The following is a 72,089-nucleotide window of genomic DNA, read 5'->3' on the forward strand; positions in this document are numbered from 1 at the left end:
TACCAGAAGAACCTTCTTTTGGAGAAGCTATCGAAGAAGTTCTTTTGGTAACTTCTCCGGAAGAAGATTCTTCCGGATGAACAAATTGTTCTACCGGAAGAACCTTCTTCCGGAAAGCTTTCCGGAAGAAGGTTCTTCTAGTAACACAAATTGTTCTTCCGGAAGAAGGTTCTTTCGGTAACACAAATTGTTCTTCTGGTAGATTCTCCGGAAGAAGGTTCTTCCGGATAAACAAATTGTTTTACCGGAAGAACCTTCTTCTGGAAAGCTTTCCGGAAGAAGGTTCTTCCGGTAACACAAATTGTTCTTCCGGAAGAAGGTTCTTTTGGTAGAACACAAATTGTTCTTCCGGAAGAACTTTCTTCCGGAAGAAGGAATTATTTTTTTTAACGCAAGGGCAATTTTGTCCATTCACTTAATTGCTGGGTGCACCAGCAATGTTGCTGGGTGCAGCTAGCATGTCCCTTATTTTAAAACCACATTTCATCCACAGATGTCAGCCCAAATAATCCATCGTAATGGTGTTTTTGGTTGGGGTGTTGTTAGGTGCACCCAACATTATTGCTGGTGTATCCAACACTTAAGGTGAAATGACGAAAATATCCTTGATCTGTAAGTCATTTAAGTTGATCCGTAAGTGTTTTATGGATCAAGTTGATCCGTAAGGCTTCTATGGATCAACTTGATCCGTAAGCCTTTTACGGAACAATACAGAACAATACGGATCAACTTGATCCGTATCAACCTTACGAATTAACTTGATCTGTACGATTTATAGACCACCCTCACACACACTCATCACAAATGCGAAAAAAGTACAGGGGCAGTTTTGGTATTTTTTAAAAATGCTAGGTGCACCATTAATAATTCTGGTGCACCTAGCAACACCCTTTTGGTTGTGTACCCTTTAGTTATTATTGGGTCAAGCCCAATGATCCAGATCCTTCTACCTTTTACCCTCTATGCGCAGCAACGTTTCGTAAAAGTAAAACTAAAGTGTAAATAACAATAAAGTGTATAAGCTATATAAATTAGGAACTGAAAAGTTGTATTCTTTTAAATTAATTAATTTACTTAAAATTTTTGGATAAAATTAATTGATAAATTTCAAATGACTAAAACAATATTTAATATTTTTAATATTTGAATTTATTTCTAATAATTTATCATCTTAATAAGTATGATGATAATTTTTTACTATAAAGCAATAGTAAGCATTTGGCTATTTTACTCATATTACTTAAAATTGAATTTTAATAAACTGATAGTGTTTTAATCAAAATATCCTTTTTTTATTATAAAAAATTAGAATTAAATTAAATAAACTTATATAGTTTAAAGTCAATTTTTATTAATAATTATTTTAAAAGAAAAAAATTGTGTTTTCTTTATAATTTTGATTTTTATCAATTTTTTTTGGTGACTAAATATTTTTAATAAAAAAATAAGCAATGTATTAATTAATTAAAATATATAGTTTAACATTAAAAAATAATAAAAAAGAAGAATTCCAAATTTCATAATAACTAAAATAAATAAATAAATATGTCATCTAGTGTCTATAAGAATGTTAAAACAGGTAAAATAATTTTTAAATTGAATAAAAGAATAAAAAGAATTTAAAATTAATGAGAATAAAATTGAGTGGGAAAAAGCTAATAACTTATATAAGTTAGCTCATTTTTTCACTACTAAAATATGTTTGTGTACTACATAAACTTATTTTAATTAAAGTAGCTTATAAGCTCCTTAAATTTTAAAAGCCTTACACATTTAACGGCTTAATTTATATTTTTTATTTTTCAAGAGTGAATTTATGATCGCATCATTCGGGAATGAATTAATGGACTATTTACCTTTAAAAAAATATCGTTGTTGTTGTTGAGGGCGGGAAATGATAAACTAGACGAAGGGGAGGGGCAGCTTCCTCACAATGTATAAAACTCATCATCATTGTTCTACTTTTGCTCTCTTCCTTGATACAGTAATCATCTGCCTCACATGAATGCACAGCTCATCAGGAAGTTAGTAGTTCTTCTACATCACACACACAAAATTAACAAAATAATTAAATTTAATAATGATTTAAATCAATAAAACGCTTAAAATAGTTTTAAAATAGAAAAAACACGTCAAGTTTGTAGAATTCAACTTCTCTACATGATTTTTTTTCCTAAAAGGAAAACCCATTGAGAAGTCAGATTATCTCTCAATGGGCCAGAAAAACAAGTGTCACTTTGGAAAATATTGGAGATAGACAGATAATGGTATACATTGGAATTTTTTTTTATATTCAAATAAAAAAGTCGAGTGAATTTTATAAATAGTAACTTGGTCAAATGATGGAATCAGGCTAACTTTGTGTCTTAATCATCCGGAAGTTTAATTAATGTAAGTGTGGGTTGGGGGCAGGCCAACTTAAGGCTCAAGCAGTCCAAAAAAAAACTCCAAACTTTTTTTAGTACTAATATACTTTTAAAAAAATTATTATAAAATTATATTTAAAAATAAATTTTAATTAAAATATTATAAGTAATAATTAATGAACAATAATTCTCTATTAATATTATACTTTTGTTTAAAAAAAAGAAATTTAATAGTTAATAACTAAAAAAATATATATTTTTTTTATTTCTATTCTTTTATTCTCTTCTTATTTAATTCTAATCCTATTTTATTTTTTCTGTGTCTCTCATACTTCTAAATTTACTTTATGTCTCTCTAATTAATTTGTTTTTTGTTTTGACTCCGTCGATCTCATCTGATCTCATTCACATGTACAATGTCTTCTACAATCATTAGTAAATAATTTGTTATCTTTATGATAGGAGAAAGAATTTGATATATCATTATTCCCAAGAATTCAGAAATAATTCATCAATTGAAGATTAGAGAGGCAAGCTGGTTTATATCAGGTAAAAGATAGTAATTTAGATAAAGGACTTTAAATTAATAAACAAGTTGAAATAGATAAGGATAATTTATTTCCAATTAGAAATCAGATAAACTCTCCATGAAATAGGATATGAGAGGCAAATTGTTTAAATAAGAAAATTAAAGAGTCGAAGAAATCAAGGATTAAGAAATTTGAACAAGATATACAGAGCAACGATACATATATTTTATGATAGAATTTTAAGGTTTAATCTTTATTTTAACATTCTTTATATTTTATGCGAAAACCAAATAAATTGCAGGTCTATATATTCCTGACCAATTAATTCACCAATAGTCTTAAGATAACACCATGCTTAATTATTAAAGATTGAAATAAACGCTCCGATCCATTAATTTTGGTCTTAGTTTTTAATAATCATTTTCCCCTTGCCAATGACTTTATGTTCTTCCCTTCAACAGAAGTATTTTTAATCCTTAATGTGTAACTTGGACTTAGACATAAGAATCATAATAATCTGTTTATATTGTGTTATACTAAAAGGGTTTTCTCTCTCTAATGGATGAATACTAACATACATCTCATTTAAATCTATATATCCATTAGTACTTTGATAAATTTATTTAATTTGACAATATAAATTAAAGCTCATTATTATAATATTAACACGTTAATTAGTTTAAATACAAGTTAACACAATTTTTGAAAAAAATTAAATGAGACAACTTCTTTAAATTAATTTATTTTAACTTGTGGGAGAAACTTATTTCATGTTATTTTTTAGTTTTTTATTTTTTTCTTATAAAAATATGAGTTAACGTTATTTTTTATCCATTAAATTTTAATATTATTTTATTTTAATACATTAAATTTTCCTCGACTTAGATTGCAACCCCCAACCAAATCACGTTGTCTTCCTCCAGCAAAACAAGTTATGTGACCTTGTTATGAACCAAGGGGGAAGAAGCCTAGCTTTCGAGACCTAGGTGTCTCCAGAAAGTAAAAGACAAGAGAAAATTGAGTATTATTTCCTTGAATCCTTAGATACATCCTGTTCTGTTTATATAGCATTTTGCTCATACAAGTTCTAATGATTCATTCTTGCTGGCGTGTAGCCTTGGAGGAAAAAGACAAAGTAAATGGATCCTAATCCTAACGAAATTATGACACCTCAGTCGACAAGGTGAATTTGAGGGTGCGTGGTTCCTCTGCTAGGTGCCTCATTTCGTTCATTCATTCCACGAAATCCTGCAGGTAAGGAGGTTTGGTAATGGTCCTTTTTGGTCTTGGTTCTTCCATCTTTGCCCCTGAGTTTGGTGATTCTGCTTCCTTTGGTTCTGCTTCTGCTAATTCAGCTTTTTGTTTCTTAATTACATTCTCAGCTGTATCATTCCCCTGCGCATGCAAAACAACCTTGTCCTCAAGGTTGTAAGTGGTCTGCAAAAGTGTCCATGGTTCCCAAGTGGTGTCTTCCGGTAAGAGGCCTGCCCACTGGACCAAAACAAGGAGCTGTTTGTCATCGTCGGAGCCGTTCCATTTAGTGTCTAGTATCGCAAGAGGGGAGATAATGGGCTGATTGTCCTCAGCGTCCTTGGGTAAGGGAGTGGGCCTGGTCTGGGTGACTTGTGAAGGATGATAGGGTCTGAGTAGGGAACAATGGTAAACAGGATGGATTCGTGATTCTGGAGGTAGTTCGAGTTTATAAGCCACGGGTCCAATACGTTGAAGTACACGAAAGGGGCCATAAATTTTCTTTGCTAACTTTGAATATTGGCCTTCTGAAGCCGTTGACTGACGACGTGGACGAAGCTTGACAAGTACTAAGTCTCCTTCATCGAATTGCACATCCCTTCTTTGCTTATCGGCGATCTCCTTCATTCGGAGCTGAGCTTTAGTCAATTTTTTGGTCAAGAATTCAATCATGGCGTCGCGAGTGGATATCCACGTGTCCACTGCCTCCACGTTTGAGACACCTGCTAAGTATTGGGGAAAGTGAGGTGGCTTCTTCCCAAAGGTGATCTCGTAAGGGGACATTCCGGTGGCTGAGTGTGAGGAGGTGTTGTAGGACCATTCGGCCCACATCAAAAAGCGCCGCCAGGTTGTCGGTTTCCGGTGAACGAACGCCCGTAGGTACTGCTCAATGACGCGGTTCATAACTTCTGTCTGGCCGTCCGTTTGAGGATGATACGCCGTGCTCATCTTGAGTGTCGTGCCGCTGAGCTTGAACAATTCTCGCCAGAAGCGGCTAAGGAACAGTGGGTCTCTGTCGGAGACATGGCTGCGAGGTGGGCCGTGAATCTTGCCGCAGATTTCCATGAACAATTGGGCAACTTCGAAGGCTGTGTGCTGTGCAGGGAGAGACCCGAGGTGGACCCCTTTTGAAAAACGGTCGACGATGACTAACACTGTGGAATGGCCGCGACTTGGAGGTAGTCCCGCTATGAAGTCTAGTGATAGATCTTCCCAGGGTCGTGCCGGAATTGGGAAAGGGCAGAGTAAGCCCGCGCGTTTCTGATGAACATTCTTGGTTTGCTGACATATTAGACAGGTGGAAATGTAGAGGTGTACATCCTTTTTCATGGAAGTTCAGGTGAAATTCTCACCAATGCGTGCCATGGTTTTCGAGATGCCGAGCTGGCCACCGGTTGGAGTGTCGTGAAACTCAGTGATGATGGTAGGGATGAAGCGCGAGTCTTTGGGGAGCCATATCCGCCCCTTCTGCAAAATGAATTCGTGGCTAATGGAGCAATCAGGGTGGTCACGGGGGTTGTCCTGAATACGCTGTCGATAATCACGGAAAGTGGGGTTATGGAGGAGCTCCTTCTTGAGTTCCTGCAAAAAAAGACAATTGGGAATGGTTAGTAGGAAAAATTGGCCGACGGGGAGAGGGTCCATCTGGCGTGAAAGGGCGTCCGCCGCCGTGTTGGCCTTGCCAGCGCGGTATTGTATGGAATAATCGTATCCCAGGAGTCGCGCCAGATAACGGTGTTGCTCCGGTGTCTGAATTGGTTGCGCCATGAGTTCTTTTAGGCTGCGGTGGTCGGTGAGGATGGTGAAAGGGTGCCCCAAAAGGTATTGGCGCCATTTTTTAATGGCGGTGGTGACGGCGGCCAGCTCGGGAACGTAGGTAGAGGCGCGCAAGAGCTTGGGGGAGAAGGTCTTGCTGAAAAAGGCTATTGGGTGGTTTTGCTGGGAGAGAACGGCTCCCATCCCGACGCCGGAGGCATCAGTCTCAACCACAAATGGTAGTGAGAAGTTCGGTAGGCGGAGCACGGGGGCGTGACACAAAGCATCCTTCAGTTGTCGGAAGGCTTTGTCAGCCGCGTCATTCCAGCAGAAGGCATCCTTCGCAAGGAGAAGGGTAAGGGGTGCTGCTATGGTGGAGTAGCCTTTAATGAATCTCCGGTAAAACCCGGAGAGGCCCAAAAAAGCTCGTAAGGCTTTGGCGGATTGAGGGGTGGGCCATTGCTGGACCGCTTCAATTTTTGTCGGTACAGGGTGTACTCCCCCGGGGAGACAATATGGCCCAAGTACTCCACTTCCGAGGTCGCGAAGGTGCATTTAGAGATTTTGAGAAAAAAATGATTGTCCTGAAGGAGTTGGAAGGTGGTCTGAAGATGAGTTAAGTGCTCCGGGAAGGTTCGACTATAAATAAGGATATCATAAAAAAAGATGATGATGAACTTTCTCAGGTAGGGGCCAAAGGTCGAGTTCATTGTAGCCTTGAATGTAGACGGGGCGTTGCAAAGCCCAAAAGGCATTACGAGGAACTCGTAATGGCCATGGTGCGTGCGGAAGGCCGTTTTGCTGATGTCGGAATCCGCCATTAAAATCTGGTAATAACCTTGCATGAGGTCCAATTTAGAGAACCAATTGGCGCCACCAAGTTCATCTAAAAGTTCGTCTATTGTGGGGATCGGAAAACGGTCCTTCACGGTCAAGGCGTTCAGTGCCCGATAGTCAACGCAGAAGCGCCACGAGCCATCTTTCTTCTTCACGAGCAATACAGGTGATGAGAAGGGGTTTGTACTGGGGCGTATAATCCCGGATTGAAGCATGGCGGCGACTTGGGTTTCTATTTCCTGTTTCTGGGAGTATGGGTAGCGGTATGGTCGGACGTTGACCGGGGAAGACGCAGGGAGTAGGTGTATCTGATGGTTTGTGGGACGAGAAGGGGGTAGAGTGGTGGGGGTCTGAAATAGGGAAGCGAATTGATGGATAAGAGGGAGGATTGCCGGGGGAATGGTGGGGGAAGATGGTGGTGGGGGGCAGACTCGAAGATGAAAAATTCATGGACGGCGTCGGTCTGAACCATACGACGTAGCTGGGTGGGGGTTATAGCTTCAATGTCTGGGGTGGGATTGCCGCGAAGCTCGATGATGGTACCATGGTGGACGAACTTCATAGTTAAAGTGGAGTAGTCCGTTAAGATAGGGCCTACGGACTTTAACCAGTGGACTCCGAGGACCACATCGGCGCCGCAAATAGGAAGGACATGGAGGTCAAGGGTAAAGGTATGGCCTTGTATCTGAAGGGTGGTGGAGGGACATAGTTGGTAGGATTCAATAAGGTTGCCATTGCCGATGCGAACTCGCAGGGGAGGGGTGGGCTGGGTGGCGAGGTCAAGGTGGCGGACGAGGCGGGCCTGCACGAAGTTGTGCGTGCTGCCGCCGTCCACCAGAATGATCACGGGGCGGTTAGCAAGGTGGCCCAATAAACGTAGGGTCTCTGGGGCGGAATGACCCGACAAGGCATAGAAGCTAATTTGGGCCTTGGGTTGGGGCGGGTCTGGTTGGGGCGGGTTGTGTTCTTCCGGGTTCGGGTTAGGGTTGGGTATTAAAGGCTCATCTTGTAGATGCAATTGGCTTTGATGTTTTGATGATGATCATGATGATGTGTTGCAATTGATGCAAATGGGCTTTTCAAGATTAAAATTCAAGACAATACTTCAAGATTACAAGTCACAACATCAAGATGATCACTAGAATATTAGGAAGGGAATTCCTAATTGAATTAGCAAAGGTTTGGCCAAGTGATTTAAAATAAAAAGTGTTTTTCAAAGGTTTTACTCTCTGGTAATCGATTGCCAGAGGATGTAATCGATTACCAGTGGCCAAATACGTTTTATAACAGCTATAAAAATTTGAATTCGAAATTTTAGACTGTGTAATCGATTACACAATTTTGGTAATCGATTACCAGCAGTTAGTAAACGTTTTAATTCAAATTTTAAAAAGCTGTAATCGATTACACAATTACTGTAATCGATTACCAGACAGGAATTTCAGAAAAATAATTTCAAGAGTCACAACTTTTCAAAGGCTTTACTCATGACCACCAATGGTCTATATATATGTGACTTAAACACGAAATTGCTCAGAGATTTTCAGTACAACAAAGTGTTTATCCTCTCAAAGAGCAAATTCATTTTATCCTCTTAAGAATTCCTTGGCCAATTCAATTGCAATTCATTAAGGAATTAATTGAGTGCTCAATCTGTAAAATCCATCTCTTTCTAGAGAGATTTGTTCCTCTTCTTCTTCTCATTCTCTAAGGGATTAAGAGACTGTGAGTCTCTTGTTGTAAAGGATCTCTAAACACAAAGGAAGGATTGTCCTTGTGTGTTTAGAACTTGTAAAAGGAATTTACAAGATAGTGGAACTCTCAAGCGGGTTGCTTGGGGACTGGACGTAGGCACAAGGGTGTGGCCGAACCAGTATAAAACTGAGTTTGCATTTTCTCTTCCCTTAATCTCCTTTATTTATTATTGCTTTATATTCATATTCAAGTTGCTTTGTTTGAATTAATATTTAAGAAGATTGTCATTAAGGGAATTCATAACTTGAGTAAAAAGTGAAATAGATTTTTAATTAGGGGAAACAGTTTGGAATATCTTAATTCAACCCCCCCTTCTTAAGATATCTGAGGCCACTTGTCTAACAAGTGGTATCAGAGCTTCATTCTTGTACAAAGTTTAGAAGCTTCAAGAAAAAGATGGCCTCAGCAAATTCCTTATTTCCAGAAGGGAATTCTATCAATAGACCTCCAATCTTTAATGGAGAGGGTTACCACTACTGGAAAACCCGAATGCAAATTTTTATCGAGGCAATAGATCTAAATATCTGGGAAGCCATTGAAATAGGGCCTTATATACCCACCACAGTAGAAAGAGTTTCAATAGATGGTAGTTCATCAAGTGAAAGCATAACCATAGAAAAACCTAGAGATAGATGGTCTGAAGAGGATAGAAAACGAGTACAATACAACCTAAAAGCCAAAAACATAATAACATCTGCCCTAGGAATGGATGAATATTTCAGAGTTTCAAATTGCAAGAGTGCTAAGGAAATGTGGGACACTCTTCGATTAACACATGAAGGAACTACAGATGTTAAAAGATCTAGGATAAATGCACTAACTCATGAGTATGAATTATTTAGAATGAATACAAATGAAAATATTCAGAGTATGCAAAAGAGATTTACACATATAGTAAATCATCTAGCAGCCTTAGGCAAAGAATTTCAAAATGAAGATCTTATAAACAAGGTGCTAAGATGTTTAAGTAGAGAATGGCAACCCAAAGTAACGGCTATTTCTGAATCAAGAGATTTGTCTAACATGTCTCTTGCCACTTTATTTGGTAAGTTGCAGGAACACGAGATGGAACTGTTGAGATTGCACCAAAATGAAGAAAATGACAAGAAAAAGAAAGGAATTGCTCTTAAAGCATCATCCTCAATTCAAGAAGAAAGTGATCAGGATAATGATGCAGATGATGATGATGATCTAAGTTTCTTTGTAAAAAGATTCAACAAATTTCTTAAAGTAAGAGGAAATCAGAGGCGACAAAATTTTAAATCAAAGAGAAGGACAGAAAATTCATCCTCTACTCTAAAATGCTTTGAATGCAATCAACCTGGACATCTGAGGGTTGATTGTCCCATCTTCAAGAAAAAGATGGAAAAATCTGAAAAGAAAAATCATAGTGAGAAGAAACTAAAGAAAGCATACATCACATGGGATGAAAATGATTTGGAATCCTCTGATGATTCTGAAAATGAAGAGATAAATCTTTGCCTTATGGCAAAAAGTTACGAAAGTGATGAAGAGGTAACATCTTCAAACAACTTATCTATTTCTTTTGATGAATTGCAAGATGCATTTGCTGATTTGCATAAAGAATCAATTAAACTTGCAAAATTAGTTTCATCATCAAAGAAAACAATTTCAAATTTAGAAAATGAAATTTCAAAATTAAACAAAGAATTAGATCTTCTTAGAAATGAAGTTTCAATCTCTAAAACAAATGAAAAAGTTAATATCTCCACTATTAATGACAAGAAAATAATAGATTCGTGTAGTTGTTGTGATAAATATGTAAAAGAAATTAAAGAGTTAAAAAATTCACTTGCAAAATTTTCATATAGTAGAAATAATTTAGATGTTATATTAAGTAAACAAAGATATGTGTCAAATAAAAATGGACTAGGGTATAAATCTGAAAAACTACAAAAGGTTCATAAAAACTTTTCCACTTCCACACAAAAATGTAATTCTAATTCTATCACTTGTTTTTACTGTGGAAAAAGAGGACATGGCATATCAACTTGCTACTTCAAGAAAAATTACAGTAATATTAAAATGATATGGGTCCCAAAAGGATCCTCAGTTTATACTAACATGCAAGGACCCAATAAAATTTGGGTACCTAAGTAAAAAACTTGATTATGCAGGTATCTTTGAGAAAGAAGTGGTACATAGATAGCGGATGCTCAAAACATATGACTGGAGATGCATCAAATTTTACACACATATCTCTAAAGAAAAGCGGGCATGTAACATATGGTGACAACAACAAAGGTAGAATTCTTGGAGTGGGTAAAATAGGTATAAATTCTTCAAACTCCATTGAAAATGTTCTACTTGTTAAAGGCCTTAAGCATAGCCTGCTTAGCGTTAGTCAACTATGTGACAAAGGCTATCTAGTATCATTTGATTCTCAGAAATGTCTTATAGAACATAAGCATGACATTAATATAAAGCATGTAGGACATATAGTCAATAATGTTTACATGATAGACTTAAGCATAAAACAAGAAAACAATCATTGCTTTCTTAGTAAAGATGATGATCCATGGTTATGGCATAAAAGAATTGCTCACATAAACATGGATCACTTAAATAAATTAATTTCAAAAGATTTAGTAGTTGGTTTGCCTAAATTGAAATTTGAAAAAGATAAATTATGCGATGCATGTCAAAAGGGCAAACAAACAAGAGTCTCATTCAAATCTAAAAATGTTGTTTCAACCACTCGACCATTACAGTTATTGCATATGGATCTATTTGGTCCATCTAGAACCATGAGTTTTGGAGGAAATTACTATGCTTTAGTTATAGTTGATGATTTCTCTAGATATACTTGGACATTATTTATTACACATAAAAGTGATTCATTCCATGCATTTAGGAAACTTGCTAAAGTCATACAAAACAAGAAAAATCTCAAGATTGCATCCATTAGAAGTGATCATGGGGGTGAATTTGAAAATAAAGATTTTGAATTATTTTGTGATGAACATGGTATTGAACATAATTTTTCTGCACCAAGAACTCCTCAACAAAATGGAGTTGTTGAGAGGAAAAATAGGTCATTGGAAGAAATTGCAAGAACTTTATTAAATGATACTTCTCTTCCAAAGTATTTTTGGGCTGAAGCTGTCAATACTGCATGTTACATCATGAATAGAGCCTTGATAAGACCTATTTTAAAGAAAACCCCATATGAGTTATTTAACGGTAGAAAACCTAATATTTCACATCTACATGTTTTTGGTTGCAAGTGCTTTGTACTTAATAATGGTAAAGATAATCTAGGAAAATTCGATGCAAAATCTGATGAAGGCATTTTTCTTGGATATTCTTTACAAAGAAAAGCATATAGAATATATAATAAGAGAACTATGAATATAGAGGAATCCATTCATGTTACCTTTGATGAATCTAATGCTATATTGTCAACAAAGAATATGCTAGATGACATTGCAGATTCTTTAGAACATATGAACATTCATGAACAAGATTCCAAAGGAAATGACAAAGGAAACAATGAAGATCCTCCAGAAGAAGGCAAAACCAATGATGTACTCCCAAGAGAATGGAAAACTTCAAGAGATCATCCCCTCGATAACATTATTGGTGATATCTCAAAAGGGGTAACAACTAGACATTCTCTTAAAGATTTATGCAATAATATGGTTTTTGTATCTATGATTGAACCTAAAAATATAAAAGAAGCCATAGTAGATGATAATTGGATCATTGCCATGCAAGAAGAACTAAACCAATTTGAAAGAAACAATGTATGGAAATTAGTAGAAAAACCTGAAAATTATCTTGTCATTGGAACAAAATGGGTTTTTAGAAATAAATTAGATGAACATGGTATAATTATTAGAAATAAAGCCAGGTTAGTAGCAAAAGGGTATAATCAAGAAGAAGGGATAGACTATGAAGAAACATATGCTCCTGTTGCAAGATTAGAAGCCATTAGAATGCTTTTGGCATATGCATCCATAATGAACTTTAAACTTTATCAAATGGATGTTAAGAGTGCCTTTCTAAATGGCTTAATTCAAGAAGAGGTATATGTTGAACAACCCCCTGGTTTTGAAATTTCTGATAAACCAAACCATGTTTATAAATTACAAAAAGCTCTTTATGGTTTGAAACAAGCCCCTAGGGCATGGTATGAACGATTAAGTAATTTTCTTCTTGAAAAAGAATTCTCCAGAGGTAAAGTGGATACCACATTATTCATAAAAAGAAAGCATAATGATATTTTGTTGGTTCAAATATATGTTGATGATATAATTTTTGGATCCACTAATGATTCATTGTGCAAGGAGTTTTCCCTTGATATGCAAAGTGAATTTGAAATGTCAATGATGGGAGAACTAAAGTACTTTCTGGGATTACAAATCAAGCAAACTCAAGAAGGTATATTCATCAATCAATCCAAATACTGCAAGGAATTGATCAAAAGATTTGGGATGGATAGTGCAAAACACATGTCTACACCGATGAGCACTAATTGTTACTTAGATAAAGATGAATCTGGTCAGTCTATAGACATAAAACAATATCGAGGTATGATCGGATCTCTTCTTTATTTATCTGCTAGTAGACCTGATATTATGTTTAGTGTATGCATGTGTGCTAGGTTTCAATCCAACCCCAAACAATCACATCTAAGTGCAGTAAAGAGAATCATGAGATATCTATTAGGAACAATCAATTTAGGATTATGGTATCCTAAGAATTCAACATGTAACTTAATAGGATATTCTGATTCTGATTTTGCCGGATCTAAAACTGATAGAAAAAGTACAAGTGGAACTTGTCAATTTATTGGATCGGCTCTTGTCTCATGGCATAGTAAGAAACAAAACAGTGTTGCTTTATCTACTGCTGAAGCGGAGTATATCTCTGCCGGTAGTTGTTGTGCACAAATTTTATGGATGAAGCAACAATTATCTGACTATGGCATCATTCTTGATCGCATACCTATTAAGTGTGATAATACTAGTGCCATAAATCTATCCAAAAACCCAGTTCAACATTCAAGAACTAAACATATAGAGATTAGACACCACTTTCTTAGAGATCATGTCTTAAAGGGAGATTGTGTATTAGAATTTGTTGATACTAAGAATCAACTTGCTGATATTTTCACTAAACCTCTCCCCAAGGAAGTGTTTTTCTCTATTAGAAGAGAATTAGGTCTCTTAGATGTAAGAGATTTAGAAAAATAGGAATTGATTGGTTGATTGATTGGTTGATTTATTTTTTACCTTTTGATTGTAGATTATTTTGTTTGATCTTGTTTGAATTCTTGTTTTTATGATAGAATTTATGATTTCTTGTGTATATAGTAATTGAATGATTGAATTTAGTGTATTAGTAGTAAAAATTAGTCATATAGGATGTATTTGAGCATAAATATAGATACTCTCTTAGAAACTAGCCTAGGATAGGCTCTGGTAATCGATTACCATCCAGTGTAATCGATTACACATGAACAGGCAGCCTGTAATCGATTACAACATCCTGTAATCGATTACCAGAAGGCTTATTGGGCCTGTAATCGATTACCAATACCTGTAATCGATTACAATGCGTCATCTTCTATAAATACTCACGAAATCAGAGCTGCTGCGCAGCCAAAGCTTCCTCCACGTTTTTCCTCCATACCTAGAACTTCAAACCTTCGATTCTCACTCAATTCTTCACCAAATCACGTCCCGTAAAGCCCAATCTTCCTCTTTTTCACTCCTCTTTCACTTCCACCGATCAAAATCCAGAAAAACTTCATCAAATGGCAGAGCCATCAAAGAAGAGAAAGGGATCATCTTCCATCGCTACCGCTGCTGCCCATCGCCGTCACGGCCCATCCGGAGCACCCACAACACCTATTCCTCCTTCTTTGTCATCTCCAAGATCATCAACACTGTTTTCATCCGATGATCAACGTCTACGGTACCTTTCTCAGTTTTCTTCTAGAATAATCTTAGACCCTAAGTACCTAGACGTAGAGTTCTTTAATGATGAAACGTTTGATTGCTATCAAGTGTTTCAAAATTCTGGTCTTGTTGATTTCATGTCATTTAAATTGCCATATTATCCTGAACTTGTAAAGGTCTTCTACTGCAATTTAAAAATTCAGGATGATATTATTATGTCTGAGGTGCATGGTTCTTCTATGGTCATTGATCAGTCACTTTTCTTTTCTTTGACTCATTTACCCAGTCAAGGTGCACCTTTTGAGGGCACCATTGTTGATGACTGGAAATTCGATTATTCGAGTCATGATGCTCGTCGCATGGTCTGCAATGATCAAGCTGACATGACCGGTAGATTGTTGGCCGGGTCATTAACTTTTGATAATCGCATCATGCATTATATCATTGTTAGAATTTTGCTTCCTCGGTCTTCAAATTTAGCACAAGCCTCTGAGGAGGATTTGATTCTTATGTGGGCTTTTCTAACCGGTCGTCAGATCGACTGGGCCCATTTGGTTCGGTACCGAATGCATAAGGCATTACGGGCCAATGCACCTCTTCCTTATCCACATTTGATTACTCTGTTTTTGCGTCATTTTCAAATTCCGCTTGATGATGAACCCTTTGTTCAAGTCAAGCGTTCCTTTGCAATTGGTGCTGGTGCAGTGACCTCCTTTGGGTATCGTAAAGATCGGAATGGACAATGGCTGAAGAAGGATGCACTCCCTCCTTAAGATGAACGTACTCCTTCACCTCCTCCTCAACGTGAAGATTCCGCACTCATGAATGAAGTCCTCTCCGAATTACGGGGTCTTCGTTCGTATGTTGGTGACCGCTTTGACTCGTTAGATTCACGCTTTGCCGGTATGGACATTCGTCTTACACAGCTTGAAGAGGATGTCGGATACATTCGTCAGAGTTTCGATCTTCCACCACCTCCTCCGTCTTCTTAACTTTTAGATTCTGATTATTTATCTTTTATAAGCCGTGTATTTTGGCTTTTAGTTTCTTAGAATTTACATTATTATGCTAAGTACTTTGCTTATTTATCTTGTGGTTTTTTTTAAAAATTTCAGTCTTGGATGTTTTGTGATTGTTGACATTTTCAGTTATTTGGATTCTGGTTTGATTATTTCTTCTTTGTGAGTTTGGCTTATTGTATTTAATACTCTGATACTTATATCTTGCTACTCCATTGTTATAACTGTGATGATTTCCGAGTTCTTTGGCTTTTTGATGTTGCCAAAGGGGGAGAAAAAGGTTGTAGCAAAAGCTTAAGAAAAAGCTTAACAAACTTAGAAATCAAGTGATTATGTATTCCGAAATATAGGGGGAGAAAACGGATGCACATTTTATCTATATACAATTGTTTGTTGCTTGCTTGAATCTTGATTTCAGGTATTGTATTGTCATCATCAAAAAGGGGGAGATTGTAGATGCAATTGGCTTTGATGTTTTGATGATGATCATGATGATGTGTTGCAATTGATGCAAATGGGCTTTTCAAGATTAAAATTCAAGACAATACTTCAAGATTACAAGTCACAACATCAAGATGATCACTAGAATATTAGGAAGGGAATTCCTAATTGAATTAGCAAAGGTTTGGCCAAGTGATTTAAAATAAAAAGTGTTTTTCAAAGGTTTTACTCTCTGGTAATCGATTACCAGAGGATGTAATCGATTACCAGTGGCCAAATACGTTTTATAACAGCTATAAAAATTTGAATTCGAAATTTTAGACTGTGTAATCGATTACACAATTTTGGTAATCGATTACCAGCAGTTAGTAAACGTTTTAATTCAAATTTTAAAAAGCTGTAATCGATTACACAATTACTGTAATCGATTACCAGACAGGAATTTCAGAAAAATAATTTCAAGAGTCACAACTTTTCAAAGGCTTTACTCATGACCACCAATGGTCTATATATATGTGACTTAAACACGAAATTGCTCAGAGATTTTCAGTACAACAAAGTGTTTATCCTCTCAAAGAGCAAATTCATTTTATCCTCTTAAGAATTCCTTGGCCAATTCAATTGCAATTCATTAAGGAATTAATTGAGTGCTCAATCTGTAAAATCCATCTCTTTCTAGAGAGATTTGTTCCTCTTCTTCTTCTCATTCTCTAAGGGATTAAGAGACTGTGAGTCTCTTGTTGTAAAGGATCTCTAAACACAAAGGAAGGATTGTCCTTGTGTGTTTAGAACTTGTAAAAGGAATTTACAAGATAGTGGAACTCTCAAGCGGGTTGCTTGGGGACTGGACGTAGGCACAAGGGTGTGGCCGAACCAGTATAAAACTGAGTTTGCATTTTCTCTTCCCTTAATCTCCTTTATTTATTATTGCTTTATATTCATATTCAAGTTGCTTTGTTTGAATTAATATTTAAGAAGATTGTCATTAAGGGAATTCATAACTTGAGTAAAAAGTGAAATAGATTTTTAATTAGGGGAAACAGTTTGGAATATCTTAATTCAACCCCCCCTTCTTAAGATATCTGAGGCCACTTGTCTAACACATCTTGGGCATTTGGGTCGTCCTCATCAGCCACCAAGAGGAAGAACCGAGAGGCGCATCGATGCCCTCTCGTGAACTTCTCGTCGCAGTGGAAGCATAGGCCGCGTTCCCTGCGACTGGCTAGTTCGGCCGGGGTGAGGCGGCGAAAGGGCAGTGGGGGTGGTTTCGGGGGAGTGGGAAGGAGAGGGGTAGAAGGAGAGGGTAAGGGAAAAACATTAGGGTTGAGTGGTGGTAAAGGAAGTGGATTTGGGGGTGGAGGAGGGCGTTGGGAGGGAAGTTGGGAGTAAGGGCGCCGTTGGGCGGCGAGTTTATCTTCCTGGAGTCGTGCCAAGCCGGCGGCGTGAGCCAGGGTGAGGGATTGCAATGCCTGCACCTCGCGGCGGATGGCGGGGTCCAAGCCGGAGATGAAGCAGCTAAGGAGCATGGAGGGTTGCAGTCCGACGATGCGATTAGCTAGGGATTCGAATTGGTGAAGGTAAGTCGTTACAGACCCTTGTTGTGTGAGTTTGAAGAGGATCCCGGTGGGGTCCTCGTAAGGTGAAGGTGAGAACCGTGCCTCGAGTGCTTCCAAAAAACCAGCCCAAGTGGTCAGCTGGTGGTTCCGGCTCATCCACTGGAACCACGCTAACGCTGGACCCTCCATGTAAAAGGAGGCAATTGTAAGGCGCTCGCGTTCGGGGGTAGAGTGGTAGGAGAAGAATTGAGTTATTTTGAAGACCCACCCCGAAGGGTCTGAGCCGTCAAATCTAGGTACGTCTAGTTTCATTTTCGGGTGAGTAATGGTTATGGTGTTTGATGCAGGTGCGGGTGAAGAGGAAGAGGGAGATGTGTTTGAGTTTGCTGTCTGTTCGAGGTTGGCCACGCGAAGGAGTAAATCCTCGAGTTTTTCGGTGACCTGGAGTTGGCTCGAAGCAAGTTTGGAAATTGCATCTTCAATGCGTTCAAGTGCGGAAGGGTTATGGTCAGACATGGGAGGACGAAATGAAAGCACCAATTTTGTTATGAACCAAGGGGGGGAAGAAGCCTAGCTTTCGAGACCTAGGTGTCTCCAGAAAGTAAAAGACAAGAGAAAATTGAGTATTATTTCCTTGAATCCTTAGATACATCCTGTTCTATTTATATAGCATTTTGCTCATACAAGTTCTAATGATTCATTCTTGCTGGCGTGTAGCCTTGGAGGAAAAAGACAAAGTAAATGGATCCTAATCCTAACGAAATTATGACACCTCAGTCGACAAGGTGAATTTGAGGGTGCGTGGTTCCTCTGCTAGGTGCCTCATTCCGTTCATTCATTCCACGAAATCCTGCAGGTAAGGAGGTTTGGTAATGGTCCTTTTTGGTCTTGGTTCTTCCATCTTTGCCCCTGAGTTTGGTGATTCTGCTTCCTTTGGTTCTGCTTCTGCTAATTCAGCTTTTTGTTTCTTAATTACATTCTCAGCTGTATCAGACCTCCTCCAGCAACACCACCACGTTGTCACGCTCGCCACCATCTCCCCATGCCATCATCACACATAATAAAAAGTCCAAGTCCCCACCATATCTTTGCCATTATTTTACATTAATTAATTTTAAAATTCAAAACACTAATGGAGTTAAATATTTTAAATGGAAAATAAAAAATATTAAAATAAAACTTCTGAAAATTTAAAATATCATAATAGAACGTTTAAAATTTAATATACCAAAATGAAATAATAATAAAATGTAAAGAATGAAAACAAAATGCTTAAAAATAAAAATGAGTATTTATCAAGTAATAGATAAATATATAAATGATATATATATATATATATATATATATATATATATATATATATATATATGGGTTTTAAAAATCCAATCCAATAAAAAAATTCATTTTTTTTTCAAATTTTTAATCTGTTAGTTTTTGATTTATTCGATATTCAATTATTTTGATAATTTTTTTTTATTCTCATTAAATTTAATTAATTTATGAAAACCCCAAATAATTACGATTCCAACACCAAAATTACATCTCACACATCATCATCTCAACAAGAACATAATCTTCTAAACAACAATATCATATAATCTTCTAAACAACAATATAATATAAATTAATTTATGAACACCCCTAATAAATACGATCTCTACACCAAACATACATCTCACACAAATATATTGAATTAAAGATATATTTTTATTGACTATTTATAGTTAAGATGCATAAAATAACTATAAAACTGTGTGAATTTATTTTTGACATAGTATATATTTAAAAAACTAAACTAGTTATATAATGACATATAAATAAAATATTTGATATTTTAAATTATTTTTTATTATATTTATCATCTAGTTGAAAAACCAAAACAAAACCTAGCTAACAGAAAAACCACACTTTTTTCCTCGGAGAATATTCCTTGGCTTAAAATTTTTAGATTATTTTGCTGGCTTTTATAAAATGACTTCAACTTTACCAAAAAATTCCTCCTCCAAGCATGCATATCAGATCAGAAAATTGTCTAAACACAAATTTTCAACACAAAGGAGAAATGCATGGTCATCATCATGAAAACATGCACAAATTAATTAACCATCAGCTCATATTTTCAATTACTTTCAGTACTGTCGTTTTGGTCAAGTCGATTGAGGATAAGACACGTATCATACATTTTCCTTGACCATCATATACACTTTTAATAATCTAACGGATGTGTTTCATGATCAGTGATGAATTCAGGAATTTTGAGTTGAGGGGATAATATTGATGTATATAAATTAGTATTTTAGTTTAGGGAGCATAGATGATAAATGTTTATTTTTATGTAATAAAAATTTAAATAATAAATAAATAATTTTTAATATATAAATTAAATTATAATTATAATTCATAATAAATAAATATAATTAAGTAATAAATTAGTTTGAATGATATTAGATTCGGTCTTTTTATTCTTGTGGATAAAAAAAATATGATTGGAGTGAAGAATTCAATTTACAATGAATAACTTAAATTATGATTTTAGATTATTTTTAACTATTGATAATTTATTTAAAAAAATATTGAAATTTAATTAAAGATGAAGATGAAAGAATGTAGATAAAAATAATAGAAAATTAAAATATTTAAAAATGATGTGTGTAAAGATAAAAAAAAGTAGTTTAAAATGAATGAGAGAAATGTTTTTATTGATTGCAAATATATATACATCTAAAAATAAAAAGAAATAATAATATAAAAATACTTAATTGAGAGAATAAAAAAGTGTGACTATAAATAAATTGGAAAATATTTTTATTATGAATAAACTTATTTTATTGTACTTTAAATTACAAAGATAATTAATAATTATATATACCTATTACATAAATAAAAACTAAAAAGTTATTGGAAACTTGCCCCCATAATATTAAATGTAGATCTGTCCCTGATGATGATAATATCATTATGAGGGGTTGATACATGATTTTTTCCCCCTTCATTTTAATGTTATTTGTGCCTTGGTCACAATTAAGGGTTTGCGAATGATAAGTAAAGAGGAGGTTTTAGTATTGGGGTAATGGTCAAGCACATAGGAGAAAACTTGGTTTACTGTTGGTGTGGAGAGCTTCTGCATAATTAACAAATTGGAAGGATATTGATGCATAAGTAAATTGGAATGTGTTTTAACTAGAATGATAATACTGCATAAATAATTAATAATTTGGAGTGTATTTCATTAGAAGAATGATGCTGGAGTGTGTTGGAGATGTGCTGCATAATCAACACTGACAGACAGACGTGGGAGCATGGAAGAATTAGTAGGAGTGTGTTTTATTGTTGGATGGGTTAGAAATAAATTATATTGCTCTTTTGTAGGAGGTGTTTTTATGTACCAACTGAACACATAAACATGTATTTTGGGGTTCTCTTTTTTCTCCTTGAGTCTTTTTCCCATAGGGTTTTGGCTTTTGGAGGTTTTAATGAGGCCCCCCGTTTTCTCCCGAGTACAACTTGTACTTCGGATGAATAAATCTTCGTTTATCTAAAAAAAAAAAAAGGGTTTGCGAATGATAAATTAGGGTGAATTAGTGAATGTTGTTTCAGTTTTTAGTTATTCACGCAATGATGATACACGTAAGCATAAGTGCATGCAAGTTGAATTCTCTTCGTTGGTCTGACTATGCATCTCAGATATTAGCCATTAGATTAACATCTAATGGTGATAAAAGTTCAAATTTAAAGATATTGTTTTTGAAGTGGCCGAAGCTTCTATGCGGACATATTTATACGTGCGAAACTGGTTTACCGTTTAGGAAATCTGAGATTTGATTGGCTGGAAAAGTCTATAAATTGAGAACCCAAGCATACATTGGATATATCGCCCTCCATTTGCCAACCTTTTCAAACTTTTTTTTTTCCTTCATTCATTTTTCATTTATAAACTATGGCTATGCCTCGAAGTTTATTCATTACTCTAGCTATTTTCTTGGGATTCCTTTCAGGTATTCTTGATACTCAGATACATGTTATGCGTATTAATTTTCGTTCTAAAAATGGAGAAGGTTTAAGAGGTCGTGTGTGTCGTGCCGTCTTTGTTATTGTACAGGTTCATATGCAGCGAAATTCAGAATCAGCAACGAATGCATCAGCACAGTTTGGCCAGCAATTGTCGCAAACTCCACTTCCACCACCGGCTTTTCCCTCCAACCAGGGAAGTCCTACATGGTTACTATGCCCACCGGTGAAGTAAAGGTATGGGCCAGAACCTTTTGTTCTTACAGTATTGCTGGAAATTTCTCTTGTTTCACTGGGGATTGCAGCTCCTCAAACATAGATTGTCGCGGTGGCAACGCAAACCCCAAACCCCCTGTTACTCTGGCCGAGTTCACTCTGAACGGTTCCTATGGGCTCGACTACTACAAAGTGAGTTTGAGGGAAGGTTTCAACCTCCCCATGAGTATCGAACCTGGGGGGAGCTGCAGATCGACTGGTTGTGGGAGGGACTTGAACCAAAAGTGTCCCACAAAGCTGAAGGTGATAATAGACGGTGGGGACGTGGTGGGCTGCCAAAGTTTGTGCCAAGCTCATGAGACGTGTAAGTCCACCTTGTTTTCCGAGTTTTCAAAGACCAAATGCCCCGAGGCTTACCAACATGGCTCCTTTACCTGTGCGTCTGCTCAATATTATACAGTCACTTTCTGTCCTACCTCCTCAAGAAGGTAACTTTCTTGATAAATATAATGATGGATGAGTATTTGCCCATTGAATTATAATAGGCAAAATTAATAACCTAAGCCTTTTAGGCAAGAAGTATTCTTCCCTAAGGAAAAAAGTTGGGGGTTTCATTAATGTTAGGTTAGGTTTCTTGGAGTTGATGACCGAGTCGTTTTTCTGTTTTAAGACATTCACTCTTGTAGCCACCAACAACATTACTAATCTCCAAGGATCTTGCCCACCTTCTCTAATTGCATACTGATTAGGTGATGGATTCTCCTACGTCTCACTCTTCTATCGAAGTGATAGGGCAGACCCATTCTTTTGTCAACTGATTCTGTAAAACCTAATTCTGTATAGGTTTCTTGTGACATCTCATACTTTCACATAGTTCATCGCCTTTCAACACTGCACGCTAGTTGATTTGAACGTACGCCTTCACATTATTAGACCCTCTCTGTGTCAAAACATATTCGTTATTATTCGACGTTAGCTAAATATCTACAAATAAAGTGAACTGACAGGGAAATGAAGCAAAAGAGCTAGGGCGCAAGTCCACTTTAAAATTATTTCTGCACTTAATATAAAGAGCTTTAATTAGAATCAGTTTTGATTTTTTTTAGTTTAAAGCCATCATAATTAGGATTTTAGGTTTTTCATTGATATCTCAAGATATCATCACAAGCTTTGGTCCTTTGAATCAATTAAGAGACAAATCATAGATTCAAGGTTTAGTCACATTTAAAGTTTATCTCCCCCCTCCAAGAGCGTATTCTACCGGGATAAGTGATCCTTCATCACAAATTGGTTCGATAAATTAAATAGAAACTGATTTTGGATATATAGAAAATTGATTCAATAAAGTAGCCAATAAGGTTTAGTTTTTAGAAAAACAAAACCAAAACATGTTCAGCCATACTGGATATACTATCAACACATGTATGCATACAGCTTCTGGATTTCCAATATTCGGCACTAAATTAATTATTTGCTGTTGATTTTTTTTAATTTTTTATTTGGATTTAAGAGTTTGAATCTTCATGCAGTTCGAAGAATGCAGAAAAAGAAAAGAAATCTCCAGTAGAAAATTCGGGAGGTCAAGTGCAAGGCTCACTCTACGTCCTCCTCCGGCTATTAAAAAAGTATGTGGTGCCTATTGTTGCTGTCACCGTGTCAGTTTCTTTGTTCATTACCTTCGCCTGTATTTGTTTTCGATGTAGAACATGGTACAGCTCACCAAACAGACAATGGGGAATGGAAATGGTCATGGGACAAACTAGTACTACAGCTGAAGCCCTCGCCCGCAACCAACAACATGTCTATGCTGAGATGGTTAATTAATAAGATTCTGTTTGCTTCAATGATTTGAAAGTCTACTTATAGTTTAGGTTTTCTTTTTAATTAATTGTTGTCTATAGATTATGAAACTCTGCAAGATTTGAAAGTACAGGTTTATTAATTGGTGATGTATATTAGTCAATGTTGTTTATTGTAGACGGGCTACTCCCTTTTATATTAAGGTACCTTCGCAAATAAATATAAACAAAATGTTGTTAAATGTGTGGTATCATATATATCATACACAGTTCACATGCAGTACGACTCACAGTAGCATTTGCTTCAACGAAACTGAGCTAGTGTAAGTGCATATATTCAGTAAATACTTTAATTAAATATTTATTTAGTAAACTTTTTTTAATTACATGCCATCCAAGCCTTTGAAGTAAAAGGAAATTAATCTCCATGGGAATTTCAATGTTCTTATATTATCATTTAATTGATTTCATTTTAAATTCAAATAAATTTGGATCTAACTAATTAAAAATATTTTAGATTAAATAGAATGTATACATGTTAGTTTTTAAGAAGTACTATATAGTTCCATAAATACTTAATGTATAAAATAAAAATTAATTCTATATATTAATTTTTCTTCCTATTAGCCGTTATTGTATGCATAAAACTAATATCTTATGCGATGAAATCCGCCCGAATCCTCTGCACTTTCAACATCACTGGAAATTTCTCTTGTCACCGACATAGACTGTGGTGGCGACAATGCCAATCCTAAACCCTAACCCCCGGTTACTATTGCAGAGTTCACTCTGAACGGCTTTAACAGGCTTGGTTACATCAGAGAGAGTCTCACGCACGGCTTCAAACTGGCCATGAGGGTCGAACCCCTTGTGGAACCGGAGACCGGAGGTGCGGAGCTTGTGAAAGGGGCTCCTTTACTTGTGCGTCCGTTTAAAATTACACAATCATCCATTGATTTTTCTTACAGCTTTGTCGAATTTTGTTACTATATATAATGATAATTTTTTTGCTGATCTTCTTTTATTGTCACTGGATATAAATCCGCAAAAAAATCTCAGCATTTTTTTTAATACAATAAATATTGTTCTTGGTAAGGACATATGTTGAGTTTAACTAATGTTAGATTTCTTTTTGTTGGATCAAGAAGTAAGACCCTAGGTAGGTTGTTTTGTCTGTTATAAGATATTCGCCCGTGCCCTAAACCTCAAAATCTTCTTATTCATTCTTTATCCCAGCCTATTTAGCCACCATTCCACCAACCTAATTAATCTCCAAGGATCTCTAATTAATTAAATATGTACTATATATGAATATCATTATTAATATCTGTACTTAAAATAGTATTGGAATACCAGTTTAGAATTGGTTTGGAGTTAGTTCCCTAAAAAATCAAACTGGTTCAGTAACTTAAATAAAAAACTGATAGATTTTCTTAGAAATCTGATCCAAAAAAGTAGTAGTCATATACAGTCCTTCAACACGGGCATTTGCATATTAGTCATATACAACCCTTCAACACGGGCATAAGGATAGTTTCTCTCATTCTCAGTTATTTCCGTCCTTGCCCATGCAAAACAAGACACCGCACACCAAACACAGAATTGGAAATAAGCATGTTGAAATGGGAGTTTTGTCGATTGGAGGTTGATGTTAGTTTTCAGCGTAATGTTAGATTTTAGGATAAAATCGATTAACATTAAATAAAATTGTTATATATAAACTGTATTTTGAGAATTAAGACAGACCATATTTATAATATATATACTCTACCAACTCATACTGTTGTTCCTTGGACATCTTTATCATGCAATACGATCTACAGTAGCATTTATTTTAAAGAAATTTTTATTAAATACTATTTATTGAATTAATTCTTATGAAATGAGAGTTTATTTATAATAATACACTTGACGATAAACTATAGTACAATAAGATATAAAATAGTTTTAAATAATGTTTTCATGATTTTTTTTTAAAACAAATCAAAATGTTTATAAAAAAGTCATGAGTTAATTCCATTAATTCAAATGAACTTTTTTACATGCCATCCAATCCTTTGCAGCAAATTAAAGGACTTTCTCCGTGAGAATGCATGTCAATGTGCTTAATTATAGTTTGGTATTTGTAAATTGAATTCGATTGGTTTTAAGGAAAAATTAGTCAAATTAATTTTCTTCTGTTATCATCCAATTGATTTCGTTTTAAATTGAAATAAAATTTTATCTAAACTAATTAAAAGTAATTTAGCTTGAAGTTATAAGATTGATATGGTAGTTGAAGAAAAAAAAAAGAAAAAAAAGATATCATTGATTTAAATCCTTTTCAATATAAAAAAATTAACAAATTAAAAATTAACATTGATCTTAAAAAGAATTGATTTAGATTACATCAAATTTAAATATTACAGCTTTTAAGAAGTAATATATAAATATTAGTATAACATATAATAATAAAAATGAATTTAGAATATAATAAAAAATTCCCCTTAAGGCATTAACTAACTATTTTGTTCTCCATATACTCACATTTTCCTTAAGTCTATCTAACACGACCCCTCCTAAAATACCTCTATGCATGGTTTGCTTTCATTTGTCTCCCCATATTTTTCACCTTACACCATAAATTATATCTTGCTCCTTGAAGATCCTCCACCTTCACTATCCTAAGAGTTCGTTTTGTTTCACGGCTTAAAAGCTTATTTCATGGCCTAAAATACCACTACTACAAAAGCAGAATTCAACGTCAGTTAAAAGCGGTATACGACGTCGGTTGAAGATCGTCGTCGTCTGCGACGACGTAATAAATTCAATGGATTTCAACGACGGGTAAGGAAAATCGTCGTAGAACTTGTAGAATTCTAAGACGGGCTGCCAGACAGCCCTGTCTTAGAACTTACGACAGACTACGACGGTCATGGGGACAGCACCGTCGTAGACCTAATCGTGTTCTACGATGGTTGTCTGCTTCGGACCGTCGTAGAATGGTCAACAATTCAAAGACGGCTACCCGACAGCCCCGTCGTAGAACTAAGGAAGGACTACGACGACCTTGGGGACAGCACCGTCGTAGACATAATCGGGTTCTACGACGATTGTCTCTAAAGGACCGTCGTAAACTGGTCCCAATACTACTACGGTCTTCTCTTACCGACGACCGTCGTTGACATTATAGTGCTCTACGACGGTTGTCCAGCAAAGACCGTCGTAGAATGATCCTAATACTACTACGATCTTATGTTGTCGACGACCGTCGTAAGAGAGGGTCTTATACTACTACGGTCTGGTCATGATGACCGTCGTAGAAATCTGCAAGTTCTACGACGGTCCTGTCCGTAGAACCGTCGTGGAATGTTATTTTTTTAAAAAAAAGCAAATTGCTGTAAAAATGACTATATATTTTTTATCCAAGCCACTAGCTGTTGAGGTTATCGTACGTGCACAATTGTCCTATAATTTGAACCTGATCCTAATAATGGAGACAAATATACATTTAATTAAACTTATTAGGCTTTAACCTATGATGATTTGATTATTTGTCTATACTTTCACAATTACTTACTCTACAAGTACGGTGCAATATAATATATTAATGTCTATAATTGTACCAAAAACGAATTGTGTTCTGGGTCAATTGCAAGAAACTATCCATATTAAAAGTATGATACAAACACGACTATGTTGATTCACAAAACCAAATATATATAAGACAAAAAAAGTTAGTCTTTGGGACCTACCATGTCAGGCTTAAACATTGCCTCACAAGCACCATACAGAGACTCAGATGCAGTCCCAGAAACAACAAAATCTTTTGCAAGCTCCCTGCATACAAGAAAAAGGTAAGATAAAGAATTACATACATCCAGCTCATATGACAATATACAACTTACAGGTTATTTACTATAAGGGAAGAATAATCTTGCATAAAAGGCACCATCAAAGCAACATACAATCTAGAACATTTTCAGATTAGAGGATACAGAAGATGTAGGCATATGAGAAAGACACTAATGGAGGATAAGGAATCTTGCTGAGAAAATTACTAAAACAGATAACAAAGAAAATAAAAAAATGGAGCAAAACAGATAACAAAGAAAATAAAAAAAATGGAGCAAAACTGCTACTTTAACAGCTGCTAGTGAAACCTAATACAGAAGGCAATGTTCTTTTCACAAAGCATGAGTCAACACTTAATTTCTGTTCAAACAAAAATGCAGCAACATATATTACACATTAATGAGTATACAAACTTTTAGCCTCTAGTTTTACAAATTCGGTACATCTTCATCACTTCTTTTTTAAACATACCGACCTCCCTCTACAAGAAAATATGGACTGTAAAATAATTCAACTTACTTTGCCCCAAGACAATCCATTGTGTAGATGAATGGTTTGTCTTCATCCCCTAATCCAGCAATTACAGGCTGACAAAAGTATGGACCAAACCTGAAAAGCAAAAGAATGTAAACTTTGTTTTCACTGTTCCATATTAGAGTTTATTAACAAATTAGTATAACAAGAAAATTTGTCAAATTTAATCATAAGAGCACATAATTAAGGAATAAAAACATGATATAAGGACTTTGGAAATGCTAAGCAGATGAAAATGCTTCTTAGAAGGATACAAGGATGATAATGTCTCTTTATTTTAAAGTCATTAAATTAAGACACACAACTTAATTAAGGATCCCTAGTGACTCAGCCATTTATCCATTGAACTGATTACCTTGCAATAAGATCTGTTGAAGGTCACAGCTTGGTTCATGTGTCCCCCTGTAGCAACAACAACAAACAAACCCATCAGACTTAACATGGTAGCAGCAGGAACAACAAAGATGACCACCACCCTAATGATTTCAGCTCACCTGCAGGTTCAAACAAAGGAGGCGGGGGTACCTCCTTGTAGTCCTTGTCACCACCACCCTAATTTGAAGTTACCTAGCTGGGTTTAAAGTCAGCAATTCTAACTTTTAATGTTAATGACACGACAACATTATCATAGACAATTAAGTGCAAGCAAAAAAGTTAGTTATCAAATATTAAGTGAAACAAAAAGCAAAGACAAAATTAATTTGAATATACAACTCAGCTGTGGACTGAAACAATGTGCTGTTCAAGGCACACGCCCACAATGAAGGGCTGGATAGGAAATTGTTCATGCAGACAGAAAATTAATTTCAATATACAACTAAAGTATTAACTGAAACAATTCAACTGTTCAAAGCAGAGAAAAAAAATCTGGCTTCAACGAAAATTGTTCCTAAGTTATCTAATTTGTTCTTGGTTCTCATTTCTTCATTTGGATAAAATATGCCGCCCATTTATGCCAAAGTGTGGTGATGGTCTCTTCTGTTACCGCTGATCGATCAGAAAACCACTGCACATGTATATATGAATTTAGTAAATCACATAGCATGAGGTCAAAACTACTGACGTCTAATTACATTAACAAGTAAATCAAAAATCAGAAACATACGTGAATCCAGTCATCCTTCAATCCACCAGTTACGATGCACCATATCCAATGCATAACATAGTATCCACACTCGTAATTTCCTGTTTGAACATGACTCTACACGACATACGCACACACATAACATTGTGAATTCAGTCAACGCAAACAGAAATGACATCCATATGGCATTTGGAATTTAAATAAACATGTACCTTAGCTTCAATCCACTGAGGCCCATGCTGAGGTGGCTTTCCCTCTGCAGTTTTGGTGACTGATTTCATTGCACTATTTTTAAAATAGAAACAAAGCATTACGATCATTGGTGGTTTGCTGTAGGAGTGCAAAATGTCATTGAGGCACGGTAGAGGCAACACTAACCTGTTTACTGCACCCTTGATGGCAGCATCCGGCCTCTTTCGCAAAGAACAAAACCAAACCACTACATTGTCACCTGGGCACAATACAAGGAGCTGCCAATGGGCCCTGAACAGATAAAGAAACTTTATTAAGTCAATATGTTCAACATTACCGTACTTGACCAACATTATTTGCTCAACTTACTGATTTAAATAAGGTGCTATGTAAATTTGTTTTCCTGCTTCCTTCAACCACCTTCCAATGTAATTTTCACACTCTTGACGTCTATTGTTTGCATTGTGGATACACTGAGGTTCAAGGAACCCATACAATGCTCCATAACCAATGCTCGCACTCCAATCATGAATAAACCTATGTAAAACATTTTTTCATAAAAGTTCTTAATAGGTTATTTAAACTAGCTAAGTGAATTGTACAGTGTACAAATGTTTGAGCTAATATGGGTATACACTTACATAAGCCATAGCTGTAGAATGAAGATGTTTAAGCACTTGTCTCCTAATATTATCTCGCTCGCATCAGCGTGTGTGATGAAGAAGCCATCTTTGACATTATTGATCCCAAATTTAGCACCATCCCATAACACCTCAACAGGCCTTTGGTAAATGTCGAACAAGTTCTTCACCAACTCTCCCAATGGATCAATAACCTCAGGTGGCTTTTCCTCCTCAACAGTCTTCAATGGTGAGATGACATCCTTCTCTGCTTCCTACAGGGAGTACAAAACATTTAAAAAAGACATACGTAAGTAACCATTTTAAATTATAGGAATTAATGTTACTATCCATTAAACATGTTATTACCTAAGGTAACATGGGTTTGACCAAATGTCTTGGCCATGGAACAAAACTCCCTAAAGCTTCTTTGACAAACTTTATTTCCGATGTAGGGATTGGAACCTCCGCATCACCGAAAATAACTTCCACCACACTCACGCGAACAACATCATCAGCATAGGGCACGTTGTGGATGGTGCCAAAACTGTCGCACTGTTTGCCCACTGCCACTAATTTGTTGGAGTTCTCGACAGTTACATGCAACCCGACGCTGTCACCATTCAACTCAGAGGGTTTTTTAGCTAATGCATTTGTCTCTGCTGCTGCACAGCTTCCCTTCATGCTTACCCTTGCTGCTAATACTTCTATATCATTTGGCTGAAGTGGGGCTGAATGTTGTGATACAATTTGGGACAACTCCAACTTGATAGCTTGTTGTATTTGTCCTTTAAATGTGTCCATAGTGCACTGTTTTTCCTCTTCTACCCTCCTCATCCACGCCTCGTCTCTTTTAATGTTTTCTTCTTCAGCATGTCTTCGCCATTCTTCTTTTAGGTTACCAATTATATCAGCCAACTGTTCTACAGTGATGTTTGATGAAGTCGTAGACCGACGCGATGCTGGACCAAAATACTGCGTAATTGTAACCCCTGTCCCAGCCCCACGTACTCGACCAGGATGCTCCGGTCTTCCAATAGCCATGTTCAAAATATTGTCACGTCCCGAAGGCACAATGCTGCCCTGCCTGCTTTGCTCTTCCAAAGAGTCCTGTTCATATAACACAAAACAAGATCAAGGCATAAAGGAAGTTGTCATTGAAGTATTTGATTTGTTTGTGAGTAACAATTATTATTTTAGTTGCTTACAATTTTGTCAGCTATTTCTTTGGCGGCTTGAGATGTCATCTGGCCATATTGTTTTGTGCGTGCACTCTTCCATTTCTCGTGTCTAGAAATTGGTGATGGTGGGAGGTACAATGAAGGGTCCTCAATAAATGCTGCTTGTTCTTCTCGTATCTTCCTTTTTTCAGCCATTAATTTTTTTTCTAGCAGCTCATAGCCTCCCCTAGACAACAAGTTCGGAGAGTCATTGTACTTTTGAATCTCTTGTGCCTTTTTCCGTATCCCCTTGAAATTAAAAAACAAGCATTTGTCAACGATGATGCAAAACATGTATTCGAAGGAAATTCATGAACAGTTTGTAAGATACTCAAAACATTAAAACTGGAAAAAACCTGCCAGGTAGGGGTTTGCCTCATTTTTGCAAACTCGGCCCAATCTTTTGCATCAATGCCGTATTTAACCAAAGGATCATCTTTTGGTTGCCCGTCAGTGTTACCACACACATATTTTGTTGTCAACGCCGACTTAAATTGCCTCCAACGCGTTGCCACCGTTGACATCACCTTCTTTTTGGCATTATCACCCTCGGGGATGTCGAATTTTGCCTACAAAACATGTGTGTCAAAATAAAAAAGCATAAACATGAATGTGTGTAACAAATATTAAATGACCAGCATGAGGGACTTACCAATATGTCATCCCATATCATGTTCTTCAGTGTTTCAGGTACATCATTCCATCTAGGGTGAACAATTGGAATCTTGTCTCGTGCCACAACTCCAAGGTAACTATGAAACTGATCCTTGTGAGGTCCGGATCCTCTACCAGTCGCTGGATTCACACTGACTGTTGCCCTTGCTTGATCCAATGTTCTTGCTGTCAACCTTCTTAGCCGAGTGGCTTGTCTAGTTTTCCTAGACGTCCCCTCAGAAGGAATCTCAGGCTGTGTGGGAGATGGCGGGGGTGTCGTCATTCGAATGACCCTGCTGAAACAAAATACAGTCTTAACAAGTCAGCAAGTAACCATTACTGCACACAAATTATTAAAGGCACTCAATTTTTGCTTCAACAAGTCTTATGCATATGACAATCAATTTCTGCTTGAATCAATATGGAGGTTCTAATATCAACTTTTATTAATTAAGAACAAGATTAGGTCAACAATCTCTCATTCAAATTCTCAGTATATATATGCAAATCATCATTGAATAGTGTAGGTACATGGAACTCTCCTCCCTTTTCTTTAGTTGTGAACATCATAGTTTGCCATGTTCATTTATATGCATGTACATGACAAAGTTGTCACAGAAAATGAATTGTTTGAGAAGATGAAAGTGGAAGCTGAGAAGTGCTTAACCCAGACTGAAAGAATTGCCAATGAGAGGCTAGAATTTGAATCTGAAATCTATGCAAAGGTAACTTGTTAAGCTTTAGTTTGTGGTTGTTGGGTTCTGGCATAGCATGGCTCAGCCCTGTGTCAAGAAGGCACAATGGTCCTGGCAGACTTCTGAGGCTATTAATTGATTAAACTAATTAACATCTTGTCTCTATTTTAGTCATTCTTAACTGTATGTTCAAATTGACTGGTTTATATGGGTCTGCATGGGAGCATTTTCTGTTTTCTCGTAAAACTAATTGTTATAAATATTTCAAATAACTTGTTCTCTTTACTACTTTTAATAATTATAAATTCTTAAAAGGTAACATAATTGGATTAGCAATTGACTGTAGGGTGTTCCCTTTAATTTATTCTGGCCCAAGTTTAATTTCTTAAGATAACAAAAAGAGACCACCCCAAGTCCAAAATTCCAAACTTAATAAACAAATATAAACTGCCAACTGGCCATGTGCACATAGGGGTTGTATATTTAGTTGTCTAGTTGATCTGCTCCCCTCCCTTAACCCTCTAAACTCAGCACAAGTTCCTTGCCATCACATTAATATTCTTCTTGTCAGCCTCATTGCAAGTTCATTTTAACTTTAACCATCTTTCATTGTTCATGCTCAGAATTTTTCAGTTTTCTAAGTTTTTTTAGTGTGTGTGCTTTTAATAAAAGTATTCCCCAACCAATTCAGTTTTCATTTTAGGTCTAGGTCTCTTTAGGAAAAAAAATCTATGAATGACAACACAACTAGATTAATTAATAATAAAATGTATTACGAGGGAATTATAATACTAGTAATCATATGTAATATCAAAATTTTGGCTTGTGAAATTATAGAGGAGGGCACTCAAGTAAATCTACATTTTAGGTGGCTTCTTTCTGATCTCATTATCAACCCTCCATTGGCCAGAGTCAGACTCGAGCCAATAAGAAGTTCTCCTAAGCGAGACCACTATATCTAAAGAAAAGAGTGAAGATTAATGTGAGTGCAATTTTGAGTGGAAACCAAGATGGCCAATTTTTCAAGTCACTACGGAATGTTGGTGTCTCTCTTGCTTACGTGGATCCAAATCCAAGCCAAGGTGTTTTGCTACCAATACAAAGTTGGAGATCTAGATGCTTGGGGGATACCCTCCTCAGAAAATCCATAAGTCTACACAAAATGATCCAAATATCACAATCTCACAATTGGAGACTCCCTTTGTAAGTTTACACTACTTTCTATACATCATAGTGTTTTCAATTTCGTTTATGCAACTCTACACCAATAACCCTTCTAGAGTAACAAATTAAAAATGGTACAAATCTGATCTCATATGTTGATCATTGTATATGTTTACTACACAGTGTTTCTGTGGGGTGTTCCCTTTAATTTCTTCTCCCACTGTCTCTCTTCCCTCTTTTCTTATTTTTTTGTGGCAATGCCTAACTCACAGGCTGAGGGCCCTTTCTTTTTCTAAGATACTAAAAACGTTTAGTGCTAAAGCCTGCACTAAGCCCTTTCTTTTTCTATGTTCAATCCTCAACGGCAATGAGATTTCATAGTCATTTGTAGCATTTAGAACTGTAATTAAGATTCGCAGCTAATTTACACCTTACACGAAAGCTTGGCAGAATTTTGAGAAGCAAAGGGAATTTTAAATATTGGTTTGACAAAACACACTAGGCAACTACTTTTGGATATTTGATAAATCATAACAGAGAATAACTTAACATTTTATCATGATTAATTGATTATACACACATATGAAAGCATGACGAATTGAATGTTTTAATTAGGTTTTAACTTTATCAAAATCAATTCTAAAATAAGTTATAAGTAAAAGTAACAAATAGTTGTTTCTGAGTTTTTCAAATTTTTCCCATGATTTTAATTGAGGTCAAAATTGATTCTAAGAGATTTCCAAACACAATAGAAGACCCTAGAAGATGATAGTGCAGAATCACATTTAAATGGTTTAGTAATGGTTGTGACCCAAAAATTAGTGAATTTGAAAAGCACAACTCGGGGACAAGCACAACTCAAAAGGCTCATTCCCTGAAGGGGACCCTTTTCCTCTTATATGTAGTAGAAAAATAATAGTAGTAGTTGTTGTGCTTAAAATTTAAATTGGCTTTTCCGAAAGATCCATCAAATGGGTCCTTGACAAAAGCTGGATAGGCTTATGGTTAGTCCAAGTTCTTATAGACATAGACATGGTATGGTGAGAGTTTTTAGTATCCTGAAGAGGAAGACACAGACAAAACTGAGAGTTTTGATGAAGAAAATGATTTTGAAAGAAGTGATGAAGATCCTCAAAAGGATATTACTAGTTCTTCAAAGGAAGTTATGGCAAATAAGCCTTCTCATTCAAAAAGAACTAGACACAAATGACATATATTTGCAGCAATCAAGAGTTTTTTTCCATCTAAAAAAAAAATCTAACTATTTTCAGTGAGATTTTGGCTTTCAATCACGTTTTCATTTACAAAATTTGAATAGGGGAATTTTAAAATAATTTTACTTCAACTAACTTAGTATTGGTTATAAATGTTCTTAATTTTGTTCATATAAAAAAATACATCCATGTTCTTGGATTTGGTTAAGATATTTTATTTCATATTTGATATTTATGTTGTAATAATTTATTAGCATTGTTTGTCTATGCATTCAGTGGTTATGCAGCACTTATGATACACATAAACACAGGCACACACATTGTTTCATTCGGAGACTAAAATGAAACCTATTCTGAAATTGAAAAGCGTGTTTCTCAAAGAGGGTAGAATGCAAATATGGTCCTGAAGATACAATGCCTAATTGTGTACTATATTTGATTTCATATTTGGTATTCGCATTGATTCAACTCTACATGTGTTTCTAATCATATGAAGTATGACTAACAACATTTGGTTACCTTATTTGGCTAGCAGTGGAGCTGGATTTGGTTAGTGACTTCCCGTTGGTGGCTTGAATTTTCTGCTTGTAATACAATTTAAAAAAATGTTATAAAACTTGTATATGCTATATGGAAGTAGTGAAGAAAAATTACTTTGTGCTAGGTGCACATTGACAATATATTTATGCCAGATGAGTGTGAAAAGATTTAACATTACTAACAAATAACAATAACATGAAAGAAAAGGCCACTAACAGCCAAACACCAGAGCAGATCAGAGCAGATCATCATTTGAATCTCATTTTCATTGTCAATGTCAACAAGCCTAAGTGAATATAAAGGTGGACATGACAGCATCAAAGTTTTAATCAAAATTAGGAACTAATTCTGTGGCATTGGATAAGCATGATTTTTTTACCCGTGGAAATGTAAACTTTTATATTGAAAATGACTGCTGGGGCCCTAATTATGTGCACCTTTTTTAGATGAAGTCAAGGTAGTAATAAGATAGTCCATTTGATCTAATCTAAAGCCCTTTCTAATGGTTGTTGTTATGAACTCTTTATGTGGGATTCACCAAACCCTTACCCAACCCCCCATCCATCACTCACTTCCCTGATAATGTGGATCCAACGAGAGATATAAGATAGAAGAAAATGGGTAGTCCTAGCATGGGAGGCTCAAAGAGAAGGCTTTCAAGCAGACGGCTTGGAGGAGCCCTTAGGGAGCAAAGGGCAAGGCTTTATTGAGGTATTTAACAAACTATGAAATGAATCTTGATCATGTGGTAAGCAAACATTCTAACTCTGCAGCTATTGAACTTCATTCAAATGTTAAGATAAATAAAAGAAACAATGCTGCATCATAAGATTTATAATTAATAGCTATTAACTAGCATGGAAGTGTATGATTTGTTTTTGCTTATAGTGTTCATTCCCCTGTGATCAATATGACCGATATACTCAACGACACCTAACCCTGGACCTGAATTGATAGAGAAGTACAACTCTTACCTTGCAAACTATGGATATGCTCCTAGCAAAATTAAAGATACGCCTCGGGATTGTGAAGTAATGTCCAATAGTCAGTTGGCAGCTATGATGTCTATGTCTGGAATGCAAAAAAAGAGTAAAAGAAATAAATGACAACAATCAGGATACAATGGCAGCGTGCATAATATAAGTGTACAGGCAATTTAATCCAACAAATCAGCAACCATTAACAAAATATAATGAATATGAAATTAGAAAAAAGGACGCAATTAACCAAAAAAAGTTAATATTCTTTTCACACGTTTTTTTATATAACTAATTAATTTTTAATGATAAAAAAATAATATTCAAGTTCGAATACAATTAAAAATACATGACACAACCTTCTCAATTAAAAAAACAGGCAGGGCAACAGTATAAATAATAGAAGTTTGATGATTTATATGCAGAAGCAAGAAGTACACTTGTTTCAGCTCTAAAAAAAAAACACTCGTTTTGTATATTTGCTTTGCATGATCATGAATTCCTCCTCCATTTATATTCTTGTCCTTGTCCACCTTTGCTTATGTAGGTTACCTTGCAGAGATAATACAGTAGTACAATAATGTGGATCTTAATCTGTTCTCCAGCTCGACCTAATTAGATGGATTGATGGAAGGCACCAAAAAACAAAGGGTTGCCACGTATAAATGATTTAATGGAATTCACAGACTAAAGCTAGGAGGCCACATACTAATCCCAATCTGAATTATATATATATATATATATATATATATATATATATATATATATATATATATATATATATATATATATATAATATTTTGAAAACTAAAATAGAGATTGAACTCTTAAGGGTAAGTCTGTTTTTCCATTATTGCAAGCTGGCTCATTTCCCACTTTCTATGAAACTAAAATAGAGAAACACATCCCACTATTCCTATAGATTCAATCAGTATTTGTTTTCAAGACCCAACCTTTTCAACCTTAGGTTAGGAACTACCAATTAACAAACTTCCACACAATAAATTCCCCAGATATGGTTACCCCCTTGCAGTGGAGCTGGGGGAAAATAGCAGTGTAATTGACATTCTTTTTGATAGAGTATTACACAAGTTCGATTTGGGCAAGAAAAAATGTTCCAACACACAACAGGGATACCAGGTATCTGCATTACTAATATTGAGTTTGAAGTAACAGTCATCTAAAAAATGAAATATTGCTAATTAGACAGATCACAGAGGTGCCACAGCACAAAGAGGCCACATACATGTCTTTGCTGTTGAATGGATTTAGACTAATAAAATTCACTATGGTTTAACAGTCTCATATGAAATGGTTTTGTTGGTTCTAAGTGAAGGCTCCTGAATGGTTCTTTTATATAAACTATTTAACTAAACCATTTTCTCTTTAGGAGCTGATAGGAACTTTGGCCTTTGGCCTTTGGGATGACTCTCATGACTTGACTGAAGGAATGCATAAGAGCTTTAGATAATGACCAAGGACATCTTTATAGGATAGGAGATTGAATAGAAATGGCAAAAAAATTCATATCTACGGATACATGCGGGTAAAATCCATCATGGATTGCAAACGGGTAGTTAAATAGGTACTCATGAGTAATTTCAATGGATTTTTTTACCCAATTGTTAAATGAGTGGGAAGATATCATACTATCCATACTTGCATATATATCCGTTTAGTATCATACTATCCATACTTGCATATATATCCGTTTAGTGATGAAGCAGAGGATAGTGTCGTTAGCTATAAAAAATGTCAGCACCTTCCTAGGTTTTGGTGCCATTTCATGGTTGCTAGCTTGCCTTGTTTCACCTATTGCTGGATTCCTTTCACATCTTAATTGTCATCCAAGCAATTGTTTATCTTGCATCAGTTAGACAGGGTTGTAACTAGAATTGAGTGATTGACCAATGCAAATATGAACTAAGGTTTAATTAATTATTTAATTCCTATATTGGTATACTCATGTTAACTTTTCGCTTTAATCTCCATATCTAATAAAAACCTATACTGGTATACAATAGTGTTACATAGTTGGGATGTTCAGCGCTATTCTTGCTTCAGCTGGCCTTTGTTTTTAAAAAAAAATCTATATCTAAAAAATTTATATTTTAATATCTAAACAGAAATATTTTTATCATTTAGTTCTTTTTGTCTCCATTTAGTAGCAGATTAACACAGTCAAAAACTAACAACAGAAACCAAAAACGAAAAATCAACACAAGTATAGACAAGGAAATCTTAAATTAATGATATTATTTGTATTAGCCGAATTATTAGTTTATTTTATTTATACAATAGTGTTACATAGTTTTACATTTCTACAGTACTACTCATTCCAATTATGAACAGAAAATTGTCATCATAAACACTAAATCGATTTTTCAGTGGTCTTGTGAACTAGCAAGTAAGGAAAATGAGATTTCTAGCCTCGGTGCTTTAAATTTGAATTTGTGTGTGTATTTCTTGTCATGAGTAATTATACTGTTGCATCAAAAGTTAATTAATTGGCTAATTTTTGTTTGGTCGGGTGTTCCAATTTAAATGGAATGCAGAATAGAGGGTGCTGAGAATAATGAATTGACTGAAGGAATGCATAAGAGCTTTAGATAATGACCAAGGACACATCTCATTCAGAGGCAGTATGAATGAAAATGCAGGGTAAATAGCTTATGAAAAGGGAACAATTCAAAGAAGGATGTTTTATCTTCTAATTTTAACCTTAAAGAAACGACTATTATTCGCGCAGCTGATACATGGCCTGAAGAAAATGAAAGAGATGAATTTAGTCCTGCTTTAGATTACTGTGAACTGGTGAAACCATCAAGGAAGAAAAATGGAAAGATACAGCCATATGGTGCAACAGATGGCAATTTAAGAAACCCAATGGCAACATAAAATGGAAGGACATCCCAAAAGTTGAACCTAAAACAGTACATTCAGATGACAATTTTTATGCCCTCTTATAGGTAAGAGTACTCTGAAAGTGACTTTTCATACATACAAAAACTACAGTAAAACTATGTATCATAATTTTAGGAAGAAAGCCTTGTAAATGCTCATCGGTAGTAACTGTTCATCATGACTGGTAATATGCCTTTAAATGCGATTTAGGATTTTTTTTTTCCCTATATAGTTTGCCTAAACAGAAAATGGATTTTTGTATTTATTAAGTGGCCTTTGGCCTTTGGTAATTTGTAACACCACCAGTGGTTAATTTTAAATATAAAGGTATTTTTATGAAAATAAATATAAAAACTTAGAAGGGAGTGGAAAGATAATAACAGAGTTGCAAGTAGATAGAATCTCCAAACTTGATAAACACGTCTATAAGCTGGTGACATGAAGTTATTTTGCAAATAGCTTTTATATTTTACTTAAACTACTCAAACAAATTATCAACAGACCAAATAACTGTTAAATTCACAGAATGCAAACACAAAAGCATGGTCATCAGTGATAAGAAAATACTATTCCTAAGGAGATGCAGACACAACTAAGGTATGTTAAGCATGCATACTTACAATGAGTGCTGTTTCCTGGTGATGATCCCTCACTTGCTGTAATGCTCCTGTTCCAGAAAAACCCATAAATTAGGAAATTTTAGAGTACAACACATGACATTAAAAACGAAATTTTAAAAACAAACATAATGTTGGCAGGACAACTATGAACAGAAAAACAAGGAAAGCAGCTATTGACACAAAAATTTTGATTGCCATTATTGGTAACTGATCACACTATTCTACTGTCAGTAAATTAGGTAGTTATGCATGTTGACATTACCACATAAATTATAGGCAATTAGGTGTCGTTATTTTCCCATAGCCCTTCGTGATGGTCATGTCTCGTTGCATGTTCAACATCATCTTCGTCGATGGCCTCCATCACAGGTATTTGGTCATTGATAGGTGGCATATCAGTCACATCAAATGCTGCATAATGAGTATAGTCGGTCATATCAAATTTTCTGCCTTGTATAACCACGAACCAAGTAGGGTCAGACGGATCTTCAACATAAAAAACTTGTCTGGCCTGCACTGCCATTATAAATGGGTCATCATTGTAACCACCTTTTTTGAGGTCAACTAAAGTAAAGCCCATTTTGTCTTTGCGTACTCTTGTATTCGCATGAACCCATTGATAACTGAACACAGGAACTCTAAATTGACCGTAATCCAGCTCCCATATATTTTCAATGACTCCATAGTACGCCATTGACGCGTCTATGGGATTGTTATCAGAAACACTACTAAAGTGAGCTGCCTCACCCTAAACACTAACCCCGCTGTTCTGCATGGTACTTCTTGCATCTTGTGACTTTGTGTAGAAAGAATAGCCGTTGATATCATATCCCTGCCAGGTGGGAACATTCAGATTTGGGCCAAGGGCTAACAGTCGGAGGGTTTCAGAAGCTGTGGCATCGACAAAAATACACTGCCTGAACCAGTTGACAAAAGTTCTATTATGTTCCTGCAACAACCTCATCTTGTTCATTCTTGGATTTTTAGATGACAAATGGTTTTTGTGAGAATGTATGTACGGCATCACCTCTGCTGTGTTGTTTAACACATATAGATGAGCTTGGGACAGCCTTTGCAAATTCATGGTGACAACATCAAATCCTCGAGTTCCCCTACCTTGAGTCGTGGGTTGATGCCGATTTTGAGGAACCCCGACTGGTTGTGCGTTACTTATATAATTTGATGAAAACTCTATTGCTTCTTCAGCAACATATCTTTCTACTATGCTTGCTTATGGACGATATTGGTTCTTTGTGTATCCTTTCAGCACCTTCATGAACCTTTCAACCGGATACATCCATCGTAAATAAACCGGGCCACACAACCTAACCTCGCGAACCAGATGAACAATTAAATGGATCATTATGTCAAAGAATGAGGGGGGAAAATACATCTCCAATTGACAAACAATAATGGCAGCTTCATTCTCCAAAATATCCAACTGCGATGGGTCAATAACCTTGCTGCAGATAGCATTAAAGAAAAAACACAAGCGAGTGATGGCATTACGAACTTTTTCAGGCAAGATTCCACGAATGGCCACTGGTAAAAGTTGTTGCATTAGTACGTGGCAATCATGGGATTTCAGCCCAATCAATTTCAATTCCTTAATTGACACAAGCCTCTTCATATTTGAAGAGTATCCTTGAGGAACTTTGACATTGACTAGACAATGACAAAAACTTTTTTTCTCAGCTGTGGACATTGTGTAACATGCTGGGGGCAAATATGTCCTAGCACCTCGTAAAACTGGATGTAGTTGCTCCCGTATACCCAACTCAACCAAATCCTGACAAGATTTTACGCCATCCTTTGTCTTCCCCTTAATTTTGAGGAGAGTGCCAATCAAACTATCAGACACATTTTTCTCTATATGCATAATGTCCAAACAATGCCGAACATCCAGATTGCACCAATATGGGAGATCGAAGAATATTGACATTTTTTTCCAAATGTTCTTCGAAGACATGTCCTTTTTTTGTGTCTTACCAAAGGTTGTTTCTATGTCTCTGACCCTTTGGTAAACATCAAGTCCAGATAATGGTTCAGGCGCTATTTCAACCTCATTATCTCCATTAAACGCCTTCTTCAAACGCCGATATGGGTGATTTCGGATTAAAAATCTTCTGTGCCTTGTATAGACTGTTTTCTTCCCATGGGTTAGTTGGATGTAACAAGTGTTTTTTTTCATAAATAGGACATGCGTGGTGTCCTTTCACACTGTATCTGCTCAAATTACCATAAGTGGGAAAATCGTTAATCGTACACAAGAGCATTGCACGCAAGTTGAATGACAGTTTTGCATTTGCATCATACACTTCAACTCCATCAACCCACAATTTGGTCAAGTCTTCTATCAAAGGAGCCAAGTACACGTCAATATCATTTCCGGGTTGTTTTGGACCAGCTATCATCATAGAGAGCAACATATATTTGCACTTCATGGACAACCATGGAGGAAGGTTGTAAATCATTAATAATACCAGCCACGAACTATGATTGGTGGTCAAGTTACCAAAGGGATTCATTCCATCTGAGGCAAGCGCAAGCCTTAGGTTTCTAGGCTCCTGTGCAAAAGTTGGATACAAGGAGTCAAATGTCTTCCATTGTGTACAATCAGCGGAGTGTCTAATCATACCATCCATTCTTCTTTCATCTACATGCCACCTTAAGTATTTAGAATCCTGTACACTCGCAAACAACCGCTTCAACCTAGGTATTATTGGCAAATACCAACAAACCTTTGCTGGACGACTAGTAGCGGTGGCTGAACCTTTAGTACCTTCCCCATCGTTGCCCTTGTACCGTGAAAGTCCGCAAGTGGGGCAGAATCGCATATCCACAAACTCATTTCTGTAGAGAAGGCAATCATTCGGACATGCATGGATTCTTTGGTACTCCAAGCCTACGGGACATAATATCTTTTTCGCCTCGTAGTGACTCTTCGGTAAGGTGTTATCTTCAGGAAACATATTTTTCAATAACAAAACCAACTCAGTGAAGCTTTTGTCACTCCACCCGAATCTGGCCTTTAGGTTAACCAAAGCTAGCACAGCTGATAACCTACTAAAGCTTTTGCATCCAACATACAACGGTGTCTGCGCATCTTTTTGAAGAGCATCGTAAATATCTGCATGACATTCCCGAAAGCCCTCTTGCCCAAGATCACGTATCATGTCTTCCATGAGATCTCCGGTTTGTAGCTTAATCGAATGAGGTGGACATGTTGCTGTATGACCAACCAAATCACCATGCCATATCCACTTTGTGTACGTGGGGCTAAAGCCATCACATATCAGATGCGATCTAATGTCATCCAACGAATGACGCCTGCCGTTGACACATTTTACACAAGGGCAAAAAAAGTTGGCATCTGTGGTTGCTGAATGTATTTGGGCAAATGACAAAAACTCTTCAACCCCGTGTTGATACGCTTCGCTTATGCGAGGTGCTGTAATCCAAGTTCGGTCCATGGTCAGTGTTGTGTAATACAAAGCACGATGATGGGAGGCAGAACAACAACATGTTATTAAGAGATAAGAAGCTGCAATTCCTTATTTGCAATCACAGCTTTCCTAAGCCAAATGAACAAACAAACAAGGAAATTTAACAAATGGAGAAAAGGTTTAAGAATAAGAATGTGCAAGCAGATTTTGGACTTAAAGGAAAAGAACATGGTAGGGAAGAATGAACATATAATACGGGAATGAGGTCCATAGCATCAACTTGAAATCAAATGAAAAGAAGAGAGGGACGGGGGAAATTTAAGCCAAAAAGGAGAAAGAGAGGAAATGGATCTACCATATTTAGATTTCATAATGGATTGGAATCAGAATATTTTTTTTATTATCATAACAACAACAACAAAAACAACAAAAGCCTTATCTCACTAGGTAAAGTCAGCTACATGAACTACAAAACATCTTTAATCTTGATTAAAGACCAAATGTTTAGAGATATTATTTACTATCAGATCTCTCCTAAAAACTTCTCTCAATTTCCTTGTTGGTATCCCTCCCCCTTATTTTTGACAGGACTAAAAACCATGCCATCCACTCTCCTTACCTGTACCTATAGTGACCTTCTTTGCAAGTGTTGAAAATCATCTTAACCAATTTTCTGTCTTCTTTCCTCAATCGGTACTACACCAATTTCTCTTCGTATGTAATCACTTCTAATCCTGTTTTTTCACTCGAGATAGCAACAGGTCAAGAGAGGGTGGTATTGGAATTGGAATGATAAACAATTTTGGTGTAGTACCAATTGGAAGCACAGGATAGCAACAGGTCCAAGAGAGTTACCGGGAGATCAGCCCAATATCGGGATTATGTCTGAAGGGCACAATGAAGTCTTGCTGACGAGACAACTATGTTATTTTCCATTTTGAGTTTGTTACGGACAGCTCGCGAATTAGTTCAATTTCAGCACATGTTATAATTTTCCTTGTTATAAATATGATTCAGGAAATAAAAATCAGCAACAAGGCAATTACCAGTAGCTTGTAGTACTTAGTAGTGGTTGCTTCCAGCAAGAGAAGGGTGCATTGCTGGATTACTACTACGCTACTTATGCCAATGACTCATGGCTGCGTGTGAATGAGCCAAAGAGCAATTGTTGTGACTGGCAACGGGTCTTGATGTTGGGGATCTATATTTATATAGTGAGAATTTACTAGTCTTGATTTGTCGTCTAATTATTTTGATGGCTTCATTCGGAGTGAAGGTACAATCTGAACTACTTTCATGTAGTATTTGTTTATTTTTCCTTTCCACGCATCTAAGTTTGTTTGTTGGTTTAAATACATCAGGTTTTTATGTTTTTTATACTTGTAAAGAGAGCTAAAATAATCTTTCTAAAACAATATTTTGTTTTTAACTTTGGGACATTATTTTAAACCTTTTTTTTACTGATATCTGAGACATGAAACTTATCACATCAGATTCACATAATTGAAAATCAAATGAATGTTTTTTTTAATAGCAAAGAAAAAAGTTATTAAAATCACAGCATGTGCCTAAACTGAAACAGAATACAAAAAATTCACAAAGCTACAATCAAACTGATACCTGCATAATACAGAAAAGCAAAAGCTTCGGACCTAAAAATTGAATTACAACTCCAGCCTAACCATGGTGAAGCAATTCCTACCATTACTAACCGTACTTGCATAAAACAAAAATGACCAACGAATTGACAGTAGACAAAGGCTCATCAGACCAACTCATAAGTGAATTCTTATCTTAAATACTAGCTATATATAACTTTCTTTTAAACTCTGAATCTAGGTATATTGGGCTGATCTCCCGGTCAATCAGTACTACACCAAGAGAGGGTGGTATTAGAATTGGAATCATAAACAATTTTTCACTCATAAAACCTGTCAACTAAAGTAATTAGCCCCATAATCAGCAAGCAAGGAAGTTCACAGTGCTAAACCTCGGATTTTAAAAGAAATACTAACTCAGTCAATTTTGTTTAGATTTCTTGTCATTTCTTATATTGGAGTAAAATTATGTAAGACTTTCTTATGACTGATATGACAATAAGAGATCAAAAAAAATATTAAGAAATTCATATAAAAAACTAGCACTACATATGCTGTTAAATGCTTCTTTTACTGCATTCTTTGTTAGGCTCTTAAATGCTTCTTTTATTGCATTCTTGGTTAGGTTTCAATCAATCAAATTGACTAGTGTGCTTGCTAAGTTTTGGCCCCATTTATACCCTCTGTTGTACCCTTCTGTTTCTCTTGCTAACTTCAACAAAATGATGGTTTAGAGTTAAACTCAAGTTCTTAAATAATTAATAGGAATGAAGACCATTTTAGTAACACTGTATTTATCTGGATCTTTTTCTTCAACATTATCTATATGATTGGTTCAAATTTATTATTATTAAAAATCTTGAATTTTGATGGATCACACAGGCCATTTAATAACTCTTTTTCTATATATATTTAGAAGTAGTACTCATCACGTAATAAATTTTAAACCTTTTCAATCAATCATAAAAAATACTGTTAAAAAAACAGTGCCACTAGTATTGTTCATTGAGTGAAAAGCCGACCAAGCAAGTCACACACATGTATAAAAAAACACATGGTATAATAAATAAAAATAGGTCCTGTGATGTATTGAGAAAAGCAAAATAAATTAAGATAGATTCTTACTTTTAAGGGTAGGAAGAAAAAAATTGAATATACTAGTATAGACAGCTTCTTAGTTGTTATTTTATTAAGTTTTCATAGTTTAATTAGAGATCATAAAAGAGAATATATAAATTTTAATTCATTTATACAACCTTATAATTGATTAGAGATGTTCCTAAATTAGATTCTTTTTAAAATAGATATATAAATTCATTATATATATAATTAATATCATCAAAATGCATGAAACATGAATCTAAGATAATTCATCATAATAAATTAATATAAGTTTAAACAAAATTCATCAAAATATGTATTCAAGTTGAAACAAAATTCTTTTTATTTAGATCGACAATTCAACCCTACCAAGTCAGTCTTATAATTTCATAAGTTCCATATAAAATAAATCGGAACCATAGATCATAGACAGATACTGATCTAGAGCTACCTAATCATTTTTTAGCATGATGTGATAAGATACTAACTAACATTTACTATAATGAATAATGGATTGCCTATAAGGGCTAGCAGTTGAAATCAAGTCTAAGGTTTTTTTAGCAAAGTGTTTTGTTCCATTTCAGTTCAGTAATATTTTCTTTAGTTTGCACTCTCTTAATAATAATCACAAGGAGTATTTCAAGCCTAAGTATTTATACAAAGTATTTTTGTGTCTTACTATCTTCATTTCAATCATGTTCCATTAGTAAGAGCATTTATGTAAACAACAAGCCAAAAGTTAGGGATATATATTCTGTATTTTTATTAACAACATTTATACAAACAACAAATGAAAAATCTCTAAGTTAGAGATAAATTCTATTTTCATTATATAATTACACGAAAAACACAAGAAAAAAATTGAGGTATAGGTAAAATTTTGAAAGGTAAATGGTTTGCATCATGAAGACTATCGGATGAAAGTAACCAAAAGAACAAACAAGAAGTGAATCAAGTATGAAGGAGTGTTCATGGTTGGATATGTTGGGTAAACGATTACTCAGAGGTTGCTTGTTGGGTGTCCACCGGGGAGAGACAAGCAGCAAGAATAAGAGGCTTATACCTCAGAGCAATTTTAAGGCAAGATATCAGCTTCTTTGACAAGGAAACCAATACTGGTGAGGTTGTTGGAAGGATGTCAGGTGACACACTTCTTATTCAAGAAGCCCTGGGAGAGAAGGTATTAATGAAAAGCTACAAGTACCAAATCATCACTATTTCCTCTATAATAAAATTAAAATAAAAATAAAAATTAACTTTTTCTTTATCCTTTGTGTGATAATACCAGGTAGGAAAATTCATACAGTGTGTGGCATGTTTTTTAGGAGGTTTAGTCATAGCATTCATCAAGGGTTGGCTTCTAACCCTTGTCCTTCTATCTTGCATTCCACCTCTTGTCATCTCTGGTTCCATGATGAGCTTTGCTTTTGAAAAGTTGGCATCCCGTGGACAAGCAGCTTATTCTGAAGCAGCAACTGTAGTAGAGCGCACAATTGGTTCAATTCGACAAGTATGCCAATCTTCATAATGGAACTTGTCAATCTTGTTCTTTTACATGTTTGTAGACAGTAGAATATAAAACATACACATTCCTCCAATGCAGGTTGCATCATTTACAGCCGAGAGTCAAGCTATAGCTCAATAAAATCAATCCTTAACCAAAGCTTACAGGACTGCAGTGCAAGATGGAGTGGCTGCTGGTTTAGGCCTGGGGTCAATCCTTAACCAAAGCTTATAGGCCTTGTCAGCCAGGAACCAATACTCTTCAGTTGCAGCATCAAAGAAAACATTGCCTATGGTAAGGATGGGGCAACAAATGAAGAAATCAGAGCTGCCACTGAACTTGCTAATGCAGCTAAATTCATTGATAGATTTCCACATGTGAGTTCGCACTTTCATATTTTGAAATTTGCATTGTTCTGCCTTTGCAACAATATTAATTTCAAAATTCACAATACAAATACTACTTTATATTGTTATTACCTCATTAGTTTAGTAAAATTATGATTTTAGGGAGTTGACACAATTGTTGGCGAGCATGCTACCCAGCTCTCTGGGGGTCAAAAGCAAAGAATTGCCATAGCAATGGCAATTTTGAAAGATCCAAGAATTCTACAGGTGAACCTTTAGAGGGTACAGTATTAATATGTAACCCCCATAGTTAGTTGAATAATTAGAGAGTTAGTTAGGGACTGAGTTGAAAAGGGGTTCAGAGGGAGATTCAACTCTTTCCATCAGTACTCATAACATTTCATACAAGCTACTGCAACTACCAAAATCTTTCATCTTAACGGCAATTATAAAATAAATCAATTTACTTATGTAATTCATCAAATAAAACTTTTACAAACAACATACTTATATATAATTTATTCTCCAGTTTATTCAATTATAGACACAACTAAACATGAAGACAGTAAATCTGAAGCTCAAATTAAACATCATGGGTTTCATCAAGTTCAGTGTACTAACTTAGACCAAACGCTGCTCAACGAAACTGATAATGTGGCACAGGATGACACACCACTGATGAAGGATGGCAGCAGGCTGTTCCCGAAGGTCGTTCACTCACTGCCCGCAAGTCAGCTTCATCAACGAGCCCCACATAAACCCCACTGAAACGCAAAAAAAAAAAAAATTACAACCTATAGCTGCAGATTACATAAGAAGCTAGACAAAAATCGTACTTTCTCTCACAAAACACACAATGTATCTTACCTTATGGAACCACCTTATCTTCCTTAAATAGTACAATGTAGACCACGATGAAGACAACCAAGGGCCTGAGACGACAACGAAGCAGAATCATAACATGAATGAAGGAATATAACACATGCAAATGAAGGGATACACAAAGAAGAGCTAAATGCACCCTTACCTTTGTCGGCGGCGGCTTCAAACGGAACAAGACGCAACGGACACGAGATGGTGGTTGTCGGAGACGATGGTCTTTGTCGGAGAAGATGCTCTGTGTAGCTAGGGCGCCAAAGCAATAGTAAGTAGTCGAAAAAATGGAGAAAAGTGATACGGCACACCAACGTAAGAGATAGTAAGAAGCACGTGCCGTAAACGTGATAGAATTTAGGATACAACGACGGGTCCTACCAAAGACCGTCTTTGAATGACAACAACAACAACAACAACCAGGGGGCCGCCACGTGTCTATACTAAACATACAACGACGGCTCTTCGGGTAAATCTTTCTTTGTATGTTAACACATTAAATCACGTGCAATCCACGTGTACCACAAACAATACGAAGACGGGTGTTGCGGCAGGACCGTCTTTGTATCTAAATGACGAAGTTGATGACGTGTTTATACTGTAACCATACAAAGACGGGTGTTAGCCAAAAACCGTCTTTGTATTTTAACGCCTCCAATCACGTGGCCTACACGTGAAACCACCAACAATCCAAAGACAGGTATTTGGATAAAATCGTCTTTGGATTTTAAATCCTCAAATCACGTGGCTGCCACATGAAAGTACTTTAAAAACAACGACGGTCTCACCAGAGAACCATCTTTGTATACTCGTCAGCCCACTCAGGTGCTTGCCACGTGCTACCATTTACGATACAAAGACGGTTCTTTCCAAAAAACCGTCTTTGTAACTTACCCACCTAAATACGAATCGCCACAACAACTGGATGTCTACGACGGGTAGCGGCAAACGTCGTCGTTCTGAAGCCCTTAATTACAGATATGCCACCGGTTCACCTTCTACGACGGTTCTTCGAAATCGTCGTTGAATTGCTGACGTAGAAAGCTGCTTTTGTAGTAGTGTACCTCTATAAGAATTTATATGTTCCTTTTGTTATTTTTATGCATAACCTAAATGGCGTGGTGTGACCAGAGACGCACAAACTCTGGCATGACAAAGGAGGTGGATGACACGAGGGATAAAAAGATCCGACGAGAAATTAATTAAGGGAGTGGCCTGATAATTACTTAATTTCTATAACTTGAATGGTTTTCTTTAACTTGAAAATATTATCCATTGTTTGATAGGTTGCTACGATAGGGTGGCTGAGAGTTGAGAGATTTTGGCGAGCAAATTATGTTTTAGGGTGGCTGAGATTGGGCAACAAGGAGTGGGAATGAGAAGTAGAGAAAGGGGAGCAAAGTGAGAGAGTGGGGAATAAGTTAACAACTTGCTCGATAAGATAAACTGTCAATACTTGACAATTTTAAATTAAGATAAGTTAACAATAGCAAGAAGAAGAATGGGAGCAATTTTAATTACCAGCTTTTAAATAAGATAAGTTAACAACTTTTAAATAACAAGAAGAGTAGGGAATGAATTTGCTCAATATATAGTTATAGACAAAAAACTAAGGGCGAATAAAACATAGAACCAAGGCTAAAACATAAAAGTGAGAGAGGAACTCACGAAAACTTGAAGAATCCAAAAGCAGCAGCAAGCAACAAAAGAAGAAGCTGATGGAAAGAAAACACTTCATCTCACCAAAGCAGTTGAAGGCCAACAATACGATATAATTGAAATTAAACATCTCTCTTTGGGTGTTGAGCTTTCTGCGCTTTGTGTCTAACTTCATTTTTAAAGTAGGAGTTTGATCTGGAAATACCATCACTTCATTCAACTGTGACCCTCTCTGTGTCTAATTGCTTATTTCATGTACACAAGTGTCGTGTATGCGAGCATCGATCTTGTAATGTTTAATTGTTTATATATGTGTGAGAGATAACAACTTAATACGTAAGTATTTTCCAATTAAGTACCATAGCTCCTCACAATGATATAATTCTAGAATTCGACTAATAATGGTTTTCCAAATTTGGCCATCTCTGTTAAGACTTTTCGTAGACCATAATTATTTAGTTCTCTCATTATGAATACAAATAGGATCATATTGCATAAATTATTTAGCCATCTCTGTAAGACAGCTCTTCATTCAAGTCTCTCAATAGAGAAAGAAACACGATCCCTCAACCACCAATACAATACAAGTTTTTTTTTCTTTCAATATGTATTGCCGATTTACACAAGCCACATGTTGACGAATGGAAAAGGACAGGGACATCAAGTTGTAGATGTTTTCTTCTTCTCTTAATTCGCAGTTGACTTTTCATCGCGACGACTCTCTTAATTATTGATAGTGGTTTAGACTATGGATCAAAGAAGCACCTCCCAAACCAAGCTGTGCAAAACTAATTGGTTTATTAATTCGTCATTCACCATGCATATGTTCAAATATTATTATTTATTGCATTGTTTCTTCTACTCATGTCCAAATAAGATGCAGAAAAGTATCTATCATATTCATATAACCCAAAAAATTAATGTACTGATGTAAGATTATGTAAGATTATGTAAGATTTCGTTCAATTTATATATATGTGAATGATTTATTTAACAAAAAAAATATATATTTAATTCTTATCATATTTAAAATTTTCTTAAATTAATAACAATCAACTAAATCTTTCTTCATTTCGATAGGGTGTGCAACACCCCTAATCTCTTGCGTAAGAAAAAAATTCACGTTTCATATTCTTGTAATAAAGAATGAAATCCACTTGGGATTAATTACCACTTGATCAACTAAATTAATAGTTCATAAAAAAACACAAGGTTTGGCATCCATCGGGTCAATGTTAATAAATATTTATTTTATAATTTAAAATTTATTAAATTATATTACTTATATCAATTTTATTTTTATAAAATAAAATATTTATTTTTAGAATTAATTACTAATTAAAATCATAACAGATTAAATTTTTATCTTTTAGGAATTTTCTTTTTATTGGGTCAACTTTTGTTGAGTGTTATTAGCTTTGAAAATTAAGGATAATTTGTTATTTTATTTTTTTAGTAACATTACAAGTTTTTTTTTTTTTTATGTTATGGCTTGGTAGTTAGTTGTAACTTTAATTTGGTAAGTTTTTATTCTTGCAAGTGGACTTTTAATGTTCATAAGGATGTGTCACTTTTACTTAAGTTTTTCATATATATATATATATATGTATGTATGTATATGGCATTGCAAATAATAATATTTTCATTCAAAATTCTTCTCTTTTTGTTCTTATAAAAAATTACATTTTTTAGATTGTGGTATTTTGAGATAAATGTTCGATCAAACTTTTTACTAGTGTAATTACTATAAAAAAAGATTTTAACATTAATTTTATAAAAATTGATATTAATAAAAATACGATGATATTTTTATAAATAAAATATCATAGTTAACATCTGTTTAAAAAATCATTTTAACATTGTTTTTTAAACCATGATTTTTATAAAATACCCTCGTAAGCTCACTTCTGGGTACCCTCTCTCTCGAAACCCTAAGTCTCCCATTTTCCTCTCACCTTCTCGGCGTCCTGCTTGTGTTGCTCCCTTCGATCACATCCTCGGCTAGCTCAAATCCTCTCCGTCTACTCCCCCACAATCCCCGTCACTGGCATTGACAACCCGACATTGATGCCGACCCCGGCCAGTCCTTGGAGCCAGAGGCAATAATGTCATTGGTGTCAAATTTAAAAATACACTGTACAAAATCTTCTTTATAATGTTAAGCCGTATAATTCCAAAGTCATCTTAATTGTACTCACCCTAGTTGGCCTTAATGTTGGATTAGATAAACAGAGACTATCTTTGGTTAGCCAATCCTAATTGTTAAATATGTATAGGGATGTTTTTGTTACCATTATTGTTTTAGACTTTTAGTTCTGTATCTTCAGCTTTGCTGATTAATTTATATTATTTTCTACAGCTGTAAATGCTTGCAAAACAAGCTCTATTGCTTCGATAAAATTTAGAGCATAGTGTCCGAAGACATGAACTCCATGCTTCACCTTTGGCTTCATATTTTTCTTCCAATTCTAATGATAGGACGAATCCATATTTCTAACACCATATAAAAATAAAATGCATCTTTTAATATGCTGAACTAAACCAAATATATAATAATAAATTCCTTTGAGTGTATTCGTAAATAAATACTATATCATTTGTAATTAACTTGTAGTTTGAGTGGTCAGGCTGCTACCCACTTCCACCAGAGATATGGCTTTTGCCCAAGTACACCTACGTTCATCCAGGTTTACTACATTATCACCTAATTAATCATAATTAAATCAAGCTTAATTTGTTAGAAATTTTATAATTTCTTATTAATTAATATGGGCTACATATTATATGTTAATATTTATATTAATTATCTACATTTAGATGAGTTCAATATAAATATAAAATGATCTAATTCAATGAGTCCACTAGACTGTCAACAGAAAATTGATATGAACTTAATGAGCAGAAAGTAGTTTTTCCCATTAAGGGATAATAGAAAGCTTAATAAGTTTAAAACATAAGACATGGTTATGATCCCTGAGACACCAAATAAAAAAATAGTTTTTTCTCCTCCATTTGAAGAGAAAACGAAGATCCTCAAGGTAATTTGATTGAGCAATGTCATTAAATCAATTGTTCGTAATCGCTGTAAGATTTCACTGCATGTTGATCAAATTCTATGAATTCAAGTATTCTTTAAAACCTCTTGATAGTCTGATATAATATGTTTTAGTACTCATTTAATATTTTATAAGGTTTATTAAAAATTATCAACATAACATAAATGCCCACGTACACTTATCCAAATGTGTTGTTCTTTATAGTGTTAGAAAACTAGGGAAAAAACATTACAACTTATATTTTTTTCACTACTAAATTAAAATTGAACTCTATTTCAATGAAAAATAATCTAAAACAAAGTTATCTAACAATATTGCAATGGTTTATAAAACTGAGTGGGAAAATTTTGTGGTGCAATCCATTGAGCTGTTCCGTGCAGATCCTGATTCTGTAATTCCATACTTCATCGTGTTTTTTTCTTTTGGTCTCTTTTCATGTTCATTTATATGCAATACCAAATTGATTTTTTATAATTCAGCTTCATAAGATAATATTTTAATAAGATAAATGTAGATAATTGTAAAAAATAAAAGAGAGGATAAATTGATACTAATTTTATTTTCTTTATCTATTTAAATTTTATTATTTTTAATTATTATTATTATTTTTTAATAAAACTTATATAATTTTTTATTTGAGAAAATATTAGTCTATTTTTTCTTGTTACGGAAAAAATTTCTTAATCCAATACTGTTCATAGACTATCCAAGATTCCAAACTAGCTATATTGTAAAAAATAAAACACTTTTAAAAGTTAAAATTTTGCTAGTGATAAATTAAAGAACAAACTATTTAAATAATAATAAAAATAAAAATATTCGTAATTTTAATTAAAAAAGCGGCATATAAATAGAATTGACTTGATTACTTCTTTAGTCCTTAAATGTGGAGTTGTGCTTTTTTTAGTCCTTGTACTTTTTTTAAAAAATTTTGAAAAAAATTCTTTGACAATAAATTGAGTCTTTATGATGATTTTTAAGCATTTTATGACATCTTTTTTAGCATTGTTAATTTTCAAATACAAATTTAAATGACTAAAAAATAAAAATTAGTTTAAGACAATTAAAACCTGTCAATTTATTATGTCCTCTTTTTCAGTAGTATCGAGTGGGCTTGGCTCCGCAATTAGTCGTGACCCCTCATAAAAAACATTTTGAACTTCTACCAGAGCTCTTTTCACGTGCTTTAAAGGCAATGCAAAGAAGTGAAGCTAACAACAAAATAAGCACAATAAATATAAAGATATGCACCAATGATTGCAGACTAAGGATGTTCTCTAGGATTATGACAACCATAAGGCATGCATCAGAAGATATGACATAGGCTTGTTGTTGAATATATATTGTTTGGTACACTTGAATTAATATTGCTCCACTGAGACCAAGAAATCCCTATCAAAAAGAGGAAAAAAAAATGGACAAACTTGAACAGAAAGCAAGAAACTAAGAATTCAAAGGTCAGGATACTGTCAAGTATCAGCACAACAAAATCTGAGGTATTTATACTAGAAGATGACTTATGATAATCGTACCCAAAAACTGGCATGATACTTGTAGGCCATAGAAGAACAATAATTGTTAAGTTGTATGCTTATAGCATCTCATATATATTGGATACAGAACTTATACTTATGCTAAGTTCGTGAATTCCATTCAGGTAGACTTTCTTTGGTTCCTTCTTACTGAGAACTGAGTTATAGGTTCTCTCCGGTAGCTAGGGACACCTGGACTTGGACACTGTTCATGGAGAGACAGCTTTACCTACCTTCTTGCGTTGCTCTTCCAATAAAATTGTCCATTTGTTTGGAATTAAATTAGATTATGTTGTTGAGGTTGCTCGACATAAGTCACATTGTGGTTTTTAATTAAGTGGTTAACTATATAAATTTTTTCTTTGTATATGAAATAAATTAAGTTGAAAAAAAATGTTTATTTTGAGTATATTTAGAGTGTCTAATCTAAATTAGTTATCATTTCTAGCTATGATTATTTTGTATTAATATTATAATCAGTAGAAAAAAGTTAGAATATCTTATTTTTAGTCAAATAAATATTTTATTTAAACAAAAGAATTATTATCAATAACAAAATTTAACTAGAATGTACACATTTTTCTAATATTGATTCTTTAGTTTTTAAAAATTTTCTTTTAAGTTTCTTAAGGATGATTATTCACGAATGATTCAGAAGATATGTAAGATTGATTTAGTATTAAAGAGAAAAGAGAGGAAGAAAGATTTTAAGAGCTTCATCAGAATTATTGCTTAATATTGATCACAAAAGATACAAGAATAACTTACTGGTAGAAGTAAAAGAATACGAGAGAAAATAAAGATAATAATAAATTCCAATATTTTTGTTATTAAAAACTAATAATTAACATTTATAGATAAAAAAAAAACTTAAAAATGACCACACTAAATCGAATGAGTATTTTAGTTATCATTTTTTTCAATTGATAAAAAGTCTTTAAAGTTATCAAAATGCTAGAAAATAAGAAGATAAAATAAAATAAATTTCCTCTGCAAGTTAAAATTAACTATATCATTTAGCTTCTTCAAAAAAATCATTTTAAATTTTACATAAACTAATTTTAATTTATGTAACAAGCTTAATACATTTTGCCTTCCTATTATGTTTCTTATATATATAGAGAGAAGTTTTATCCAAACAAGACCTAAATTGTATTGTTTTTCTTTCCTTAGAAAATGATAATTGCGAATAAACCTCCACATCTCCCGTAGGATGTAGAATCTAAGGATAAGAGAAAATAAAAAATGGTAATCTGAGTCAGCCAAGCTATTTGAAGAAGTTTTATGACCAGGCAATGTTACCGATGTTCTAAATTGATATATTAAAAATGTAGTGCAGAAAGAAAAAGAAAAAAAGACAAACCAACACTGTGAGAACATATTAATTTAGTTTATTTTTTCAAATCATTTAATCAAAATCCCATAAAAATTAGATGCATGCTGCATATGCTAAATAATGCTTCTTAACTTCAGAACAATGGGGATACATTTGTAACTATCAGCATTTTAAGGCAGACCTCTTATTCTCTGAGGACAATTGGTGTCAACCAAGTGAAAATGTATACCTCAACGGAACTACTGTCACAATCTGCAATTTTTAACACAATATTTTCCTCTTATGTTTGCAGCAAAAGAATATACGAAATACAAAGCAATTTCAACATGGCACACGCCTTATAACGAAAAAATAACTACTACTTCCAAATTGGTTTGCTCAAGGAGACAAACACAAACCTGACACAAATCAATACCGGTTTCATTGTGATACATACATCTCAATATATAAAGCTTGCAGTTTGAGATTTCCTGTTCTGTCTGACTACCTTCCAAAGTTTATCAACCATAAATTGTAAGAAATGCTTATCATGGAATTGTGCCACCTTGTTATACTCCACTGCTAAAAAAATTTACCACATAAAGAGTAGTAGCATGCTGCAACCACAAGAAAACTTATTCAAATGATTTTAAATGTACAGGTTCTTAACTTTCAAAGTAAATAATACTTAATTTTGTCAGAATTTTTTAACAACGTAAAATGGAAGAATTTCTCCTATCAAGGAATATCTAATGCCAAAAAGCGAATAACATGTTCAGAAGTGAACAATAACAAATGATAAATAGAAGGCAAGAGAGAATATCATTTACACGTTTCAGATTTTAATTGTTCACGCAACCTTGTACAAGTAAGCATGTGGTGTATTACCCTTTAGATTGATATTTAATGCTGATAAAAGTACAAATTTAAATATAATATTGTTTAAGATGAATACGATGATTTGATTGGCTGGACAAGTCTATAAATTAAGAACCCTAGTATAGTGAAGCGAACTTACATCCTGTTCCATATTCTATCCTGTGAATTGTTAGCATCCATTTCTCAACCTTTTCTAACTTTTTCTTCTTCTTCATTTTCCATTGATAAACTATGGCTATGCCTGATTTAGCTCCAAGTTTATTCATTACTCTAGCTATTTTCTTGGGATTCCTTGTGACATCTCATACTTTCACATCGTTCATCGCCTTTCAACACTGCACGCTAGTTGATTTGAACGTACGCCCTCACATTATTAGACCCTCTCTGTGTCTAATTGCTTATTTCATGTACACAAGTGTCTATGTATGGGAGCATCTTGTAATGTTTAATTGTTTATATGTGTGTGAGAGATAACAACTTAATACGTAAGTATTTTCCAATTAAGTACCATAGCTCCTCACAATGATCTAATCCTAGAATTCGACTAATAATGGTTTTCCAAATTTAGCTATCTCTGTTAAGACTTTTCGTAGACCATAATTACTTAGTTCTCTCATCATGAATAATCAAATAGGATCATATTGCATAAATTATTAATTATAACACCAAAATAATGAGACAAGGTTCTTGATGTTTGGTTATCTCTTCAAGCCATTTTTCTTCAAGTTCTCTTAGATCTTATGGAATCCTCTTGCAATCTACTTTTGAATGTCTTTGAATACTCCTGAAGTAGCTTTAATTATCCGAAATGATTTTCCACATTTCTTTTTAACTTTAATGGATAAATATAAGAGTTTAATGTTTATGCAGTGATAATTAATATAAAACGGTTTACACCACCATCCAATTATAAACTTTTGTTTGGATTACTTTAACATAATTATTTAAAAAGTCAATAAATTTATTATACATGACATTATGATTAAATAATTATGTAATTTTTTTACACGGTCAATATCTAATCTTTTTTTTCTCTAAATATAATATTCATAAAAGTGTTGTGTCCTTTATATGTTGAGGACATATTCATAGAAAATAATGCAATTATTCTTTATGTCTCTTCATTATGAGTTTGGCCATTCAAAACATATGTTTGATGAAGAGTCACAAGTCATAACCATTGAAGACACACTATTTCATGAAGACTTATAGATATTTTTAGTCACCACTTTCTCTTGTAGTGAAAGTTGTAGTATAGAAAACATTAGGCTCAAGTCAAATCAAAACATATATGTTACTATTTGAGGTTAGATGAATAGCTACAAATAAAGTGAACTGAGGGGGAAATGAAGCACAAGAGCTAGGGCACAAGTCCATTTTCCTATATTTTAATACCATTAAAACATGTCAACAAGAATGACCAACAAAATTCATTTCCATTGATATAGTTAAAAAGGACAACACAAAGCTTTAGGTGTACCAATATACACCTAAAATGTATTTAGGTAAACCAGAATAGATACAAGCAAAAGAGATTAACATAGTGAACACATTGCACGAAGACATTCATCGGCAATGTGCCTTTAAACGTGTTACATGGTTATATATTGCTCTCAACTCAGCATCAGGTGAATATATTATTCACTTATGACCCTACAACGGTCTGCATCCTATTGTTTATTGACAACAAATTATTTATAAGGCAAACGAAGGAAAAAAAATAAGGAAATTCGAAAGACAATGACACAATCTAATGATTAAAAATGCATGGGGTCTAAAAGTTGGAGTGAAGCTCTATACATACCAAACCAGTAATAGAAATTTGTAGTTTAATTGGTCATAGGTATTAGTTGTCATTTACGACTAACTTTTATATAGAAAACTTTTATAAAATGTATTGCTTTTCCCCAATTTATTATTCTTTTTGTAGGTTTGTACATATTTTTAGGTTTAGTTTAACTTTGTTTAGTAGAAATGTCCAACATTGTTAACTTAATGTGTTTCAACTTCAGTTTTAGATAAAAAGGAAGAAGAATTGTGAAGGCTAGTTGTTGGTGTCTCGCTAAGCGAGGCTTGTGCGTTAAGCGAGGCACTCAGCCCGCTTAGCGAGTTAGGAGAATCTGGAGGAGAATCTAAGAAGCATCTGTGTGCTCAACGCGTCATCAGCTCATTCAACGAGTAGTTTGTCTCTTCTCACACTAAGCGCGCCCAACTCGCTTAGCGAATTTTCACTAACTCGCGCTAAGTGCGCCCAACTCGCTTAGCGGATTTTTAATATACTATGATTTTAATGTTGTTTGGTTAAGCTAAGTTTGACGAGGGATCCGAGAATGAGGTTTAATTAGAATTAGTCCATTCACGCAAGACATCAGTGTTTGGTATTTTAGTCTTCAACATAAAACACATAAATAACAATAAATAGAGAAAATCTTTTAATTACATCAAGCGTTTAGTAGAAGGACCTGACATTTTAATCATCTATTTTCTCTCTAGTTTTGATAGTGTAATCTGTAGTTAATTTAGATTTACAATATATACATCCTTTGCTTATTTCTATTTGCATGGCTTTATACCAATGCTTACTTGCTGAATGAAACTTCACTGAATGAAACAAGTTCCCTGAGTTCGATACTCGGTTTCTTACCGTTTTATTATTACTTTAACGACTTGGTACACTTTCCAATAAAGTTTGAAGTGCACAGGCTTCGAACAAAGTTTTTGGCACCATTTCCGGGGAACTTATTTCCATTTGGGAAGTTTAGTTCAGTTTGTAGGCATTGATTTTTTATTCTATGATTTATTGTTTGTGTGAATATTTAGTTAGTTTATAATTTGTTTTTCTCTTGAATTGGTTAACCGCTGCTCTTGCTAGTGCTTTGTATGCGAGGTAAATCTTCTACATCTGATTTAGTTCCATTGAATTTTGAAATTGAAGCCACTTGTAGAAGAAAAAACGCAAAGCAGAGAAGAAAAATTGTGCAAGGCAGGATAGTATTACCAATTCTTGAAGAACCTCAATCTTCTGAGTCGTCTTTCGTCTTTCCCCAGGCAAGGGAATCTGAAACTAGGGCATCAGAGGTTGATAGAATGGCTGAAGATCAACCTAGAAGAGTCACCCTTAAAGATTACTCTAGTTCTACTGTGCCGCAATTCTTTACAAGCATAGCGCTACTAGAGGTTCAAGCACATAACATTACTTATCCTCATTCTTTGATACAGCTAATACAGGGCAATTTATTTCATGGCCTACCTAATGAAGACCCTTATGCACACCTAGCAACCTACATTGAGATTGTAATACAACCAAGATTTCCGGTGTGCCAGAGGATGCAATTAGGTTGAGTTTGTTTTCATTTTCACTGTCTGGAGAAGCTAAGAGATGGCTACTCTCATTTAAGGGCAATAGTTTGAAGATTTGGGATGAAGTTATTGAAAAATTCTTGAAGAAATATTTTCTCGAGTCAAAAATAGCAAAAGGAAAAGTTGTCATCTCTTTTTTTCACCAATTCCTAGATGAATCCTTGAGTGAAGTTCTAGAAAGATTCCGTAGCTTGCTACGAAAAACTCTGACTCATGGATTCCCAGAGCCGATTCAACTTAATATCTTTATTGATGGGTTAAGGTCACAGTCAAAGCAGTTTCTTGATGCTTCTGCTTGGGAAAAATCAAGTTGAAGACCCCAGAAGAAGCCATGGAATTGATTGAAAATATGGCTGCAAGTGATCATGCAATTTTGCATAATCTGACTCATATTCCCACCAAGAGAAGTTTGTTGGAGCTTTCATCCTAGGATGCATTGTTGGCACAGAACAAGTTGCTTTCCAAGTAGCTTGAGACATTAACAGAAACCTTAAGTTGCCAAATCAATTTCATGTTAATCAACCTTCACATTCCGCTGTTTTGCAGGTTGGAGGTTGCAACATTTGCGGTGGAGCTCACAAGTCTGGACGTTGTATTTCCATAGATGACACAACTCAAGAGGTAAACTACATAGGGAATCATCCCAGACCCAATTTCAATGCAGGTGGATATTCAGGTTTTCAACATGGTTAGAATTATAACCTGCAACAAGGACAATGGAGGTTCTATCTTGGAAATCAATTTAGCAAGGACCAAGGTGGACCATCTAATAGGCCTCAGTAACAAGGGTCTAGCCTTTATGAAAGGACAACCAAGTTGGAGGAGACCCTTGCTCAGTTTATGCAGGTTTCTATGTCAAATCATAAGAGCACAGAGTCGACCATCAAAAACCTTGAAATCCAGGTGGGACAATTGGCCAAACAGTTGGCAGACAAGTCTTGTAGCACTTTTGGGGCAAATACTGAAAAGAATCCAAAAGAAAAGTGCAAAGTTGTCATGACTAAAGGTAGGAAGGCCATCATTGTTGAGGATGAGGAGAGATCAGTTGATGATAACCAAGAACTAGTTGTTGAAGAAGAGAAAGAAGAAGAAGACCAGTTGAAAGAGATACCCATAAATGAGAATGAGAAGGAAATAAATATAGAAGAGAAGGAAGAAAAAAAAAATAAAAAGAAAAAGAAAAAGAAAAAGAAAAAGAAAAAGAAAAAAATGTAAAAAATGAAAGAAAAGAAGAAGGAAAGAAGACCAAGAGTGAGTTGGCTCGTGAGAAGAAGAAAGAGGTTAGTTCATCTACAGGGAAAGAGGTGTCATATCCTTTGGCACCCTCAAAGAAAGACAAGGAGCGACACCTATCTCGCTTCCTTGATATCTTCAAGAAATTAGAGATTACAATACCCTTTGGAGAGGTCCTGCAGCAGATGCCACTCTACTCAAAGTTCTTGAAAGATTTTTTAACCAAAAAGAGCAAGTATATTCATAGTGACACCATTTTTGTAGAGGGAAATTGTAGTGCAGTGATTCAAAGGATCCTTCTACCGAAGCACAAAGATCCAGGAAGTGTCACAATACCATGCTCTATTGATGTTGTGTCTGTTGATAAGGCTTTCATGTATTTGGGAGCTAGTATAGACCTGATGCCACTCTCCATGTGCTGGAGAATTGGGGAGTTGGAGATAATACCAACGAAGATGACACTTCAATTAGCAGTTCGTTCTGTTACCAGACCTTATGGAGTTATTGAAGATGTTTTGGTTCGAGTAAAGCATTTCACTTTCCCAGTTGACTTTGTTGTGATGGACATAGAAGAGGACTCCGAAATCCATTTGATTTTGGGACGTCCCTTCATGTTAACTGCAAGCTGCGTAGTAGACATGGGAAAGAAGAAGCTGGAAATGGGGATAGTTGATCATAAGATTAGTTTTGATCTTTTTGATGAAGAAAAGCATTTGCTAGACCAGGATGTCTGCTTAAAGGTAAAGGAATTTAAGGAGGAGGTTCTGAAGGTCGGAACCAAATTTGATCCAAATCCATGAAGTAAGATGCGTCAAGCTAATAACGTTAAATGAGCACTTACTGGGAGGCAACCCAGCTCTTTTTAATTTTCATTCAGCATTGCATATGGTTAGGAATACTTATTTGTGATTGTATGAGTCATTCATCAGCATGTTTTGCATTGAAAATTGGTGTTGATTAAGCTTCTCTGGAAGCTTTGGATGAAAAATACTTAGAAGAATTCTTTTTTTGTCATCCACTAGCTCAACCCGCTGTGCGCTAAGCGAATGATCCTTCATGCGCTGAGTGAGCCATTACTCGCGCTAAGCGCATCAACCCCTGTTCATTGGTTGAAAGGGCCTTGCTAAGGGAGCCTTATGCGCTAAGCCCAAAAACTTCTATGGAATTTCATTTTTTGAATTGGGCTAAGCGAGTCATCTCGCTAAGCGCTTCTGTGCGCTAAGCGCAAATTCCTCTCTGTTGGACCATTCATGAGAATTGGGCCCAGCGGGTTACTCCGCTAAGCCCAAATCCTTCTTGGGTTTGGAATTGTGCTAAGCGAAATAGTCTCGCTAAGCAAGCGCCACTACTGCACCAAGAAGCATTTTATTCGCTAAGTCGGCCTATGGCTAGCTAAGTGAGAGTTACAGATCAATCAGAGCTGCAGAACTCGCTCAGCACGACCCTTCGCGCTAAGCCCAAATCCTTCTCTGGATTTTCTAATTTTTGTATTGGGCTGAGCGAGTCTGGTCGCTAAACGCGTGAGTTTGAAATCTGAAAACTCAAACATCATTGAGTGCTCGCTTAGCGAGTCACATACACTAAGCGTGACAGTCGAAACTGCCAAAAATAAGGCCTAACTGCCTTAGGCAGTTACGTTTTGTGCCTTCATACTACTCATTCTTCTCACTCACTACCATTTTGTATCTGCACTGTGCCCACACTAAGCCTCTGCTTCTTTGCTTCCTTTACCTCACTATAGTCAGCAATCCAAGTAAGTATCCTCTACTTAGTCTTGTTATTTTTTCATTTTCTGAACCTTAGGGTAGATGACTTCTTCACTGTTTTTAAAAGCTTTGATTTTGTGATTGAGTTTGTTGTTGTTATGTTAGTTGTTAGTAAGCATGATGTTAAGGGTTTTATTTCACATACAATGTATGTTATTTTGCTATGTTTTGATTAGGTTTTGAGGCCTAATAGGGGCCTATGGTTGGGGGCTGAAAAACACCCAGTTTTCTGGAAAATTCGATGTGTTCGCTAAGCGTACCTGTGCGCTAAGCGAGTTCATCAATTTTTGTTGAATTTTCGGGTTTCCAAATAGACTCGCTAAGCTGGCCCTGTCCCCCTAAGCGTGTTCATCATTTTTGTTGAATATATGAATGTTGGCATGAACTCGCTAAGCCACTGTACTTTGGGCTTAGCGAGAGTTTAAATTTCTAGTTTTTATTTTAAGTATTCGTATGAACTTGCTTAGCTAGCCTGTCGTGCTTAGCAAGTTATGTTGCTTGAGTCTTAGTTAAGAGGTTGTTTGTCTTCTGTTGGTGGCTAAGGGAGTCATCTCGCTAAGCCACCTAGCCTTTGTAGGTTGAATAAACCTGGGCTAAGTGAGTCATCTCGCTAAGCCCAAGCATTTTTATGTTTGTCTGTTTTTATTTATGCGCTAAGCCAACCCTGCTTGCTAAGCGCAATTTCTTCTCTGTTTTGTTTATTTTGGAATTGGGCTTAGCGAGTCTGCTCGCTAAGCCAATTATGTTCTAGTGGTATGTTTGGGCTGAGCGCCTGCTGGCGCTAAGCCTATTTAGAGTGTCGTGCTAAGCGCAATTACATCTTTGTTAGAGAATAAGGCTTAGCGAGCCATGCTCGCTTAGCCACTATGTAGTGTTAAGCTAAGTGAGGGTGTCTCGCTTAGCCAGAGTCTCGTTTTTGTGTTGTTGTGTTGCGCGCCTCTGTGCGCTAAGCATAAGTGTTAATTTTCATAAGGCGCATTAAGCAAGTCAATCTCGCTAAGTGCCTAGTCTATTTTTCAGTTTTATTTTTTTGTTTTATGTTGAAATAAAAACTTGTCTAATTTGTTTCCTGTGGTTCTTTTTGATGCAGATGGCCTCAAGGAAGAGGAAAGCCACAACATCCCAACCCCAGGAGCCTTATGACACCACCATATTCATCTCTGAGGCTACCTAGGAGAGGTATTCACAGAATGTTTACTCCCGGAACATCCTTCCGGAGAGGAACGTTACTCTCTACATCACAGAATATGATGAGTTCAGGCGGGAGTTAGAGATGCGATGTTGGCATAAAGCCTTGACCAGGCAGATGGATGGGCACATAGATGTAGCCCTGCTCAAGGAGTTTTATGCAAATTTGTATGATCCGGAGGACAAATCTCCGAGGCAGGTTCGAGTTCGAGGAAAGCTAATTAAGTTTGATGGAGATTCACTAAACATCTTCTTAGAGACCCCCGTGGTTTTGGAGTCAGGGGAAAGATACACAGCCTATACCAGGTTCTACGGCAGACGCCCAGATCCTTAGGAGCTTGTCTCCAAGCTCTGTATTTCAGGGGGCAACTTTATCCTTAACGCTGATGGAGCGCCCTGGAAGCTCCTGAGGAAGGATCTGACCACTCTAGCACAAACTTGGAGTGTTTTATCCTATTCTAACCTCGCCCCTACTTCTCATACGTCCGATTTTAATATGGACAGGGCGAGGTTAGTTTATGGGCTCGTTATGAAGATGGACATGTACGTGGGCTCATTCATCTCTGGACAGATCTTGCAGATGGCCCAGTCCAACTCCTCCAAGCTTGGATTTCCGACGCTTATCACTGCCCTATGCATCGCCCAAGGAGTTGTTCCAGATTTGCTGACATTCGAGTCCCTTAGCCCTGCCATGAATTTGGCATATATTAAGAAGAATTGCTAGAACCTGGATGATCCTTCGATCACATTTCCAGGGACCCGCAAGTCTAAGGCCAGGGGACATGATTCAGCTGCTCCTTCCTCTTCTACTCCAGCTGACCCTACCTTTACTTTTGTAGCTCCCTCTACTTCAGTTCTTCCTTCACCATCTACTCCAGCACCTACCAGCACCTCCGCTTAAAGCTCAGACTTGGTAGTGCCGATGCTGCAAAGCCTCCACCATGGTTTATACCTAGTGATGCAGAGTATTCAGAACTTGACTCAGCATCAGCCCATCATCAGTATTGAGGAGTTCACTGCTCAGGTGGCCTGGCCAAGAGTCCAGCCTTCTCCTTTGGGGGGGGAGGTGAGGCCTCTGCAACCCAGAAGCCTCAGTTATAGCTAGAGGTAGCTCGTGAGGCCACGCCAGAGACGACTCTGCAAGCATCTCCAGTCACCACGCCTATTTTAGAGGTCTCTGAGGAGAAGGATGGCGCTGCAGATACTGATTATGCATCAGATATGGCCGCGGCACAAAGTACCTAGGACCGTTGGCCCACAACAGTACAGGACACACCCCATCCAGCCTAAGATGCTCCCTCCTCACCTCTGGATGAGCCTACTGCAGCAGCTCAGGAGCCATGACAGGATTTTTATTTTATTTTCCTGCTCTTGATACAGTTTATGTTTCAGTTTATTTAGTTTGCAATTTTTTAAGCTTGTCGAACAGTTTGTAACTTTGATTGATTTATTGTAGTGGTTTGATTTGGATTAAAAATTTTGTGTTTGTGTAGAGTTGAATTGATCGATTGCATGAATTGAGTGAATTGTGATGCGTAGAACATATGCTTTGAATGAATATGCAGTAAATAGAAGAGAAAGAACATGATCTAGAAGCATGGTTGAAAATGTTAGTTGGTTTGACAGGTAAATTGTGAAGGTAATCATTAGCCACAACTCAGTGAGTTGTGTGATCTTTAATTGTGAGAGAACGAATAGCATTGGGTACTTATTTTTGCATGAATATCTTATTACTGAATGGATGCGTGAATTTTGAAGATGATGAAGGCCATGTTTGATTGAAAATAGCCACTTAGCCAGAAAGCTTAACTTGTTCATGAATGATGAATCCCTTGCACCTATGTTGAGCTTGTATTGATTGATTGAGCTGAACCTTGAGCCTGTGAAATTATATCTCCATCTACCTTGTCTTGGGTTATAGGATAGCATTGTGGTTCAAAGCAAATTTGCCCCAAATTTGGGGGAGTTTATTGGGTGAAGACAAGATTGGTAAGACAAATAACAGCCACATAGAAAATTATCAAAAAACAGCAAACAAAAGCTGCTAAAATAAAAATATATAAAAATTAAAAAAATTAAAAAAAAAGAAGAAATTTCAAGAATAAAGGCTGTGTGGATTGTTATTTGAAGCTAAAGTGCCTTAAATGAGATAAGGCAACTAATTGAAGCTGGAATAAAAAGGAAAAGAGTTGATCTAAGGATGAATGCTCTCCTAGAACTTAAGTTTTTGCATCCTCGAAAAACCATGGATTGTTTGCAGTTCAACCTCATTACAAGCCTAGAAAGCCCTTCGGATTCAATTTGTGTGTTTGTGACTGTATGGCATGAGATAAAATGCAAAGAATGAGACTTGTGTTGGTTGTTGATTGAGGAATAGCCTAAACATTTGTGCTTGAGTGAAACAGTGATCGTGAGGATTTGGTTTGTTGATCCTTCCTTGATATATGTCTTGCTTGCTAGCTCATTTCAATTGTGTGCCTAATTTTCATGTTCATATCTTTGAAATTCTGCATATATCTTATGAAAAGTTGCTGGTTGAAGCATTGTATGCGACTGTGTCATGTGATTGAATGATTGGAAACAAACACTCTTTTGAATAACCACTGTGATTTTTTCACTTGAGGACAAACGAATAGTTCTTTCTTTGCCTAAGGACAAGCAGAACTGTAAATTTGGGGAAGTTTGTTAGTCGTCATTTACGACTAACTTTTGTATAGAAATTTTTTATAAAATATATTGTTTCCCCCCAATTTATGGTTCTTTTTGTAGGTTTGTACATATTTTTAGGTGTAGTTTAACTTTGCTCAATAGACATGCCCAACATTGTGAATTTAATGTGTTTCAACTTCAGTTTCAGGTGAAAAGGAAGAAGAATTGTGAAGGCTAGTTGTTGGTGTCTCGCTAAGCGAGGCTTGTGCACTTATCGAGAATCATGCGCTAAGCGAGACACTCAACCCGCTTAGCGAGTTGGGAGAATCTGAGAAGCATCAGCGCGTCATCAGCTCGCCCAGTGAGTAGTTTGTCTCTTCTCGCACTAAGCGTGCCTAGCTCGCTTAGCGGATTTTCACTAACTCGTGCTAAGTGCGAAAATGGCGTTGAGCGAATCTTCAAGGACAGAAAACCCTTTTTAAGGTTGAAGTTGGAAAAATCAAGTAGTTTTGGATATTAGGATAATTCAGGGCGTAGAGAGCAGAACAAAGGCGAAAAACAGAGCAAGGAAGCTAAAAATCTCAGTTTTCAAGAGGATCTTAGGTTTAGGAGTAATTTCTAGGTTTCTAGAAATTATTACATTCTTTTGGTCTAATCACCCATTTGTGTGTAAAGTTTGGATTTTCAGCATTGGAAAATGTATTAATCCTTAGAACCGGATAGAGTAGGGCTAGATAATTGCATTGCTAGACATAGAGTGCAATGTTTTAGTTTTTAATATACTATGATTTTAATGATGTTCGGTTAAGCTAAGTTTGACGAGGGATCCGAGAATGAGGTTTAATTAGAATTAGTCCATTCACGTGAGACATCGATGTTTGGTATTTTAGTCCTCGACATAAAACACAGAAATAACATTAAATAGAGGAAAAATATTAATTACATCAAGCATTCAGTAGAAGGACTTGGTGTTTTAATCATCTGTTTTCTCTCTAGTTTTGATAGCGTAATCTGTAGTTAATTTAGATTTACAGTATATACATCCTTTGCTTATTTCTATTTACATGGCTTTATACCAATGTTTACTTGCTGAATGAAACAAGTTCCTTGAATTCGATACTCGGTTTCTTACCATTTTATTATTACTTTAATGACTCGATACACTTTTCGATAAAGTTCAAAGTGCATAGGGCTCGAACAATAGGCGTTGTCATTATTTCCCTATCATGGCTTTGTTATTATTGATGATTACTAGCTCGTCTAAAAAAAACAAACATGGAATAGCATACTCAATCTATCTATATATGCATACAAATAAGAATATAAATTCAAAGGAACAATGGTGGGGACCTTGGTAGGTGAAGGCGTGATGGAGGGCTTCATGGAGTGACACTTGGAGAGAACTTCGACACAACTTCGAGAAAGGTCTCAATGAATGACGGACGTCAGAGCAGAGTGAGTCACTGCGCGAGGGAGGGCAGTGTGGTTGATGATGGGAACTTTGAAAAAGGTTTAGAGCATTAGGGAGGTTAGAGAGTACGGATAATGAGGGAGTTTTAGGGTGTGAGAGGGATCGAGGATAACGAGGGAGGTGTAGTACTTTGAGATGCAGCAGAGTCTGAGCTAGAGGGAGCTACAGTGAGGGTCAGGGTTTAGGGCTTATCTTAATTTGGGAATTAAAGACGATTTCTTACTAAAACCCGTCCTAATTTTCATTATCCATAATTACAGGATTGCCACCAAGACACATTCTAAGGCGGTTTTTAATAATTGTCTTAGAATGTGCATCGTAAAAAACATTTTAGGTTTGACTAATTACAAAATTGTCACTGTCTCATCTTCTAAGACTATTCCGCAGAACCGTCTTAGAATCGGTGTCATAAAACAAATATTTTTCTCTAAGGAAAAAAAGTCAGGGGTTTAATTAATGTTAGGTTAAGTTTCTTCAAGTTGATGACCAACTAATATCTACTTCTCGTTTTTCTTATTTAAGATATTCATTCTTGCCCTAAACAACCAAAACCTTCCTAGAAGGCGGTGATCATCATTTCGATTCCAACAGATTTAGCCACCAACAACATTACTAATCTCCAAGGATCTTGGCCACCTTCTCTAATTGCATACTGATTAGGTGAATTATCCATAGACAAATCCACATGTGATGGATTCTTCTACGTCTAACTCTTCTATTGAAGTGATAGGGCAAACCCATTCTTTTGTCTAACTGATTCTGTAAAACCTAATTCTGTAGAGGTTTCTTGTGACATCTCACACTTTCACATCGTTCATCGCCTTTCAACACTGCACGCTAGTTGATTTGAACGTACTCCCTCACATTATTAGACCTTCTTTGTGTCTAATTGCTTATTTCATGTACACAAGTGTTTGTGTATGTTAGCATCTTGTAATGTTTAATTGTTTATATGTGTGTGAGAGATAAAAACATAATACGTAAGTATTTTGTACATATTATCCTCCAATTACTTAATTAATTTGGAATCTAATCTCTTCATGACATACAATTCAATATAATATCCTTGAATGTGTAATAGGCCTCGAGAAAACATCAAGGTGCGCACTTAAACAAATTAATTCAATTGATTCATTAAATTAATTAAAAATTAAAAAAAATTAGAACCAAATATCTTACAATGATCTAATCCTAGAATTCGACTAATTATGGTTTTCCTAATTTAGCCATCTCTATTAAGACTTTTCGTAGAGCAAAATTATTTAGTTCTATGATCATGAATAATCAAATAGGATGATATTGCATAAACTATTAATTATAACACCAAAATAATGAGACAAGGTTCTCGATGTTTACTTACCTCTTGAAGCCATTTGTCATCAAGTTCTCTTATGTCTTACGAGATCCTCTTCCAATCTACTTTGAATGTCTTTGAATACTCCTGAAGTAACTTTAATTATTGGAAATGATTTTCCACATTTTTTATTAACTTTAATGGATAAATGTAAGAGTTTAATGTCTATGCACTGATAATAATGTAAAATAATTTATATTATTATCCAATTATAAATTTTTATTTAAATTACTTTAAGATAATTATTCAAAAAATCAATAAATCTTTCATACTTATACATTATATGATTAAATAATTATGTAACTTTTTTTACACTTTCGGTGTATATAGTATTTTTTTTTCTCTAAATATAATGTTTACAGAAGTGTCGTATCATTTGTATGTTCAAGACATATTCATAGAAAAAGTCCAAAATCCTTTGATGTAGGAATGCAATTATTCTTTATGTCTCTTGAGTGAGAGTATGATCATTCAACACATATCCTTTGATGAAGATTCACAAGTCACAACCATTGAAGACACGTTATTTCATGATGAAGAATTATAGATATTTTTAGTCACCACAAATTACTTTGTAGTGAAAGGTGTATTATAGAAAACATTAGGCTCTTGAGACCAAATCAAAACATTCTATTCATATACGTTATTAATTGACGTTAGCTAAATATCTACAAATAAAGTGAACTGACAGGGAAATGGAGCAAAAAAGCTAAGGCGTAAGTCCAGTTTAAACTTATTTATGCATTTAAAGAGCTTTAATTAGAATCAGTTTAGATTTTTTTTTAGTTTGATACAATTGTAATTACGATTTTAAGTTCTTCAATGATATCTCAAAGTATCACTACAAGGTTCGGTCCTTTGAACCAATTATGAGACAAATCACAAATTCAGGGTTTAATCACATTTAAAGTCTCTCTCCTCCCTCCAAGAGCTTATTCTACCAGGATCGAAGTCAAATCCACCATCACAAATTGGTTTGATAAATTAAATAGAAACTGATTTTGGATATATAGAAAATTGATTATCAACGCATACATGTATTTTAACTTTCAATTTTTTTTGTTACAGTTTGTTAGAAAAATTCGTAGATCTTTGAGAATGAAGGGGAGACACCTCTGTGCATATATACCCGATCCTATAATGTATCAATTCAATTTTCAATGAATAATATAATTTTCTCCAGAACTTAATATGGCATCAGAAGTGTCAATTCTGCAACCTTCTTCCTCTCTTCTCCTCTCTTCATCTTTCATCTCTGAAGTTCTTCAACCATTCGAGCTTTCTGCCATGGATGATCCATATGATCCTTACATCATCAATAATGCTTATAGTTCTGGTCTTATTCTCGTATCTCAGCTTGGAGAATTGGAACTCATGGAAACGAGCAATGCTCATGGCTCTTGTTGGAAGAAACAAACTCAGATTTGTTGATGGAACAATTCATCCACCTGACCCTAAAGATCCTTTGCATCATGTGTGGCTCCATAACAACAACATTGTTGCATCATGGCTCATGAATTCCATTTCAAAAGAAGTTGTTGCGAGTGTCACCTATTCCTTAATTGCAACAACAATATGGAAGGATCTTAAGGATCGCTTCCATCAAAACAATGGAGCTCACATCCTTCAACCGAAACGTGATTTGTAAAATTGCTTGCAAGGTTCCCTCTCTATTTTGAAATATTACATAAAGATGAAATCGATCTAGGAAGAACTCAATTAGTGCAAGCCTATATATCACTGTCATTGTGGTGGTGTTCAACCACTCTTAGATCACTTTCATTTTGAGTATGTGTTGACAATTCTGCTCGGCCTCAATGAAAGTTACAGTCAGATTCATGGTCAGATTCTCACCATGGATCCATTCCCTACATTCAATGTGCTTTCTTTTTGGTGATTCAAGAAGAAAAGCAGCGAGAGGTAGGTAATGTGAAAACTCCCATAGAGTCGCAATTTGCATGTGTTGTTCAAGGCTCTCAAAATTCGAAATCTGGCAACAAGAAGGCCAACAGTCGTCCACTCTGTGCATGTTGCAGTCCCTTGGAC

At 35.5% G+C, this 72,089-nt stretch overlaps 3 protein-coding genes and 1 long non-coding RNA gene across 8 annotated transcripts; 2 read left to right on the forward strand and 2 right to left on the reverse strand.

The window, feature by feature from the left end:
* The first annotated feature begins 21,323 nt into the window (after positions 1–21,323).
* LOC114416506 (thaumatin-like protein 1a) lies at positions 21,324–23,659 on the forward strand. Its single transcript, XM_028381396.1, has 3 exons — positions 21,324–21,432; positions 21,537–22,149; positions 23,191–23,659. The coding sequence occupies exons 1-3, from the start codon at positions 21,375–21,377 to the stop codon at positions 23,483–23,485; spliced, it is 966 nt and encodes a 321-aa protein (XP_028237197.1). The 5' UTR covers positions 21,324–21,374; the 3' UTR covers positions 23,486–23,659.
* Positions 23,660–27,075: 3,416 nt separating this feature from the next.
* LOC114415870 lies at positions 27,076–30,046 on the reverse strand. The gene is made up of 10 exons (XM_028380731.1): positions 30,035–30,046; positions 29,746–29,999; positions 29,474–29,641; positions 29,291–29,395; positions 29,125–29,197; positions 28,934–29,029; positions 28,323–28,834; positions 28,184–28,230; positions 27,814–27,903; positions 27,076–27,279 (listed from the first exon to the last, which is right to left on the reverse strand). The coding sequence occupies exons 1-7, from the start codon at positions 30,044–30,046 to the stop codon at positions 28,745–28,747; spliced, it is 798 nt and encodes a 265-aa protein (XP_028236532.1). The 3' UTR covers positions 27,076–27,279; positions 27,814–27,903; positions 28,184–28,230; positions 28,323–28,744.
* Positions 29,866–50,736, reverse strand: LOC114416505. 5 transcript variants are annotated; one of them, XM_028381391.1, is made up of 12 exons: positions 50,250–50,736; positions 48,736–48,833; positions 48,576–48,640; positions 48,330–48,472; positions 39,713–39,759; positions 36,186–36,282; positions 35,191–35,252; positions 31,597–31,894; positions 31,301–31,513; positions 30,933–31,193; positions 30,094–30,834; positions 29,866–29,999 (listed from the first exon to the last, which is right to left on the reverse strand). In XM_028381391.1, the coding sequence occupies exons 8-11, from the start codon at positions 31,879–31,881 to the stop codon at positions 30,094–30,096; spliced, it is 1,500 nt and encodes a 499-aa protein (XP_028237192.1). In that variant the 5' UTR covers positions 31,882–31,894; positions 35,191–35,252; positions 36,186–36,282; positions 39,713–39,759; positions 48,330–48,472; positions 48,576–48,640; positions 48,736–48,833; positions 50,250–50,736; the 3' UTR covers positions 29,866–29,999. The 5 variants fall into 5 exon arrangements, with proteins under 5 accessions (XP_028237192.1, XP_028237193.1, XP_028237191.1 ...); XM_028381392.1 differs by having other exon boundaries at positions 31,597–31,891; positions 48,736–48,825; positions 50,250–50,735; XM_028381390.1 differs by having other exon boundaries at positions 31,597–31,891; positions 50,250–50,735.
* On the forward strand, positions 33,187–35,362 carry LOC114416507. The gene is made up of 2 exons (XR_003667480.1): positions 33,187–33,496; positions 35,207–35,362. It is a non-coding gene; the product is annotated as an uncharacterized LOC114416507 (long non-coding RNA).
* Positions 50,737–72,089: the final 21,353 nt, after the last annotated feature.

This window comes from Glycine soja, chromosome 6 (assembly GCF_004193775.1).
Source record: "Glycine soja cultivar W05 chromosome 6, ASM419377v2, whole genome shotgun sequence".
In the NCBI taxonomy this organism is placed as follows: Eukaryota; Viridiplantae; Streptophyta; class Magnoliopsida; order Fabales; family Fabaceae; genus Glycine; species Glycine soja.

What these genes read in the sequence shown, in the direction of transcription:
- LOC114416506 (XM_028381396.1), top strand. Translation starts at nt 21,375, where the DNA reads ATGGCTATGCCTCGAAGTTTATTCATTACTCTAGCTATTTTCTTGGGA. An exon ending in TTTCTTGGGATTCCTTTCAG is followed by an intron (nt 21,433 to 21,536) that starts GTATTCTTGATA and finishes GTTATTGTACAG; the next exon opens with GTTCATATGCAGCGAAATTC. An exon ending in TGTCCTACCTCCTCAAGAAG is followed by an intron (nt 22,150 to 23,190) that starts GTAACTTTCTTG and finishes ATCTTCATGCAG; the next exon opens with TTCGAAGAATGCAGAAAAAG.
- LOC114415870 (XM_028380731.1), bottom strand. An exon ending in ATTCTACAGCTATGGCTTAT is followed by an intron (nt 29,642 to 29,745) that starts GTAAGTGTATAC and finishes TGTTTTACATAG; the next exon opens with GTTTATTCATGATTGGAGTG. An exon ending in ATCAAGGGTGCAGTAAACAG is followed by an intron (nt 29,198 to 29,290) that starts GTTAGTGTTGCC and finishes TTTTAAAAATAG; the next exon opens with TGCAATGAAATCAGTCACCA.
- LOC114416505 (XM_028381391.1), bottom strand. Translation starts at nt 31,881, where the DNA reads ATGACGACACCCCCGCCATCTCCCACACAGCCTGAGATTCCTTCTGAG. An exon ending in TGATATGGGATGACATATTG is followed by an intron (nt 31,514 to 31,596) that starts GTAAGTCCCTCA and finishes CATGTTTTGTAG; the next exon opens with GCAAAATTCGACATCCCCGA. An exon ending in AAGAAATAGCTGACAAAATT is followed by an intron (nt 30,835 to 30,932) that starts GTAAGCAACTAA and finishes TTATATGAACAG; the next exon opens with GACTCTTTGGAAGAGCAAAG.